Source organism: Ceratotherium simum, chromosome X, assembly GCF_057802395.1.
Source record: "Ceratotherium simum simum isolate JZ-2026a chromosome X, ASM5780239v1, whole genome shotgun sequence".
NCBI lineage: Eukaryota > Metazoa > Chordata > Mammalia > Perissodactyla > Rhinocerotidae > Ceratotherium > Ceratotherium simum.
Window position 1 is genome coordinate 58,077,762 of NC_141940.1, and position 72,089 is coordinate 58,149,850.

General features: G+C 39.4%; 1 protein-coding gene across 1 annotated transcript; it reads left to right on the top strand.

Moving 5' to 3' along the window:
- The first annotated feature begins 37,999 nt into the window (after positions 1-37,999).
- LOC101392898 (ubiquitin-conjugating enzyme E2 D2-like) lies at positions 38,000-38,735 on the top strand. Its single transcript, XM_087427033.1, has one exon. It carries the CDS (start codon positions 38,152-38,154, stop codon positions 38,596-38,598), a length of 447 nt encoding a protein of 148 aa, XP_087283159.1. The 5' UTR covers positions 38,000-38,151; the 3' UTR covers positions 38,599-38,735.
- The last annotated feature ends 33,354 nt before the right edge of the window (positions 38,736-72,089 follow it).

A 72,089-nucleotide genomic window follows, 5' to 3' on the forward strand; every position in this document is an offset into this window, starting at 1 on the left:
TCTTGATTCTGTTCCATTGATCTCTGCAGCTGTTTTTGTGCCAGTACCATGCTTTTTTGATTACTATAGCTTTATAGTATATTTTGAAATCAGGGAGTGTGATACCTCCAGCTTTGTTCTTTTTTCTCAGGATTCTTTTGGCTATTGGGGGTCTTTTTTGTTCCATATAAATTTTAGGATTCTTTGTTCTATGTTTTTTAAAAAGTTAAAGCTATACTAGTGGGTGTGAAGTGGCATCTCATTGTGGTTTTGATTTGTATTTCTTTAATGACTAATGATGTTGAGCATCTTTTCATGTGCTTATTGGCCATTTGCACACCTTCTTTAGAGAACTATCTATTCAGATTCTTTGCCCATTTTTTAATTGAGTTCTTCTTTTTCTTGTTGAATTGTAAGAGTACTCTATATATTCTGGATATTTAACCAGGATATTTACTAAGATATATTATTTGCTAATACTTTTCTCTCACTATGTAGATTGTCTTTTTACTTTTTGGGTAACGTTCTTTGATACACAAAAGTTTTTAATTTTGATAACGTCCAATTTATCTATTTTTTCTTTTGTTGCTCACTTTCAGTGTCTGTTATAGGATGAATTGTGTCCCTCTAAAATTCATATGTTGAAGTTCTAACCCCAGTAATTGTATTTGAAGATAGGGTCCTTAAAGTGGTAATTAAATTAAAATAAAGTCATTAGGATGGGCTCTAATACAATATGACTGGGGTCCTTATAAGAAGAGAAGATTAGGACACAGACACACAAAGGAAGACCATGTGAAGACACAAGGAGAAGACAGCTATCAACAAGTCAAGGAGAGAAGCCTCGAGAGAAACTAACCCTGCTGACACCTTGATCTTGGACTTGTAGTGTCCAGAATTGTAAGAAAGTCAGTTTATGTTGTTTAAGCCACCCAGTCTGTGCATTATTGCATTATCGTTGTCCTACAAATCTAATGCAGTGTCATATCTAGGATTCCATTGCCAAATCTAAGGGTCATAAAGATTTTATCCCTATGTTGTCTTATAAAAATTTTATGGTTTTACGAGGTATATTAGTCATCTTGAGCTGCCATAAGAAAATATCAGAGGCTAGGTGGCTTAAATAGAAATATATTTTCTCACAGTTCTGGAGAAAAAAAGTCCAACATCGAAGTGCCAGTAGGATTGGTATCTGGTGAGGCCTCTCTTCCATGCTTACAGATCGCTGCCTTCTTGATATATATGTTCACATGACCTTTTCTCTGTGAGCATGCAGAGAGAGAAAGCAATCTCTGCTGTCTCTTCCTCTTCTTATAAGGACAGTTGTCCTGTTAGATTAGGGCTTCACCCTTATGACCTCATTAAACTAATTACCTCCTTAAAGGCTCTATCTCCAAATACAGTCACACTGAGGTTAGGGCTTCAATATATGAATTTTAGAGGGATATAATTCAGTACATAACAACAGGGATCTATAGAATACTGTACTCAACAAGAGTATAATGCACCTTATTCTCAAGTACATAGCTAATTATTGGACAGAGACTTCTTTAAATGCCTAGAACCAATATGTCTCCCACCCTTTGCCAAAGGGCTCTGTGTCTGTTTGTTCACACGCATTCAACATTCTGGAAGCTTACAAGTCTGCCTTAGCCTTTACTTGCTGCTTGTGCAAAGTCTCAAAGTCAGCACAGATGATTGCTTATGAATTTCTGGAGCTTAGCATAGCCCGATGTATGTGTATGGCCTTCTGGACTTTCAGGAATTTGTTGGAGATTTCTGAAGCTTCCTATGGACATCTTATTTCCCATCTTTTCCTCTTAAGATTTTGGCCAGGATCTTGTTTGCCCCAACTGTTATTGCAGACTCAGACAGCTGCAATATTAAACGATTGCTGCTGAATGTTTTTGACAAATGTATGAGAGATAGGGCTTTTCCATTGAGTGAGCTCTGAGTCAAGTCAAATAACAAGCCCTGTGAATGGAGCTTCTCCCAGGAGCTGCAGCACAGGTCAGATAGTGATTGACGATCTGAGGATGGGACTTTCGATGAGCTCTGAAGGTGGGCTGATGATTTTCACAACTAATGTGGCTGTGAGCTTTCTCATTTTCAAAGCTACCTTGGAGCTGGGAAGAGGGCAATTGAAGTAGGCCAAATTAAAATGTCACAAACTCTACTATTTTTACCAATGTTCAACAGTATTTATTGGATAAACTCTCCTCAGATTTTTTGCAAGATTTTGGTTAATTTCTAGAGTTCTGAATATGTTGAATTTTACAAATTTTTCCAGTGTTTTCATAGCTTTTATAGAAGGGTAGATTTAGAGAGATTCTCATTCTGCAATTAAGAAAGTCCTGTTCCTCTCATCCTGGTTTTCACGTGGGTCCTAACTTGGGCCTACTAGGTTTGCCTGGAAGAGAGAGGAACCTAAGGCCAATTTCACCACATTATTTTTAGGATACAGAAGAGAGAAAGTTGTCAAAAATTAGTTATAGATGGAGCTTTAAAGTCTTTATTTCTCCTACCAAAAATTCTAACTCCACGAATTGTATGCTCTAGAGCCATACCCAAGCAGATAATTAAGATATAGAATGAAGTTGGATGAATCCTTCAACCCCTTCCTCACAGCCCAGGAAAGTAGTAATACCATGGCCAGAGACTCATCTGTGGTTTGAAATTCTAGCTCTGTTTCTGAATCATTGATGAAGTTTAAATATATATATACAGATGGCCAGGCCCTAGCTTAGACTTTGTGTGTGAATCAGAGTTGCTGATGTCAGGTGGGAGGAGGGCCTTGAAATGAGTATTATTGCAAATCTCCCCAGCTAATTCTGACGAAAAAGCAAGTTTGGAGACAGGGCTACTTCTTAACCCATGGCCACATATTTAAGAATGAGTTTATTGTTTGCAAAAGAGGTAAATATAACGTAAGGTTATATTTAACCTTGCATAACCTATGCTTATATGGGGAAAAAAAACAATTTGCATTGCATGTTCTTGGAAATGTCTTCAGTAGCACTCTTGTTATATTACTAGATGGCTTTGCCAGCAAATGCTATTGTCCCAGTGGAAAGCAACTTCCAGTCTTTTTTTATATGCTCAAGGAAAGCAAGAAAGAGCTCTCTAACCTAGTATTACTTGGAGCTCTGAGGCACCATACTCATTCTTTTTGCATCTCAGCATCCTCAGTCCTACTTACTTCTGTCAGTTGTTTAGGTGGTTGTCTGACTAATAGAATATTAGGTCCATTGTAAAAGGAAGTCCATAATGAACCCTGAGATCCAAATTGCAGCACAGACCTGAAATACCAGCTCAGACCCAGAAACACTTGGCCTTCTGAAGGTCCACCTGATTGGATCCATCCAAATTAAGTTCAAACTCTTCAGGATTAAATTAAAGTTCCTCTGTTGTGGCAACAAACTGAAGTGTTTAAATAGGGCCTACTCTTCAGTGTCGAACATCCTCCAGACCCCTTGTCTCCCATCTATGGAGTTCAAAGGGAATGATGACTGTCCTACAGCCAGCATTATCATATTATATTATGACATCCAATTAGTGAACATAAAGCTTAGAGCATAAAAACAAGAGACGGTCTGAAACTATGGTCAAAGACATTGACTACTAGTATTATATTTCCCAACATTGGGAACTTCACTTTGTTATCGATTATATGTTTGCCAGCATTATTCATAATATGTTGTTAGATTTTAGTGCTGAAAAGATTGCATTACTAGAAAAGAGCATATATATTTTTGACAGTAAATTGACATAACAAATTATAAGTCATCACACTACTGCCAAAAAAAGTAAAATGTTTGCTTCTGATTGTCAGAAGACAAGAAAACACAACTACCACTTTTTTAATATATAACCATTACTTTTTAGAATGAATCCAGCATATCTTGCTTTTAATTTGAATCTACATATTCATTCAACTCTCTAACAACCATGTTGCTTCACGTATAATTCATTAAAATTAAATAATCTATAATGCTTTAAATCTTTCTTTAAATCATATACGGTCAATTTTTGTCAAAATATTGAATAAATTGGTTTTTTAATTTAATCCTATTTAAAATTCAACATATTCAACAGGGTTAGAGCATGAGATAGACACTGAATTACTCACTAGTTCTAGTTTCAAATCCTCCAGAGTGCTTTTAGTTCTGTCTTTGTCTGTCCTTGGTATCTTCACATGTCTCTATTTTCTCATCACTGTGAAGGCCTCTGTCACAGAGAAGTGTAGTGAGGATTGATGGCTTTTATAGAAGAGACCCTCACCCATTCCCCTAAAATTTCTTTTGAAAGAGAATTTCAAATAATTTCTGATGTAATCAGAAAATAAATAGTATACTGCATGTATTTTAGAAAAGCCTTCTATTAGCAACAAAAAAGTTTTAATTCCACTCAGTTTTGCCATTTACTCTGTTCTTTCTAGTTTTGACCTTGTTTTGTGAAGTAGTAGCAGTAGTAGTAGTAATAGCATTTATTGAGTGCTTACCATGTCTCAGGCACAGTGATAAGCACTTTACATGCAATATTCCATTTGAATTTCCTAACAATCTTGGTAAGTAGATAATAAAAACAAAGACTAGCTAGTGTTTTTCTTCTGGATCTATTACTTGCTTGAATATTCTACACATGAGATATGATAACAATACCTGTCCTACCAGCATCACAAACTTGTTGTGAGGATGAAACATCATGCAAATTTAAGAATTTATTTTTATAAAGAATGATCTCCACAGACCATTAATAAATGTGGAACTATATTACCTAAAAGCATTTATAGCTACACATAATTTATATTGAGACAAAAATGGTGATGTTAGAATATTCCTCTATAATTATAGAATATATTAACATCATTTTAGCGTTGAAAGAATTGTAGACTTAGGTCACATCTCCAATCATATAAGACCTTGTATTGACATTTCTGACTATAATTAATCATCAATCAGGAAGCTGACTTGTTTTAATTAGATGAGTTGGTGATATATCAGCATTATATTTGACTAAACAGAAAAATTAGCTTAAGCACTTCAAAAATATTTTACTTTTACTTCTTATTTCCAAATGTCTCCTCGAACTATAAATCAGGAAAAATTAATTGTAAGTTTAAATTATATTTATGCAGCAGAATATTAAAGTCAGGTTTCAGATTCCTATAAAATTTTGTCAGGTACCAGTTTTCCAGATTAAAATATTTTTATAGATTTATCCTTGCCCTATCATTGCCAATTAAGTAGAACAGTTGGTTTTCTACTTTCACCTGACTCCAAAATTTCCTGCATAAGAAAAATTAGATCTCAATTAATAAATTATCACTTTATATTTCCTAACCACAGACCAAATCTTCTAGATCCTTTAAAGATGATATCAACTTTGCACTCTATCACTTTCTCACTCTCTCAAGCTCAATTGCTATTTTCATTTGAAGGGAGTGAGGGCAGGGAGTAAAGAAGTGACTATTCACTGAATATGCAAGTAAGGACGTATTAAACTTATCGTTAAGGAGTTAGTCTTAAAATAGTTTTACTATTGTCAACAACATACAGCAAAGCCTTCTCTAAAATACAATATTCTGGGTTCAATAATCAAAAATGCCCAACTACAGGCCAACCTAGAAATATTAAGCAAATATTTGATACAAACTTAAGAATCTCTAACTTCCCACTCAATTATTCCTTCTTCTTTGATAAAGAACTCTAAGGTCTCATTTGGCTCTTTTATTCTATGCCTTTGTTAGTCTTTTTATTCACAATTCACTTTTCCTATTTTATGATTCTTGTTTTCTATTATTTTATACCAAAGTACATCTTCTTTTTATGTCTAACGGATTTTTAATAATTTCCGGGAGAGGGGCCGGCCTGGTGGCGTGGTGGTTAAGTTCACATGCTCTGCTTCTGTGGCCCAGGGGTCACAGGTTTGGATCCCAGGCACAGACCTATGCACTGCTCATCAAGCTGTGCTGTGGCAGCATCCCACATAGAAAGTAGAGGAAGATGGGCACGGATGTTAGCCCAGGGCCAATCTTCCTCAGCGAAAAGAGGAGGATTGGCAACAGATGTTAACTCAGGGCTGATCTTCCTCACAAAAATAATAATAATAGTAATAATTTCCAACAGTATAAAGTAAACTCCTGTTTTCTCCAAGACTGCAGCATTGCCTTGAAGCACAGAGAGTTGAGACTCAGGATGAATACAATAATAACAGTAAAAAGAATAATAACTAATATATATATTCATTTAATGTTATAATCACCTTATGAAGAAATTACAACTACCATACCCACTTTATATATAGGGCAAATGAGACTCAGAGAGGTTAAAGAACTTGCACAAGGTCATACAGCTTATAGGTGGCATACCCAGAATTTGAAAACATGGATTATTGACGAATGTTCAAGCTAGAAGAAAACTTATACCAGTGTTTCTCAAGCTTCATGTGCAGCAGAATTATCTTGTTAAAATATAAATTGCTGAGAATGGTGACATCAGCAAGATGGGGGAATAGGAAGCCCCAGAGCCTCCTTCTTCTGACAAAGACACTGACTCAACAACAATACATGGACCAATTCCTTTTGTTAGAAATCTGGAAACCAGTTTAGACACTCCTGCTTCCCAGGCGAGTGTGAAATTAGACACACTGAAGCCAATACGAAACTTCATTCCATTCACTCACCATAGTCCCTCTCCTTAGCACAGCATGGTGCAATTGAGAGAAAACGCCCAGCTCCTGCCTTCTCCCAGGGAAGGGAGAGAAAAGACTGGACCATATGTCCAACATTCTGATTTTGGCAGGAGGCTGCCTGACAGACTGGTTTCTGTCTTGCCTGTATCTAAGTCCTGACAGGAAAGGGCAACCGGTTGGGAGCTACTAAGAACAAAAGCGATGGTTTGGCTTAGCACACACTCACTCTCAAAGTCCCTCCTCCTGGCTGCCTAAGGGACTATTTTCTGTCTAACCTGTCTTAGAGCACTGACAGGGCCAGCATACTATAGATTCCTGGGGGCCACTGAAAATAAAAGAGAGCCAGGTAGCTTGCTGCTGTTTCAGAAGACCCACAGTACAGTAGACAAAGGACAATGCTGCTTGATGGCCTCTCCCTGGGGATGAAAAAAAGAAGAATGGAGCATGCTCCAAAGCTCCACTTTTTTCAGGGGGGTGCCTGAGGGACTGGGTTCTGTCTCAACTGACTTGGAGTACTAACAGAACCAGGCACATTGTAGAAGCCGGTGGGCTGCTGAGAAAAAGGGGAGCTGGGCGGCTTCTGAAATCTCCAGAGAGCTTGCAGTACCACAGATGGGCAACAGAGGGAGCACAAGATTACAATCTCTTGAATAAAGAAACCAGCAAATCCCTCAAACTAGAAATTGACACGTACGAGTCCAGAGAAGATGCATAGACAAAAAAGATTTGAGAAGCCCCCAGAATCTTTATTTGGGCTTATTGGTGAAGATTTTTACCTGTACAAAGTAAGTTCATAAAGACTGGGAGAGGTAGCTGTCTTTTCAAATGCGTGGATCTCAACACACTTATAAAGCACACAAGGAAAGAGGGAAACAGCCCAATCAAAGGAACAAAATAAGTCTTCAGAACCGACCCTAAAGAAATGGAAGTATATGACTTACCTGACAAAGAATCCAAAATAAATGACAAAATATACAAGAAATCCACGGCTAACATTATAACTCAAGAGAGAAAAATTGAAAGTTTTTCCTCTAGGATCAGGAACAAGACAAGGGTGCCCACTCTCACCACTTGTATTCAAGTACTGGAAGTCTTAGCCAGAGCAATCAAGCAAGACAAAGAAATAAAAGGCATCCAAATCAGAAAGGAAGAAGTAAAATTGTCACTATTTGCAGATAATGTGATTTTATATATTAAAAATTTCAGACTTAACTAAAAAGCTGTTGGATATAATCAATGAATTCAGTAAAGTTGCAGGATATAAAATCAATACAAAAATCTGCTGCACTTCCATACACCAACAATGAAACACCTGAAAAAGAAATAAAGAAAACTATCCCATTCACAATAGCATCAAAAACAATAAAATAATTAGGAATAAATTTAACAAAGTGAATGATCAGTGCAGTGAAAACTACAACATTTTGCTGAACAAAATTGAAGAAGACACGAACAAATGGAAGGACATCCCAAGTTCATGGACTGGAATTGTTAATATCGTTAAGATGTCCATGCTACCTAAAGCCATCTGTAGCTTCAACACAATCCCAATGGCATTTTTCATAGAAATAGAAAAAAAATCCTAAGATTTTTATGAAACCACAAATGACCCTAAATAGCCAAAGAAATCAGAAGAAAGAAGAAGAAAACCAGAGACATCCCACTTCCTGATTTCAAACTATACTACAAAGCTATAATAATTAAAACAGCATGGTATTGGAATACAAATAGATATATAGACCAATGGAACAGAATAGAGAGCCCAGAATTAAACCCCCACATATAAAGTCAACTAATATTTGATAAGGGAGCAAGAACATCCAGTGAGGAAAGGATAGTCTCTTCAACAAATGGTGTTGGAAAAACTAGATAACCACAAGCAGAAAAAACAAAATTGGAACGCTATCTCAAACCACTCACAAAAATTAACTTCAGGGGCTGGCCCAGTGGTGCAAGTGGTTAAGTGCACACGCTCTGCTGTGGTGGCCCGGGGTTCACCAGTTCAGATCCTGGGTGCACACTGATGCACCGCTTGGCAAGCCATGCTGTGGCAGCATCCCATATAAAGTGGAGGAAGATGGACATGGATGTTAACCCATGGCCAGTCTTCCTCAGCAAAAAGAGGAGGATTGGCAGATGTTAGCTCAGGGCCAATCTTCCTCACAAAAAAAAAAAAAATTAACTTGAAATAGGTCAAAGACTTACACATGAGACCTGAAACCATAAATCTCCTAAAAGAAAACAGGGAAGAAGTTCCTCAACATTGGTCTTGGCAATGATGTTTGGATATGATGCCAAAAGCACAAACAACAAAAGAAAAAATTAACAAGTGGGACTACATCAAACTTAAAAGCTTCTGCACAGCAAAGGAAACAATCAGCAACATGAAAAGGCAACCTACAGAATGGGAGAAAATATTTGCAAACTATACATTGGATAAGAGGTTAATATCCAAAATTTATAAGGAACTCATTCAACTCAATAACAAACAAACAATTTGATTTTAAAATGGGCAGAGGAGCTAAGTAAACATTTTTCCAAAGAAGAAATCCAAATGGCCAACTGGTACATGAAAAGGTGCTCAACATCACTAATCATCAGGGCAGTGCAAATCAAAACCACAATGAGATATCATCTCACACTTGTAAGAATATCTGTCATCAAGAAGACAAGAGGGGGGCCAGCCCCATGGCTTAGCAGTTAAGTGCGTGTGCTCCGCTACTGGTGGCCTGGGTTCAGATCCTGGGCGCGCACCAATACACCACTTGTCTGGCCATGCTGAGGCGGCATCCCACATACAGCAACAAGAAGGATGTGCAACTATGACATACAACTATCTACTGGGGCTTTGGGGAGAAAAAGGGGGAAAAAAAAAAGGAGGAGGATTGGCAATAGATGTTAGCTCAGGGCCGGTCTTCCTCAGCAAAAAGAGGAGGATTGGCACGGATGTTAGCTCAGGGCTGATATTCCTCACAAAAAAAAAAAAAGAAGAAGAAGGCAAGAGAAAACAAGTGTTGACAAGGGTGTGGAGAAAAGAGAACCCTTGTGCTCTGTTGGTGGGATTGTAAATTGGTTCGGCCGTATGGAGAGCTGTATGGAGGCTCCTCAAAAAAATTAAAAATAAACCTACCATATGGGGCCGGCCCCGTGGCTTAGCAGTTAAGTGCGCACGCTCCGCTACTGGCGGCCCAGGTTCAGATCCCAGGCGTGCACTGACGCACCGCTTCTCCAGCCATGCTGAGTCCGCGTCCCACATACAGCAACTAGAAGGATGTGCAACTATGACATACAACTATCTACTGGGGCTTTGGGGAAAAAAAAAAAAAAGGAGGAGGGTTGGCAATAGATGTTAGCTCAGAGCCGGTCTTCCTCAGCAAAAAGAGGAGGATTAGCATGGATGTTAGCTCAGGGCTGATCTTCCTCACAAAAAAAAAATAAAATAAAATAAACCTATCATATGATGCAGCAATCTCACTTCTGGTTATATATCCAAGGAAATGAAAATCAAAAGGTTATCATGAATAAATGAAATTTGAAAGGTTATCAAAGAGATATATGCACTCCTGTTTTTATTGTAGCATTCTTCACAGTAGCCAAGATATGGAAATAACCTAAGTGTCCACCAACAGATGAATGGATAAAGAAGATGTGGTATATATATACAATGGAATACTACTCAACCATTAGAAAAAAAGAAATCCTGCCATTTGTGACAACATGGATGGACCTTGAGGACATTATGCTAAGTGAGATAAGTCAGACAGAGAAAGATAAATACTGTATGATATCTCTTATATGTGAAATCTGAAAAAAACTGAGCTAGAAAAAACATAGAGTGGAATGGTGATTACCAGAGTCTAGGGGGTGGGGAAATAGAGGATATGTTGTTTAAGGTTACATACTTGCAACTAGTAAATAAGTAAGTCCTGGAGATCTAATATACAATTCAATGATTATAGACAACAAAACTGTACTATAAACATTAAGCTTGCTAAGAGATTAGATCTTAATTGTTCCTACCACTGGGAGAAATAATAATTAAGTGACCCAATTGAGGTGTTAGCTAACGCTACGATTGCAATCATATTGCAATATGAATGTATCAAATCAATATGTCTTACATCTTAAACTTACATAATGTTATATGTCAATTATATCTCAATAAAAAATAGGAATAGCTAACACTTATGTAGCACTTATGATGTGCTGAATACTATTCTAACTAGTTTGCCTGTATTAACCAATTTAATCCTCCAAACAGTAAGGTAGATACTATTTATCGTTATTTTACAGGTGAAGGAGTTGAAGCACAGGTAGTTTAAAGAACTTGCTCATGGTCTACAGGTAGTCAGTGGTAGAGCTGGGTTTGGAACCCAAGCAGTCTGGCTCCAAAGCCAAGTTTCATTAAACACCAAAACAGATGGCTAAAGCAAACCACAGAGAGATCAGATTATCTCTCAACACTCACACAGCTAGTTAGTTACAGAGCCCAGACTATCACCCTGACTGAATTGAGTCTCTTTTTCCACTCTACCTAATAATCCTAACCTCCCCATCCTGTGTAAATAGTAGTGTCATCCCAACAAAGAAGACCAAGTTATCAGATCATTACAACAGTGGCTAAAAGATGAGTTATTTAGAATAATAAGATGATGGAGTTTACTTGTTTATAAAAAGAAAGACTGATAGGGTTAGTACCTTCTTACCTTCTTTCAAAGCAAATATGCCTAGCTCCTCACTCAAAACACTGAATGGATATACTGGAGATTTATTCGTTGTTTCTCTTTGAAGGGCATAGAAAGCACGTTTCTAACCCCAATCAGGGAGAAGAGGAGACAACTCTTTGATTCCGTCTGATCCTTAAATTATGGTCATTCATTTCATTTACACAATAATCCTCTTATTTGGTCCTAAATTCATTGCACATATCAGTATATTAAGAAAAAAATATTTATACCCCTTAGGAGTGAAAAATGACTTTTATTCTGGGTTGCTTAGCAGCAGAGGTATATTGCAGAAAGGAACAGAACGATTTGTGAATCAATAGATGTTGCGTGAATCAATAGCTTGTGAAGGGCGTTATTATAAGCAAAGAAAACAACCTTGAGATGGACGGTTATAGGCACACAGAAAACAATAGTTATATCTAGAGCTTTAAAAGTCCATTTCTATTCTAAGTTATTTGAGGGCATTTTCACCCCAAAATATATGCAGCATGATTATAGGTAATAGAAATGTCAGTCTTTCTATGATCAATTTGCTTTCTGATTTTTCACACTATTTGCCAAAAATTCTGAAACAAAGTTTTTACTTTCTATCATTAACAACTCGAGTCCTTTTTAAATTGGAATTTGGGAAACACATAGTGAACTTTTCCTTCTAGATTGATAAGAGTAAATAGACAGAAACTGTACACAATTGATTTTCTTGTACAGATAATTTAGTGTTTCTATCAGGCGAAACTGAAATATCCAGACAGATATAAATATAGAAATTTCTCCTTTGGCCAGTAAGTTATTACTGAAGCCTGGGGCGCCTGGGAGTCAGCTCCCACATGAAATTAAAACAAAACAACAATAAAAGATTTATTTTAGTACATCTCTAGCCATTTTGCAATCCATTTATAAATAATGTGGTTAAATATGACTGGCATAAATATTTGTGAGGTGCTTGTCTCCACACAAGGAGAAAAAAAGAAAGAAAAAAAAGCTCTATAATTAGTCTTTAAAAATAAGTAATAATGAAGCCTATAAAAGTTTAACACTACCAAATACTGTTTAAAGTAGCTCACTATTTGGAAATTCTCATTTTAACCACTCTTATGAGAAAACAAAATTCTCTTTGTATTTTGAGTATTTGACCTATTCAATAATTAATTTTGAATCATTCTTTTTTTATACGAAGTTAAGTTGTCCATTGTCCTGGCACTGGCACCTATAGTATTTGGGTGGGGGTCTGTGAGAGGGATAAATTAAACCTACCCTATGATAATGAATTAATTATCGTAGGTTATAGTATTTAACGCCCCCCATGGCACATGCATTTTTCATTAGAATATACAAGGTGACAAGACTGATAATCAGATTACACATATCGGGGCTGGACCCGTGGCATAGCGGTTAAGTTTGCGCATTCCACTTTGGCAGCCTGGGGTTCACTGATTCGCATCCTGGGCACGGACCTACTCACAGCTCATCAAGCCACGCTGAGGCAGCATCCCACATAGAAGAGCTACAACTCTACAACTATGATATACAACTATGTACTGGGTCTTTGGGGAGAAAAAAGAAAAAAGAGGAAGACTGGAAACAGAGTTAGCAAAGGGCCAATCTTCCTCAAAAAAGAATGCTGAAAGATTAAAAAAAAATTACACATATCACAAAGGTGTCAGGTAAGTGATGGAAATAGCACTGCAATATAAGCCCAGCACAGTATTTCCCAGATATTTGTCCTCAGTCCTATGCGTGGCTGAACACATAAGAATCACCCAGGAGGTGGTTAAAATTAAAATTCCAGAGCCTGATTTACTAGGCTTGTAACATGGTCCAGGAATCTCAATTCGTAAAAATATATATTGACCCTCCCAGAGTTAGCTTATTCCTAGAGATAGAAAACAACTTGTCTGAGAGCATGCCTTTGATATACAAACCAACCACTTCAGAGCCAAAACCACCAATCACCTCCTTTATCAAGTATATTCCCCGTGCCCTAAATCACCCAAGGGTCAGGTCCTGGACAACTAGGGATCACCTCTACAGTCCAGAGCCTGCTGAAATTATTCAAACTATCCAATCCTAAACTTATTCAGTGTACCTACCTTGCCTCACCCATTTCTTTCCACAATAAACCCAATAAAGGCTACAGCCCATTCCTTTTCCTCTTCCACTTCTGCTTCCTGACCAACCCTGCTGCTTCCCTGCATGCTGTGGCATGCTCCTCCTCCTTTTGGGAACCGTGAGTAACAAACTATCTTTTCAATAGCAGTCATCTCCTGATCTGCTGTCCTCACCATGCCTGATTAGAACAAATCTCAGGGTACATTTTTAATCCCAAGTACTCTGTCATTAATCTCTACACTCCAGTCACAAATCTTTTAGTTCTTAATTCAACAGTTTTTTTTTCTAATTTTATTTATTTATTTTTCCCCCAAAGCCCCAGTAGATAGTTGTATGTCATAGTTGCACATCCTTCTAGTTGCTGTATGTGGGACACAGCCTCAGCATGGCGGGAGAAGCGGTGTGTCGGTGTGCGCCCGGGATCCGAACCCGGGCCGCCAGCAGCAGAGCGCGTGCACTTAACCGCTAAGCAACGGGGCCGGCCCCAAACAGTTTTTAATATCTCTGTGTCCTGCATACACTCTGCCCTCTGCCTAGAATGCTCTTCCCTCTCACTGTCCAAATCCAGCTCCTTCTCTTTAGTTTTCAACTTAAATGTCACCTCCTCAGAGAGGTCTGTCCTGATTATCCTATCTAAAATAGGTCCCATTCTATTTTTCTCCATCTCAGGTTCTTGTTTGTTTCCATCATAACACTTATTATAACTTGCAATAATTAGGTTGTTTGGATACTTACTTGATTTGGTGTCTGTCTCTCCACAATAATAGAAGCTCAATGAAGACAGTGACTGCATCTATCTTGTTTATTGTAGTGTCCTTAATGCCTGAAACAGTGCCTGACACATACTAAGCCTTCAATGAATGTTTGTTGAATGAGCACCTACTATGTATCAAATGTTTTTAACATACTATCTCATTTAAACCTCATTACAGTCCTATGGGATTATTTCTTTTATCCCTAATTTACAGATACAGGAACTGTGCCTCAGGAATAACACAGATGACCCAGCCTACTGTGTTACATCTGATTCCAAAATCTATATTTTCTTTGTTTTACTAAGGGGTAAGTGTAGAAAGAAGTAGCTGGGATGTGAAAGACTGTCCATTAGCTCTCAGTCATTGTTGCATGACTAGAAGCATTGACTAGTAATTAGTTTTAAACAAATCTGATACAGGGCAAACATTCAATGTCCTTTAGTTAAAATTTATGCTGAGAGACTGAACTCAACAACCCCAATAGGAGAAGCTGGGCCTTTGAATAATTAATTCCCTTCTCTATCATGAGGCTATTTGAACATATACTGCATTTACCTGAATGATTGCTGTAACTATATTCTATACTTTCAAAGTTCTGACTAATCTACTAATATTTCTTCTGTGCTGGCCATGTAAACGCTGGTAGTTCCAACTTTTCACTAAAAATACATAAACTAGTGTCATCTTCTTTATTTGAAATTCTTTTATTGAGGTCATATTGGTTTATTAAATTGTATAAATTTCAGGTATACATTGTTATATTTCAGCTTCTGTATAGACTGCATCATGTTTACCAACAGTAGTCTAGTTTTTATCCGTCCCTATACATATGTGCCCCCTTACCCCCTATGACCTCGCCACACCCCCTCCCCATCAGATAACTACTAATCTGTTCTCCTTATCTATGTGTTTGTTTCTTTGTTTATCTTCCACACATGAGTGAAATCATATGGTATTTGTCTTTCTGTGACTTATTTCACTTAGCATAATACCCTCAAGGTCCATCCATGTTGTCGCAAATGTCACGATTTCAAATTTTTTCATGACTGAGTAGTATTCCATTGTATATATATACCACATCTTCTTTATCCATTCATCCATTGATGGGCACTTGGGTTGCTTCCAAGTCTTTACTATTGTGAATAATACTGCAATGGACATAGGGGTGCAAATATTTTTTTGAATTAGTGATTTCTTGTTCTTTGGATAAATACTAAGTAGTGGAATAGCTGGATCAAATGGTAGTTATATTCTTAAATATCGAGGAATCTCCATAGTGTTTTCCATAATGACTACACCAGTTTGCATTCCCACCAGCAGTGTATGAGTGTTCCCTTTTCTCCACATCCTCTCCAACACTTGTTATTTCTTGTCTTATTAATTATAGCCATTCTGATGGTGTGAGGTAATATCTCATTGTAGTTCTGATTTACATTTCCCTGATAACTAGTGACGTTGAACATGTTTTCATGTGGCTTTTGGTCATCTGTATGCCTTTTTGGAAAAATGTTCATATCCTCTGCCTACTTTTTGATTGGGTTATTCATTTTTCTGTTGAGTTGTATAAGTTCTTTATATATTTTGGAACTTAACCCTTTGTCAGATATATGATTTGCAAACATTTTCTCCCAGTTGGAGGGTTATCTTTTCCTTTTGTTGATGGTTTTCTTTGTCATGCAGAAGCTTTTTAGTCTGATGTAGTCCCATTTGTTTATTTTTTTCTTTTGTTTCCCTTGCCTGAGAAGACATGGCATTCAAAAAGATACTGCTAAGACTGATGTCAGCATACTGCCTATGTTTTCTTCCAGGAGTTTTACAGTTTCAGGTCTTTAATCCATTTTGAGTTAATTTTTAAGTATAGTGTAAGATAATGGTTTACTTTTATTCTTTGGCATGTGGCTGGTCAATTTTCCCAATACCATTTATTGAAGAGACTTTCCTTTCTCCATTGTATGTTCTTGGATCCTTTGTCAAAGATTAGCTGTCCATAGATGTGTGGTTTTATTTCTGGGCTTTCAATTCTGTTCCATTGATCTGTTTGTCCGTTTTTGTGCCAGTACCATGCTGTCTTGATTACTATAGCTTTGTAACATATTTTGAAGTCAGAGATTGTGATACCTCCAGCTTTTTTCTTTTTTCTTAGGATTGCTTTATTCAGCGTCTTTTGTTATTCCATATAAATTTTAGGATTCTTTGTCTAGTTCTGTGAGAAATGTCATTGGAACTTTGATAGGGGTTGCATTGAATCTGCAGATTGCTTTAGGTAATATGGACATTTTAATTATGTTTATTCTTCCAATCCGTGAGAATGGGATATCTTTCCATTTCTTTATGTCTTCTTCGATTTCTTTCGATAGTGTCTTATAGTTTTCATTGCATAAGTCTTTCACCTCCTTGATTAAAATTATTCCTAGATATTTTATTCTTTTTGCTGCAATTGTAAATGGGATTGTATTCTTGACATCTTTTTCTACTAGTTCATTATTAGTGTATAGAAATGCAACAAATTTTAGTATGTTGATTTTGTACCCTGCAACTTTGCTGTAGTTGTTGATTATTTCTAATAGCTTTCTGGTGGATTCTTTAGGGTTTCCTATACATATAATCATGTCATCCTCAAACAGTGAGAGTTTTACTTCTTCCTTTCCAATTTGGATGCCTTTTATTTCTTTCTTTTGCCTAATTGGTCTGGCCAAAATTTCCAGTACTATGTCCAACAAGAGTGGCAAGAATGGGCACCTTTGTCTTTTTCCTGTTCTCAGAGGAATAGCTTTCAGTTTTTCAGTGTTGAGTATGATGTTGGCTGTGGCTGTGTCATATATGGCCTTTATTATGTTGAGGTACTTTCCTTCTATACCCATTTTATTCAGTGTTTTTATTATAAATGGGTGTTGGATCTTGTCAAATGCTTTCTATGCATCTATTGAGATGATCATATGATTTTTATTCTTCATTTTGTTAATGTGGTGTATCACATTGATTTGTGGATGCTGAACCATCTCTGCATCCCTGGAGTAAATCTCACTTGATCATGATGTATGATCTTTTTAATATATTGTTGTATTTGATTTGCTAGTATTATGTTGAGAATTTTTACGTCTATGTTCATCAGTGATATTGGCCTTTAATTTTCCTTTTTTGTGTTGTCCTTGTCTGAGTAATCGGAGTAATGTTGGCCTCATAGAATGATTTAGGGAGTATCCCATCCTCTTCAATATTTCAGAATAGTTTGAGAAGAATAGGTATGAAATCTTTTGAATGTTTGGTAGAAGTCACCAAGAAGCCATCTGGTCCTGAACTTTTGGTTTTTCAGAGTTTTTTGATTACTCTTTCAATCTCTTGTGATTATTCTATGCAGATTCTCTATTTCCTCTTGATTCAGTTTTGGGAGGTTGTATGATTTTAAGAATTTATCCATTTCTTTTGGGTTATCCAATTTGTTGGCATATAGCTTTTCACTGTCCTCTTACAATCCTTTGTATTTCTGTTGTATCCATTGTAATTTCTCCTCTTTCACTCTCATTTTATTTATTTGAGCATTCTCCTTTTTTTTGTTAGTGAGTCTTGGCTAAGGGTTTGTCAATTTTGTTTATCTTCTCAAAGAACCAGCTCTTAGTTTCATTGATCCTTTCTATTGTTTTTTTAGTCTCTATTTCATTTATATCTGCTCTGATTTTTATTATTTCCCTCCTTCTACTGACTTTGAGCTTTTGTTTGTTCTTTTTTTTTTTATAATTTTATTTATTTATTTTTCCCCCAAAGCCCCACTAGATAGTTGTATGTCATAGCTGCACATCCTTCTAATTGCTGTATGTGGGACAAGGCCTCAGCATGGTCAGAGAACTGGTGCATCGATGCATGCCCAGGATCTGAACCTGGGCCGCCAGCAGCGGAGCGTGTGCACTTAACCACTAAGCCACGGGGCTGGCCCTGTTTGTTCTTTTTCTAGGTCTTTTAGGTGTATTTTAAGATTCCTTATTTGAGATTTTTCCTGTTTGTTGAGGTAGGCCTGTATTGTTATGAATTTCCCTCTTAGAACCACTTTTGCTGCATCCCATAAGAGTTAGTATGGTGTATTTTCATCTTCATTTGTCTCCATGTATTTTTTATTTCTCCTTTGATTTCTTCATTGATCTGATGGTTGTTCAGTAACATGTCATTTAGTCTCTACCTATTTATGACTTTCCCAGCTTTTTTCTTGTAGTTGATTTCTAGTTTCACAGCGTTGTGGCCAGAAAAGATGCTTGATATGATTTCAATCTTCTTAAATTTGTTGAGGCTTGCTTTGTTCCCAGCATATGGACTATCTTTGAGAATGTTGCACATGCACTTGAGAAGAATGTTTATTCTGCTGTTTTAGGATGGAACGTTCTATATATATATATATTAAGTCCATCTAGTGTTTCATTTAAGTCCACTGTTTCCTTGTTGACTTTCTGTCTGGATGATCTATCTGTTGACGTAAGTAGTGTGTTAAGGTCTCCTACTATTATTGTGTTGCTGTCAATTTCTCCCATTAGGTCTGTTAGTAGTTACTTTATATACTTTGGTGCTCCTATGTTAGGTATATATATATATAAACAAGTGCTATGGCTTCTTGGTGGAATATCCCATTTATCATTATATAATATCAATCTTTGTCTCTCATTATCTTTTTTGTCTTGAAGTCTGCTTTGTCTAAGTTTGGCTATACCCACTTTCTTTTGCTTGCCATTTGCTTGCAGTATCATCTTCCATCCCTTCAGTCTAAGCCTCTGTTTGTCTTTAGAGCTGAGATGTGTTTCCTGGAGGCAGTATATTGTTAGGTCTTGTTTTTTAATCCATCCTGCCACTCTGTGTCTTTGATTGGTGAATTCAATCCACTTACATTTAGAGTGATTATTGATATCTGAGGGCTTAATTCTGCCATTTTCTCTCTTGTTTTCCAGTAGTTCTATATTTCCATTGTTTGGTTTCCCCTGTATTTCTGACTGTCATTTCAGTTTGGTAGTTTTCTGTGATGGTTTTCTCAGTTTTCTCATTTTTGATTTGTGACTCTGCTCCGATTTTTTGTTTTGTGGTTATCATGAGGTTTGTGTAAAAGATGTCATAGAGGAAATAGTCCACTGTTTGATAGCCTCTTATTTCCATTAGCCTAAGCAGGCTCCATCACTTTCTTCTTCCCCTTCTAAGTTTTTGTTACAAATTATTCTTTTTTGTGTTGTGAGTTTGTGACTAATTTGAAGTATTTATAGTTATTTTTAATGCTTTCTTTCCCTTTATCGTTTATGTTATAATTAAATTTTTGCTAACCTATTCTGATAGAGAGCTGCAATTTTCTGATTTTTTCTGTCTATGTATCTCCTTGCTCAAAGCTTTGTAAACCTTTGCCTTTTTATTTCATATATGATAGCTGCCTTCATTATTTCTTGTAAGGCAAGTCTAGTGTCAATGAACTCCGTCAGCTTTTGATTATCTTGGAAAGCTTTTATTTCTGCATCATATTCGAAGGATAATTTTGCTGAATCTAGTATTCTTGGCTGATAGTTTTTGGCTTTCACTATTTTGAATATCTCATTCCACTCTCTCCTAGCCTGCAGGGTGCTGAGAAATCCACTGAAAGCCTGATGGGGGTTTCATTGTAGGCTATTTTCTTCTCTCTGGCTGCCCTTAATTTTCTTTCTTTGTCATTGAGTTTGGACAGTTTTAATAAGATATGTTTTAGAGAATGTCTTTTTGCACCGATGTTATCAGGAGTTCTTGGCCTCATGTATTTGCATGTCCAGTTCCTTCCCCAGGTTTGGGAAGTTCTCAGCTATTATTTCTTTGAACAAGCTCTCTACTCCTTTCTCCCCCTCTTCTCCCTCTGGAATACCTATAATCCTTATGTTACTTTTCCTAATTGAGTTGGATATTTCTCAAAGAATTTCTCCATTTTTTTAAATCTTAATTCTCTCTCCTCCTCCACCTGAAGTATTTCTACGTTTCTGTCTTCAAAGCCATTAATTCTCTCCTCCATAACATCTGCTCTATTTTTTATGCTTTCTACATTATTTTTTATCTCATTAACTATGTTCTTCATATCCAGAATTTGTGTTTGGTTTTTTTTTTTTTTTTGCGCTTCAATCTCTTTGGTGAAATAGTCCTTCTGTTCATTAATTTATTCCTGAGCTCATTGAACTGTCTTTCTGAGTTTTCTTGTAATGTCTTGAGTTTCTTTATGACAGCTATTTTGAATTCTCTGTCAGTTAGATTGTAAACTTCTGTGACTTCAGATTTGTTTTCTGGAGAGCTGCCACTTTCCTTTTCTGCCGTGTTACTGTAGTTCTTCACGGTGTTTGATGAATTGATCCTCTGCCAGCACATTTGTAGTACTAATCACCTTTTCTTACTTTGGTACAGCTCTGGTTTCTTTGGTTCTGATAACCTGGATCTTGTGTTCCTCCACTGGCTCTCCATGTGCTCAGATGCTGCTCTCCTATGCACCACCTACATTGCTGTTCCTGGGTTGACTTGGTGTGCTGGTTGCACAACTACCAGGAGTCCCAGGTTCACAGATGTCACTGTCACTTATGGGGGCCTGGGAACCCAGGGACTTGTATACAGCCTCCACTACTGGTGAACCTGGTGTTGGGGTTGCTGCCACTGGGGGCTGGGTCACTGGTTCTGCTGTGGTTCTTGTTGCTTCTTGCTGCAGAATCTATCTGCCACTGCTACGAGGGGCAGAGAATGTTTTTTCTGTCTGCTCCTAATTGTGCCAGTTGGGCCACAGTCACTTGGCTGGGCCTCTTCACACAGACAGGACTGCTGCTTCTCAGTGGATCCAGCTTGCACTGGTGGGGCTGCCACCCAGCAGGGCACCTTCATGCAGCCCTGGCCACCACACATGGTGGGCAGGTCATGCTCACATGGGCAGTGCCACCTCTCTGGTGGGGCACCTTTGTGTGGGCTGAGTCTCAGCCACTCAATGGGGAGCATTCACCTGGGTGAGGCTGCTGTGGCATGGTGGGCACTCCCAAGGTCCGGGCTACTGCCACTCTGCAAGCATTCATGCACAGGCTGGGCTGCCCCCGCCTCCACTCACAGTTGCTCTGGCTGCTGTGTGAGGATCCGTGACCTGGATCACTGCCACCAGGGAAGAGGAAGGGGCTGCTCCCCTAGTTCCACTGTTTCCCAGGAGCCCAGCTCACCCACCTTCAGATGGATAGCTGCCTGGGTCTCTCAGGAATCCTGTTGTGCTGTGTAGGGAAGCCTCTGTTGCTTAATGGATGTCTATTTAGTTGTAACTCACAGGGGAGAGACAAAGGGAACAACTCACTCTTCCACGAGGCTGATGTCACTCTCTTTCTTCCAAATTCTTGACCATCTAGCCAAACCATGGGCCATAGCCCATTTTTCAGCATATGATTGAACATCTAGCCATTTCTCCTTCAAGGAAAGTGAAGCATCTGGTACATTGCTCAAATTTCTGGTCAGTTGGAGGATTTCTCTTCACCACTGTCCTTCAGGGATGTCCCAGAGAGGAGCTGTATTGCTGCAGCTGTCCACTTTTGGTTGGTGCCTGCATATCATGCAGAACCATCTGTAAACTGGGCTTGAGTCTTCTCTTCCTCTGTCAACTGATGGTAGGGAACTCTCCATGAAGCCATAGGTGCAGACTGAGACAGAGAAGGCAATGTAGCAGGAATGGGGACGGTGTGCATTTGGTCCACTTTCCTATGTAACTTAATTGTGCCTTTAGGGCATCATCACATATATACCTCTTCCATTTGATGGTGCAGTGCTGCTGTGCATGCCTAACTTTATGGCTTGATGGATCAGACACCAGCTAGTTCATGACAGGCAGCTCAGGTAACATGGTGACTTAGTGGCCCACGGTCAAGGATTTAGTCTCTACTAAGACCCATTAGCAAGCCAAGAACTGTTTCTCAAAAGGACAGTAGTTATTTGCAAAGGATGGCAGGGCTTTACATCAAAATCCTAAGGGCCTGTGTTGTGATTCACCTATAGGAGCCTGCCAAAGTTTCCAAACAGCATCTTTATCTGCCACAGACACTTCAAGAACCATTTGATCTGCTGGTTAATATGCATCAAGTGGCAGAGCAGGTTTTATAGCAGGCTGGACCTGTTGCAGAGCCATCTCTTATTCTGGCCCACACTCAAAACTAGTAGCTCCTTGGGTCACTTGGTAAATGGGCTGGACTGACGCACTCAAATGCGAAATATGTTGCCTCAAATCTCCGAAAAGGCCCACTAGACATTTTGCCTCTTTTTAGGTTGTAGCAGGGGTCAGATACAACAACTTATCCTTCATATTAGAAAAGATATCTCAATATGCCCCACACCACTGGATCCTTAGAAATTTCGTTAAGATTGGAGGCCCCTGAATTTTAGTTGGATTTATTTCCCTCCCTCTGACATGAAAATGTCTTAGCAATAAATCTAGAGTAGTTACTCTTTCTGACTTGCTAGGTTCAATGAGCATAATGTCATCAATATGATGGACCAGCATGATATCTTGAGGAAGGGAACAACAACCAAGATCCTTGCAAAATAAATTATAAGATAGGGCTAGAAAGTTGATACACTCTTGAGGTAGGATGGTAAAGGTGTATTGCTGACCTTGCCATCTGAAAGAAAACTGCTTTGAGAGATCCTTATTGATAGCTTTGGAGAAAAAAACATTTTCCAGGTCAATAAGCTGCATATCAGGTACCAGTGAATGTGTTAATTTGCTCAAGCAATGAAACCACAACTGGTACAGCAGATGAAATTGGACTCACCACCTGATTGTCTTTATGATAATCCACTGTCATTCTCCAAGATCCATCTGTTTTCTGCAAAGGCCAAATATGAGAGTTGAATGAATATGTGGTGGGAATTACCACACCTCTCTCCCTCTTACATCTTTCAAGTCCTTAATGGTGGCAATAATCTCTGCAATCCCTCAAAGAATGTGGTATTTCTTTTGATTTACTATTTTCTTAGGTAGGTCAGTTTTAATGGCTTCCATTTGGCCTTTCCCACCATAATAGCCCTCACTCCACAGGTCAGGACACCAATGTGGGGATTCTGCCAGCTGCTGAGTATATCAATTCTAATAATGTATTTTGGAACAGGGGAAATAACCACAGGATGGGTTCCTCGACCCACTGGGCCCAGTGTGAGGCATACCTGAGCTAAAACTCCATTGAGCACCTGACCTCCATAAGCCCCTACTCTGACTGGTGAACCACAGTGATGTTTTAATTCTCCTGGAATGAGTGTCAGTGCAGAGCCAGTATCCTGGAATCCCGGAAAGCTCTGATTATTTCCTTTTCTCCAATGCACAGTTACCCAGGTAAAAGGTTGCAGGTCCCTTTGGGGAAGACTGGGGGAAAAGTTACCAGTATAAATTTTAGGCAGTGATCATTTCTCACAGAGAACTGTCCCTCCCTTCATTCAAGGGGTTCTGGGTCTCTAAACTGGCTTGAATCTGGGAAGTGATTGAGACTCCGTAATTCTGTTTTTATTATTCAGGTTAGACTTTTGTTCACTTGACCTAGAACTTTTCTGCTTATACAGATCAAGTAAGAATTTAGTAGGCTTCCTATCTATTTCACTTCTAGGGACACCATGATTAGCCAATGCCATAGATTTCTCTGAGTCAGACTATACTGATTGTTGTTTTGACTCTACTGTCTATTATGGTAACCATGCCCACCTTGCCTTTGGTAGTTGAGTGCCACCACTTGGCCCCTGCAACACTGGGATTCAACTACTCCCATTGCCTCTAGGTTTTCCAATTCAGTGACCACAGTTCCCACTATAAGGTCTGGCCTACATAGAAGAGTAATCACAGAGCTCTTCAAGGATGCCAGGGCTCCTCTCATAAATTTATTTCTCATAGTCTTGATGACAGGTATGTCTTCGGGACCCTCCGTGGTTGAATAAGTCTTAAATGACAAGTATACTCTAACATTCCAATCTCCCTAAGCCTTTTAATCCTTTCCTCTACATTAAACCAAGGCAAGTGCAGCATTAGTAATTCACCCACTGTGGGCAACCTTTAGGTCCATGTTTCAGCCAATCAACCATGCAAACTATTAGAGCCCTTTCTGACTTCCTGAGCTGCAACACTAACTGCAGAATCTCTGATTAGTGACCTCATATCAATAAATTTGGCCTGATCCAATTTTATCTTTCCTCTACCTTTATCCCACACCCTTAGTATCCATTCCCACACATGTTTCCTGGATTTCTGTCTGTATAAATTAGAACATTTAAGTAGTTCTTTTGGAGCATAGCACACCACCTCACGGATCACACTCTGTACCTCACTTTTAGGGGCCTGCTGGGACTTGAGTCTAGTTATAGATCTAGAAGCAAAGAGGGATGGTGGAGGTGGGTCCTGAGGATAATTATGAGTGTCTTACTGGGCAATGACCTCAAGGGAGGCCATTACCCTTTCCTCAAGGCAAAGCAGCATTAATTTCCTCAAATAGGGGGTTGAGAGGCCACTTTCACTGGGGTGGAGAGGTGACTTACACTGGGGGTGGAGAGCTCTCTTCCACTGACAAAGACGACTCATTAGAATGTAGGGGCTCGAGACTCCTTTTGAGAGGAAGTCAAGATGGCGGCGTAGGCAGACTCTGAACTCACCTCCTCCCGTGGACACAGCCAATTTACAACTACTCATGGAAAAATTACCCCTGAGACAGAACTGAAAACTGGATAAGAGGAACACCTGCAACAATGGACAATCCTAAGTGAGGTAGAAGAGGCAGAAACTCCCTTCTGGAGAGGAAAAATGCCGCCTTCACAAGCCACCAGCTTCACAGCCGCTTGGGAGCAGTCCAAAGGTACGCAGCCCTCCCTGGAGGCAGGGGGGCCCTGACCCGGGGAGCGCCCCCACTGTGGGCATTTTGTGGACGCAGCACAATCGAGACAAGTGGCATAATATCTGACTTTGCCTGCTACTAAAACATTGGGGAATACCCCCAGAAAAGCTGGTTCACAAAGAAATAAAAACTGGTTCTTAAAGGGCCCACATGCAAACTCACCCGTTTCAGAAAGCAACCTAAAATCACCAGAAAGAAAGGTGCACACTGCTTTGGTGAAAAGAGACTAACTTAATAGGCCCTGTGTGCATCTCGGTGAGAGGTGAGACCTCTCCGGGGACTGGGACATTGGCAGCGGCCATTGTTGTGGCCCAGTGTGGGCGAGCTGCCACAGACGCCATTGGAGTTCTCCCTGGGGCCTGCTAACCCAGGGTCTGCCCCACCCGCTAGAGCACTGATTTAATCCAGCTCAGCCAGGGCAGGCAGCCCACCCTAGAGACTGGCCCCACCCAACAACAAGCCCTCAGGCAACTTGTGGGCCTGCATAGATTGGTGACCGGATTCTCTGCAGCCTGGCAACTGAGCTGACTTCAGTGGGGCAGGGCGTGCACAAGGAGCGGGTGGAGAGTGTGGGGCAGTGGCGGAGTGTGTGGGGCTCCCGCCATGGAGAGACTGGGTCCTCTTCTGGAGGTCGGGGCGCGCACACGGGGCAGGAATGTGTTGACTGTGTGTGTGGACCTGTGGGTGGCAGGGCTTGTCAGCTGCAGAAGACTTGTGCTTCTCAAAGACCCACATAGGGGGTTTGCCCCACCTTCCAAAGTCTGAAACAATTGGGTGCTCCTGTGCCTGAGGCCAGTCACACCCAGCTGCAATCCTCAGAGTGCTGACAAGAGACCTAAAGGCTGGAGGCTTACAGCAATTGTAAGGCCCTGAGCCTAACAACCAGCCACGGTGGGGGCCTACTCACTTAAAAGAAATACTGCAACACAAATGTGGTATTAGAACTTGCAACCAACTGTGCTGGGGCTCCCCACACCTGATAAAGAGACTGAAGGGCCCACAACAACTACAAGCAGCTGAGCATTACAACAGCTGGCCAGGAGCATAACTCAGCCTGCCTGGGCGCCTACAGGGAGAGCAAACAGGCCACAACAGAAGGACACACGTAGCCCACATAGGGGTCACCCCTGGAACATTGAGAACTGAGGGAAGCACACTGCAGGCTTCCTAAGCCATCACTTACATAAGGTCACCTATCCAAGAGCAGGAGACGTAGCTGACCTACCTAATACGTAGTCAAAAGCACAGGGAAAGAGGCATAATGAGGAGGCAAAGGAATACATTCCAAGTAAGGGAACAGGACAAAACCCCAGAAAAGGAACTAAGTGAAACAGAAATGAGCAACCTACCCAACAGAGAGTTCAAACAAAGAGTGTTAAGGATGCTCACTGATCTGGGGAGAAGAATAGATGAACTCAGTGAGAATGTCAACAAAGAAATGGAAGATATAAAAAAGAACCAATCAGAAATGAAGAATACAATACTGGAAATGAAAAATTCATTAGAGGGACTCAAAAGCAGAGTAGAGGATACAGAAGAACGGATCTGTGAGTTGGACAAAAGAATAAGAAATTACCCAAGCTGAACAGGTAAAAGAGAAAAGAATTAAAAAGAGTGAGGACAGTCTAAGGGACCTCTGGGACAAGATCAAGCACACTAACATCCGTGTTATAGGTGTCCCGGAAGGAGAAGAGCAAGACAAAGGGGCAGAGAATCTATTTCAAGAAATAATAGATGAAAACTTCCCTAACCTAAGGAAGGAAACAGACATCCAGGTACAGGAAGCACAGAGAGCCCCAAACAAGATAAACCCAAAGAGGCCCACACCAAGACACATCATAATCAAAATGTCCAGAATTAAAGACAAAGAGAGAATCCTAAAAGCTGCAAGAGAATGTCAAGGTACATACAAAGGAAACCCCATAAGGCTATCAGCTGACTTCTCAGCAGAAACCTTACAGGCTAGAAGAGAATGGCATGATATATTTAAAGTGCTAAAAGGAAAAAACTTACAGCCAAGAATACTTTACCCAGCAAGGTTATCATTCAAAATGGAAGGAGAGATCAAAAATTTCCCAGACAAGCAAAAATTAAAGGAGTTTGTCACCAAGACCCAGTGCTACAAGAAATGTTAAAGGGACTGATTTAAGGGGAAAAGAGAAGACCACAAATAGGAAAAATTATCTATTTCCATGATAAGAGGGTAATGGATACAAATGCACAAAAAAGAGGTTAGATATGATATCAAAAACATAAAAGGAGGGAGGAGGGGAGTTAAAGAGTAGAGCTTTTAGACAGAGGTCAAACTAAAGAGACCATCAATTGTGTATAGAAGAAGAAAGGAACAGAGAAGGACTACTAAAACACTGAGAAAAACAAAAGTTAAAAAATGGCAGTAAGTACATACTTGTCAATAGCTACTTTAAATGTCAATGGACTAAATGCTCCAATTAAAAGGCATAGGATGGCTGATTGGATAAAAAAACAAGACCCATATATATGCTGCATACAAGAGACACACTTCAGACCTAAAGACACTCACAAACTGAAAGTGAAGGGATGGAAAAAGATACTCCATGCTAATGGCAATGAAAAGAAGGCTGGGGTAGCAGTACTCATATCAGACGAAATAGACTTTAAAACAAAAACTGTAAAAAGAGACAAAGAAGGGCATTACATGATGATCAAGGGAACAATCCAACAAGAGGATATAACACTTGTAAATATATACGCACCCAATGTAGGTGCACCTAAATATATAAAGCAATTATTAACAGACATAAAAACAGAAATAGACAGTAACACAATAATAGTAGGGGACTTTAACACTCCACTTACACCAACAGATAGATCATCCAAACAGAAGATTAAAAAGGAAAGATTGGCCTTAAATGATACACTAGAACAGATGGACCTAGTAGATATGTACAGAGCATTCCATCCAAAAACCGAAGAATACACGTTCTTTTCAAATACACATGGAACATTCTCCAGGATTGATCACATATTAGGCCACAAAACAAGTCTCCATAAATTTAAGATGATTGACATAATACCAAGTTGGGCCGGCTCCGTGGCTTAGCAGTTAAGTGCGCACGCTCTGATGCTGGCGGCCCGGGTTCGGATCCCGGGCGCGCCCCAAGGCACCGCTTCTCCGTCCAGCGCGAGGCCGAGTCCCACGTACAGCAACTAGAAGGATGTGAACCTATGACATGCAACTATCTGCTGGGGCTTTGGGGGGAAAAAAATGAATAAATAAAATCTTTAAAAAATAATAATAATAAATAAAAAAAGAAATAAAAAAAAAAAGAAATAATACCAAGCATCTTTTCTGACCACAACAGTATGAAACTAGAAATCAACTATAGGAAGAAAATCAGAAAAGCCACAAATACATGGAGATTAAACAAAATGCTACTGAACAACGACTGGGTCAACGAAGAAATCAAAGGAGAAATAAAAAAAATACCTGGAGACAAATGAAAATGAAAATACGACATGCCAGAATTTATGGGATACAGCAAAAGCGGTTCTAAGAGGGAAGTTTATAGCGATACAGGCCTATCTCAACAAACAAGAAAAATCTCAAATAAACAATGTAACAGTGCACCTAAAGGAACTGGGAAAAGAAGAACAAATAAAGCCCAAAATCAGTAGAAGAAGGGAAATAATAAAAATCAGAGCAGAAATAAATGAAATAGAGACCAAAATCAATAGAAAAAATTAATAAAACCAAGAGCTGGTTCTTTGAAAAGGTAAACAAAATTGACAAACCTTTAGATAGACTCACCAAGAAAAAAGAGAGAAGGCACAAATAAGTAAAATCAGAAATGAAAGAGGAGAGGTTACAACAGACACCTCAGAAACACAAAAGATTATAAGAGAATACTAGGAAAAGCTATACGCCAACCAATTCGACAATCTGGAAGAAATGGATAAATTCTTAGAATCATACAACCTTCCAAAACGGGATCAAGAAGAAGTAGAGAATTTGAATAGACCAATCACCAGTAAGGAGATCGAAACAGTAATCAAAAAGCTCCCCAAAAATAAAAGTCCAGGACCAGACGGCTTCCCTGGTGAATTCTACCAAACATTCAAAGAAGACTTAATACCTATCCTTCTCAAACTCTTCCAAAAAATTGAGGAGGGGGGGAAGCTCCCTAACTCATTCTATGAAGCCGACATTACCCTGATACCAAAACCAGACAAGGACAACACAAAAAAAGAAAACTACAGGCCAATATCACTGATGAACATCAATGCAAAAATCCTCAACAAAATACTAGCAAATTGCATACAACAATACATTAAAAAGATTATACACCATGATCAAGTGGGATTTATTCCGGGTAAGTAGGGATGGTTTAACATTCGCAAATCAATCAATGTGATACACCACATTAATAAAATGAAGAAGAAAAATCACATGATCATCTCAATAGATGCAGAGAAAGCATTTGAAAAGATACAGCATCCATTTATGATAAAAACTCTGAATAAAATGGGTATAGAAGGAAAGTACCTCAACATAATAAAGACCATATATTACAAACCCACAGCTAATATCATCCTCAATGGTGAAAAACTGAAACCTATCCCTCTAAGAACAGGAACCAGACAAGGATGCCCACTGTCACCACTCCTATTTAACATAGTACTGGGAGTCCTAGCCAGAGCAATGAGGCAAGAGAGAGAAATAAAAGGGATCCAAATTGGAAAGGAAGAAGTGAAACTGTCACTATTTGCAGATGACATGATTTTATATATAGAAAACCCTAAAGAATCCACCAGAAAACTTTTAGAAGTAATAAATGAATATGGTAAAGTTGCAGGATACAAAATCAACATACAAAAATCAGTTGCATTTCTATACACTAACAACGAAGTAGCAGAAAGAGAAATTAAGAATACCATCCCATTTACAATTGCAACAAAAAGAATAAAATACCTAGGAATAAACTTAACCAAAGAGGTGAAAGATCTGTACACCGAAAACTATAAAACATTTCTGAAAGAAATTGAAGAAGGCACAAAGACATGGAAAGATATTCCATGCTCTTGGATTGGAAGAATTAACATAGTTAAGATGTCCATACTTCCTAAAGCCATCTATAGATTCAATGCAATCCCTATCAAAGTTCCAACAACATTTTTCACAGAAATAGAACAAAGAATCCTAAAATTTATTTGGAACAACAAAAGACCCCGAATAAGTAAAGGAATCCTGAGAAAAAAGAACAAAGCTGGAGGTATCACACTCCCTGATTTCAAAATATACTACAAAGCTATAGTAACCAAAACAGCATGGTACTGGCACAAAAACAGACACAAAGATCAATGGAATAGAATCGAAAGCCCAGAAATAAACCCACACATCTGTGGACAGCTAATCTTTGACAAAGGAGCCAAGAACATACAATGGAGAAAAGAAAGTCTCTTCAACAAATGGTGTTGGGTAAAGTGGAGAGCCACATGCAAAAAAAATGAAAGTAGACCCTTACCTTACATCATACACAAAAATTAACTCCAAATGGATTAAAGACTTGAATGTAAGACCTGAAACTATGAAACTTCTAGAAGAAAACATAGGCAGTACACTCTTTGACATGGGTCTTAGCAACATATTTTCAAGCACCATGTCTGACCAGGCAAGAGAAACAATAGAAAAAATAAACAAATGGGACTACATCAAACTAAAAAGCTTCTGCACAGCAAAGGAAACCATCAACAAAACGAAAAGACAACCTAACAATTGGGAGAAGATATTTGCAAACCATACATCTGATAAGGGCTTAATCTCCAAAATATACAAAGAACTGATGCATCTCAACAACAAAAAAACTAACAACCCAATCAAAAAATGGGCAAAAGACCTGAACAGACATTTCTCCAAAGAAGATGTACAGATGGCCAATAGACACATGAAAAGATGTTCAAAATCATTAACTATCAGGGAAATGCAAATCAAAACTACAATGAGATATCACCTCACGCCCGTCAGAATGGCTATAATTAACAAGACAGGAAACAACATGTGTTGGAGAGGATGTGGAGAGAAGGGAACTCGCATACACTGCTGGTGGGAGTGCAAACTGGTGCAGCCACTATGGAAAACAGTATGGAGATTCTTCAAAAAATCAAGGATAGAACTACCATATGATCCAGCTATTCCACTGTTGGGTATTTATCCAAAGAACTTGAAAACACCAATGCATAAAGATTCATGCACCCTTGTGTTCATTGCAGCGTTATTCACAATAGCCAAGACTTGGAAGCCACCTAAGTGCCCATCAAGGGAAGAATGGATAAAGAAGATGTGGTATATATACACAATGGAATACTACTCAGCCATAAGAAATGATGAAATCCAGCCATTTGTGACAACATGGATGGACATTGAGAGTATTATGCAAAGTGAAATAAGTCAGAGGGAGAAGGTCAAATACTGTATGATTTCCTTCATTAAGTAGTAGATAATAACAACAATAAACAAACACATAGAGACAGAGATTGGATTGGTGGTTACCAGAGGGGAAGGGGGGAGGGAGGAGGGCGAAAGGGATAATTCAGCACATGTGTGTGGTGATGGGTTGTAATTAGTATTTGGGTGGTGAACATGATGTAATCTATGCAGAAATATAAGTATAATGATGTACACCTGAAATTTATACAATGTTATAAACCAATGTTACTGTAATAAACATTAAAAAAAAAAAAAAAAAAGAATGTAGGGGCTCAATGTCTCCAGCCTCCTTAAGGTCTTCCCACAAGTCCTGATTCCAATTTCCGGGATCTCATTCTTTTCCAATCAATGTTTTCATATTGACAGTAGACATCCTACAAGGCTGAGAGTTCAATTTGCATTATAGTTCAGCCAGTAGGAAGATGAGATTCTCAGTTTGATTTTCAGCAATCTTATTTCTGTGGCTACAGGATATAAGGGTCTACTTCAGTGTACACATAGAAGCTTTCAGGTCATTTATGAAGTGCTTGAGCTGGGAATTCAAATCCCTGAGCTCATCTTTTTCTTTCCCTACTTTGTCCAGCAACATTAGGAGCAATTAGCCAATTTCATTTTATTAGTTAGTTTGTTAAAAATATTCCAAAGTATCATATACATAGTCACTCAGATCCTTGCTTCTTGTAAGTGGTTGATTAGGAGTATCTACTGGTGGTATTTTTTGTATCTGTATTATCTAGAAATAGGGTCATTAGCACCTTTAAATCTAACCAGATTAGAGAGGCAGTTCCAGAAACCCCAGAACCAATTCAAAAAAATTCATCCTTAAAATTCTGTTCCTCTAGAACCACTCTGGGTATGAATATCCGTATTAGTCATGGTTCTCCAGAGAAACCCAACTGCAGTCATGCACTGCATGACAACACTTTGGTCAACGATGGACTGCATATACAACAGTGGTCCCATAAAATTATAACAGAGCTGATAGATTCCTATCACCTAGTGATGTCATAGACATCATGTTATAGCACAATGGATTACTCACATGTTTGTGGTGATGCTGGTGACAACTCCACACATGTCATCACCCCTGAAGACCTTCCAATGGAACAAAATGTGGAGGTGAAAGACAGTGATATTGATGGTCCTGACCCTGTGTAGGCCTAAGCTAATGTGTATGTTTGCGTCTTAGATTTAAAAAAAAAGTTTAGAAAGTAAAAAAAAAAAGCAAATTTTTTTAATAGAAAAAAGCTTATAGAATAAGGATATAAAGAAAAAATATTTTGGTACAGCTGTATGATGTGTTTGTGTTTTAAGCTAAGTGTTATTAGAAAAGAATGAAAAAGTTTTTAAAAAATTAAAAAGTTTATAAAGCAAAAATGTTACAGTAAGCTAAGGTTAATTTATTATTGAAGAAAGAAAAATATTTTTAAATAAATTTAGTGTAGCCTAAGTGTACAGTGCTTATAAAGTCTACAGGGGTGTACAATAATATCCCAGGCCTTCACATTCACTCACCACTCACTCACTGACTCACCCAGAGCAACTTCCAGTCCTGCAAGCTCCATTCATGGTAAGTGCCCTATACAGGTATACTATTTTTTATCTTTTATACCATATTTTTACTGTACCTTTTCTATGTTTAAGTATGTTTAGGTACACAAATATTACCATTGTGTTACAATTGCCTACAGTATTCAGTACAGTAACATGCTATACTGACTTCTAGCCTAGGAGCAATAGGCTACACTATATGACCTAGGTGTATAGCAGCCTATACCATCTAGGTTTGTTTAAGTACACTATGTGATGTTCACATCATGATGAAATCACATAGGGATGCATTTCTCAGAATGTATCTCTGTTGTTAAGTGATGCATGCCTGTAATACTATATATATATGGAGAGAGAGAGACATCATAAGGAACTGGCTCATGCAATTATGGAGGCTGACAAGTCCCAACATCTGCAGTCAGCAATCTAGAGTCCCAGGAGAGCTGATGATACAGTTCCAATCTGAGTATGAAGGCCTGAGAACCTAGAGAGCTGATGATGTAGTTCCAGTCTTAATGCCAGCGGGCTCAAAAACCAGGAAAAGCCAATGTTTCAGTTTGAGTCCAAAGGCAAGAAGAAAAACAATGTCCCAGTTCAAAGGCAAACAAGCAAGAGTTGCTCCCTCCTCCTCATAAAAGGGCCAGCCTTTTTGTTCTATTCAGGCCTTCAACTGATTGGATGAGGCCCACCCATGTTAGGGAGAGCAACCTACTATACTCAGTTTACTGACTGAAATGTTAATCTCATCCAGAAACACCCTTGCAAACACACTCAGAATAAATAATGTTTGTCCAAATGTCTGGGCACTTCATGGCCCAGTCATGTGGACACATAAAATTAACCATCACACATATATATGATATAGATATAGACATATAGATATATCTCCTATTCGTTTTTCTTTCTCTGGAGAACCCTTACTGATATAGCTTTTGGCACTGGGAAGTGGGGTGCTACTACTGTAACAACTACCTAAAATTGTGCGAGTAACTTTGGAATTGGGTAATGAGTAGAGGCTGGAAGAATTTTGAAGCACATGACAGAAAAAGCCTAGATTGTGTTGAAGAGATCGTTGGTAGAAATATGCATGCTAAACGAGATTCTCATAAGAACTCAGAAGGACATAAAGAGTATGGTAAAGAAAGCTTTTACCATCTTAGAGAATACATATATCACCATGAACAGAATGTTGATTGAAATATGTTAAAAGAGTTTCTGGTGAAGTTTCAGAAGTAAATGAGGAGCCTGTTATTGGACACTAGAGGAAAGGCAACCCTCATTGTAAAGTGGCAGAAAACTTGGCTTAATTGTGCTCTGCTGTTGGTTGGAAGGTAGAACTTGTAAACGATGAACTCGGACATTTAGCTGAGATTTCCAAACAAAGCACGGAACATGCAGCCTGGCTTCTCCTTGCTACTTACAATAAAATGTGAGAAGAATGAGATAAATTGAGGACAGAACCGTTAAGCAAAAAGGAACCCAAACTTGATGATTTGGAAAATTCTTAGCATGTCCAGATAGCATGCTCTGGGCCAAGTGTGTAGCTGCACAAACTTTTGCTGAAGAGATTAGGCGTGTGACTCATGGATCCAATCAACCACCTCAGTAGAAACCAGGAATAGAGATGGGGTTATCCAGGAAGAATCTGTGCAGAATTCTGTTGTGTAATGACATGGATCCCCTTGACATACAAGGAAGACTGACAAGGTTTTTGAGAATGTTAGATCAAGAGAAACACTGCAAGCCTGGACTGAGGGGGACAGAGACAGGATGAAATATAGAATGGCTGTCAGACTTCAGAGATTCTACAGGCAGGAAACAGACTAATAGAACTACTCAGATACAAATATGAGCTGCCCTTCAAAAAAAAAAAAAAAGAATAACTACAAGGGCAGAGCCATGAATGTAGAGGCAGAGAACCTAAAGAGACAGGAACAGAGGCAGAAGCTAACAGAGCCTCCTTGTGCCCAGAGGGTGGATTGAGCCAAAGAGGATTATTTTCAGGCCATGAAAACTAAAGGACTTTTCCCTTCTGGGTTTCAAATTTGCTTGAGACCAATGACTCCTTTATTCCTTCCAATTTCTCTCTTTCATAATGGAATGTCTATCCTGTGCCTGTCCCATCATTGTATTTTGAAAGCTGATAACTTATTTCCTGCTTCACAGGTGATGAGGGAATTTTTTCCAGCCCAAGGTGAATTACACCCAGAATCTCACTCATACCTGATTTAGAGTATTTAAATCATGATATTTGGAAATTTTTGAGTTAATGATATTTACATGAGATTTTGGACTTAGAGTTAATGCCAGAATGGATTAAGACTGTTGGGGATGTTGGGATGGGGTGAATGTATTTTGCACATGGGACAGATGTGAATTTTGGGAGGCAGAGGGCAAACTGTACTAGATTGAACAGTATCCTCCCAGAATTCATGTCTACCTGGAACCTCAGAATGTGACCTTGCTTGGAAATAGTCTTTGTAGATGTAATCACGTTAACACGAGATCATACTGGATTTGGGTGGGCATTAAATTCAAAGACTGGTGTCTTCATAAGGAGAGGGAGATCTGAACAAACAGAAACACACAGGGAAGAAGTCCCTGTCAAGACTGAGGCAGAGATTGGAGTGATGCAGCCACAAACCAAGGGACAATAAGGATTGCCAGGAACTACCGAAGCTAGAAAGAGCCTTGAAGAGAGAGCAGGGCCCTACTGACACCTTGATTTCAGACTTTTTGCCTCCAGAACTGTGAGAAAATAAATTCCTGTTGTTTTAAGCCACTCAATTTGTGGTACCTTGCTATAGTAGCCATAGAAAACTGAAAAGGTGTAAGTGTGTAAAGTACTTCACATTAACAATTTTACTCAGGGCCGGCCCCGTGGCTTAGCGGTTAAGTGTGCGTGCTCCGCTACTGGTGGCCCGGGTTCAGATCCCAGTGCGCACCAATGCACCGCTTCTCCAGCCATGCTGAGGCCACGTCCCACATACAGCAACTAGAAGGATGTGCAACTACCACGTACAACTATCTACTGGAGCTTTGGGGAAACAAAGGAGGAGGATTGGCAATAGATGTTAGCTCAGAGCCGGTCTTCCTCAGCAAAAAGAGGAGGATTAGCATGGATGTTAGCTCAGGGCTGATCTTCCTCACAAAAAAAATTTAAAAAAAGACAATTTTACTCAAATAACATTTCTTTCAGTGGTGAGAATACATACACACATACATATATGTGTCCATACAACATGATCTTCCATTTCTTACTGAGCTTCTTGGGAAATGTAATTATTGCCACAAAAAATTTGTCAGCTTCTCACCTTTTCAGAGAGGATTGGAGAATACAAACTTCCTGTGGGTGAAATAAGTTCATTCATTTTACAAAAAGCAATAGCGAACATGTCCTAATATAATATATCATAAAATATTTTTGACTTTACTACAGCATTCAAAATACAAATACGGGCAGTCTTTCTTTTCCCTTTTTTTCCTTCCTCTCTCCTGTATTGTCTGAGTTTATTACTGAAGTTACAGTTTTAAAGACTGGGAAGTGTGAATGGGGGTTGGGGGTACTGAGTGTTCTCCATTCTTTAAATGTGGCAGTGTCCAAAAAGACACAGAAAGGCTGTAGCAATGTTCCAGACTCAAGAAGACCAAACAGGCACAACAACTAAAGGCAATATATTATATCCTAGACTGGATTCTGTAGTGGAGGGGTTTAAAAATAAGTTTTAAGGTCACTATTTGCCAATTGACAAAACTAGAGTACAGATATTTAAGTATCATATCAATGTTAAATTTACTACTTATATACACCAGATAGACTATTGTTTTCCTTCCTTACTTCCTCCTTCCTTTCTCGTCAGTTCATTAAAAATTAAAGTGGTTTTAGCTCCAAATTGACTTATGAAGGCTTTAATTCTTCATAAAAAATAAACTTACCAAAACGCTATGAAAAGTTACTTTGAAAAGTTATACAAGTATTATAGCGATGCTAAATTTACTAAAGTTGATTATATAAGAGAATGTCTCTCTTAAGAAATACACATGGAATTATCTAGGAGTAGAGGCCCATGATGTATGTAGCTTACTCCCAAGTGTGGAGAGAGAAATGAGGATAAAGTCAATTGGTTAAAATGTTAACAGAAGGCGAATCTGGCTGAGTGAAGGGTGAAGGGGAATTCATTGAACTGCTCTTATTTACTCCAGTAATTCTCGGCGGTGGGTGGTGCATGTGACCCTACTTGCCAGCCCAGAGCCCGGGCGAGGCTGGGGGAACCCGGCAGTCCCCGCCCCCTCCCTCCCTACCCCGCCTCCTCCCTCCCTACCCCGCCTCCTCCCTCCCTACCCCGCCTCCTCCACAGCCCCCACTGCCTGCCGGCCCCTCACTCCCTACCCCGCCCCCTTCACCCCCCACAGCCTCCCGCCCTCTACCCCGCCCCACCCCTCACTTCCTACCCCGCCCCTCCCCACTGCCTCCCGCCCCCTCCACCCCTCTACCCCGCCCCCTCACTGCCTACCCCGCCCCTCCCCCACACTGCTTCCCGCCCCCTCCACCCCTCCACCCCGCCCCCTCCACGCCCCCACGCCCCCTCCGCCCTCACGGGACGCGCCCTGGATGACGCTGCGGCGCGTCTTGGGGCCCCTGTGACCCCACAGAGAAGCTCTCCGCCTATCTGCAGGGCCCAGTGTGGGCGGCAGGGGCAGGCGGCCCGGGCGGGAGCGGCAGTGTGTCTGGCCGGCGCGGCCTCCGGGCGGCAGAGTCGCCGTCTCAGGACAACGCGGAGGTAGCGGCGGCGGCCGCGAGCCACGGGTGTCCAGTAGCCCGGCAGGTCCTGTCGACGGCCCGAATCCCTCCCTCCTCAGTCCCCCTTCCCGGACGCCCCCTCGACCCTCCTCAGCCCTCAGCCCACCCATCTGCCGACGCGGTGGGTGGCCGCTCCTGCCACCCCGGGATCCCTGCCGCCGCCTTCTACCTGTCTCCAGGACTGGCGCCGAGGATTGGCCACGTGTCGCAGATGATGGCCCTAAAGCGCATCCGCAAGGAGCTCCACAATTTGTCCCACGACCCCCCGGCCCAGTGCTCGGCAGGGCCTGTGGCCGACGATTTGTTCCATTGGCAGGCGACTATAATGGGGCCCAACGACAGCCCCTACCAGGGAGGGGTCTTCTTCCTAACGATCCAGTTTCCGTCTGACTACCCCTACAGACCACCGAAGATCGCATTCACCACCCGAATTTACCATCCGAACATTAGCAAAAACGGAAGCATCTGTCTGGACATCCTTAGATCCGAGTGGTCGCCAGCGCTGACCATTTCCAAAGTGTTGTTATCCATCTGTTCCATGTTGTGCGACCCCAACCCAGATGATCCTTTGGTTCCGGAAATCGCCAAGGTCTACTTAAAGGATAGGGAGAAGTATGACAGAATAGCTCGACAATGGACTCAGAAATACGCCATGTGATTTCAAAATACATGATAATCCCATCGTCTAATAAAGTTGTCATTTCAGTAGGTTCTCTTTTGACTACTTTCTATGAAGCGACGTCTCCCCATCCTTCCGGGCACTTACTGCACACCTACCACGTCAGAGTGTGTGTGGAGGGGGTGGAGGAAGTGGGGGGGGGTAAGGTTGAGGGTAGGGGTGTGAGTCAGACCAGTTTTACTCTAGTTTTGACTAAAAGCTTTCTTGATTGATTTAGGATCGGGAAAGCAAGAACAAGGGGATGGTGGCTTTAGGATGAGAAGGCTTTAGGATGATCCATCAACCAGTGGGATAATTTTTAATGTGGAGTTTTTTAGAACTGACTATGGTAAGAAAAAACTAGGTGAAGATTACAAAGCTAGTTAGGTATCTATTTTATTCTGAAGAACCTGTGTCTTCAAGGGTTTCATTGTCTTGCTTTGTTTTTGACCAAGATTAATATTAACTTAGATCCTGTATTTTGAGGTCCAGGTTTAACTGGCCAAAAATTATATGGATTGGGAGTTGTTACAAAATAAAATGTGTTTTGTTCCCAGCCTTCTCTGGCTTCCATGCCTTCAATCCCCACCCTTTTGGCTACTCTGCCTTTCTCCCACACTCTGGGTGGTACTCTGCTTCTCAGGACATACCTACTAGCTCTAGTTAGTTGTGTGATTTCTCAAGAACTGTATGAGGTCTGAGATTGATATCGAACCTTTTAATCACAAGTTCATGTGCCTGATGTGCAATAAGCCAGTCATTGAGACACTGGTGCTTGGAGATGGAGAAAGGTTATTCAAATTGGCCAAAATGAGAAGGTGAGAGGATAGATTCTCTCAAATCCATCTTGGGGGGAGAGGGGGCGTGTTATAGAGGCAAGAGACTTGGGAGGAGGAGTTTTGGGGACACAAAAGGGAAATCAGTGTTTCTTTCACTCTAGACAATCCCTTGGGCAATCAGACTTCTGAGCAGCAATGGCACCTGGGGGCTGGTTATCTGGTAATTGTAACTTCCTTGAAGGCACTCTTTTTCTTCTGCAAAACAAGCTCATAAATCCTTCTGACCCTTGAGCCACCCCTCAGGTTAAAAGAGAAAACAGCAAATTAACAAGACTAACTCCTTTTCATCTGTGTCTGTGTTGGCAACAAGGTCGAAGGGTAATCCCGTTCTTATTGGATATTTACAGTAACCCTCAGGTATCCAGCTTCAAGATTTTACCCAGCTTGCAAACCTACATGTGAGCCCATCATAGTTCCCTGGAGGCTGGCAGAATGACACAGAAGACTGGGTTAGAGACAGGACTTCAATAGTCATAGCCCAGCAGGTAGCATGAGCTTCACTGACATCAGTTCCCCTGGTCCCCCGAGACCCAAGGGGAAGATGTGAAGCAGACCAGGTGGGTGCTGCACACACGATGGCTTTGTGTCACAGCTCAGCAACCCCAAGCTTAGGAACCCCCCCGCAATTTTTGAAAGGGGAACTCCAGCAAACCTGACTAACTTTTGCCCCAGAGAGAGATGTTATCTTTATTAACCTGCTCTGGAAACAAATCTACCTTTTGCCCTGGAGGAGTCTCTGTTTGCTATACAAACGTCCTTGAAACTGTAGGCCAGGACAAATGCTACCACAGGATGTGTAGAAACACCGTGGAGAAATGCACCCTCAACAGTCTTAACTGCTTGGATCTACCTGGTTGTAAATGTAAAAAATAATTTTATGAAAATACTTGTGAGTGTTGAAAATGATCCAATTTTCCCTTTAGAATTTGTACATTCAGGAATGTCTAATCAGTGTAGTAAGTAGATTACTACCGTCAGTACCTTTAAAAATACTTCATAATTTACTCTTTTTAAGGATGGAGAGGGATTATAATTTTAAGTAAAACTGTAAAAACATTAATGGTCTAAGATTTTTTTAAATATTTATCAGAATAAATCTGTAAGTATAGAGAAAATTTTTGTTTCTGCAACCAAAGGTACTAACCCCTCAAATATAGAATTTTCTTTTACCTGTACATTGAGACGGTGTTGCCAAATAGGAATGTTCTATATCTGTACTATCCAATGCAGTAGCCACTAGCCAATGTAGCTATTGACGACTTGAAATTTGGTGAGTGTTACTAGACAACTGAATTTTTTATTTTGTTCAATTGTAATTAATTTTAAATTAAAATATTAATTTAATTAAATTGATTACATTGAAATAGCCACGTATGGCCAGTGTGTCATAAAATCAGAGCTTAAGATAGGAAATAAGGGGCCGGCCCTGTGGCTTGGTGGTTAAGTGCGCGCGCTGCAATGCTGGTGGCCCGGGTTCGGATCCCGGGTGCGCATCGAGGCACCACTTCTCCCTCCATCCTGAGGCCGAGTCCCACATACAGCAACTAGAAGGATGTGCAGCTATGACATACAACTATCTACTGGGGCTTTGGGGGGAAAAAAAATAAAATAAATAAAATCTTTAAAAAAAAAAAAAAGATAGGAAATAAGTATAAGTGCTTGATTTTAGTGTAATTCAGGGAGTCAATGACATAACTTGTGATGTACCAGAGGTGGAAGAATTACCATGGAACTTATCAAGACTGAGCTGAAACCTTGGAAAAGCAGACAGAGCCTGGAGTGAAGACCATAGGGGAGTCCTAAAAAATTAAGTGACACTTTAGCTATCATGAAAGAAATTGAGGATTTTGGTGACATGGGGGTATTTTTTTCTTTTATCTTTTTTTTCCTAATTATTGATTTAATTTTTTATGATCAGAGGCAGTGTGGAAAAAGCACAAGAGTTGGAAGCAAAAACCTGTGTTCTGATCCTCGCTTCACCAATAACTAGTTGTGTGACCCTAAACAAGTTACTTAACCCCTATGAACCTTAGTTTCTTCAAGTACTAAAAGAGAATATCTATAATACTTCCTAGAGTTTTTAAAATAAAATTATATATGAAAAACATCTACCCTGTACCATTGAACACACATTCAATAATGGGAGTTGTATGTATTATTTCTCTTCATTATACTTACTCTTTTCAGATAACTTTGTGCTGGGCTGCCAGCAAGATGATTTGACTAGCCAAATCTATATTTCTGGTATTCCTAGGATGGCTGGGGGAGAAGGCAGGGACTAGGAGAATCTGTGAATTAAATTAATTTTGGAATTCATGAAAGGATGCATTGACAAGGATTCACACAAATTATCTCCCACGACTTTTTTTTTAGAAATACGTACAAACTTTGAGTACACAAAAATCAATTTGAAGACTTGTTAAAAATGTGCAGTCTTGAGTCCCACCTCTAGAAGGGTTCAGCAATTTGCATTTACAAAAATCAAAAATGATTTTTAAGCAGGTGGAAAATGAGCATCCTTTGATAGACAGTGGATTTCATTGCACTTCTTATTGAATTATTATTCGTTAACAAAAGAGAGTGAGAATCTGTGTTAATGCAGATTGCCAAGATTTAATGCATTTTGACTTGGTTACCAGCATACCTCTTCCCCAAGTGAATTTTTTTTTCATAAAAATGTTTTGATTAACTTTACTGGCAATATTCAGATCCATTTATGGTTATAGACATAGGTTAAATAGTATAGCTTTGCAAATAAGAGAATTTGAGCTATTCAGCCTTGTTGCAGATTGCATGAAAGGCAGGAACTAAGTGTACCCTTGGATTCATCAAATGATGAGTGCAATTAATGTTTAAATTATTTTGAAAATTTCTGAGTGAGCTCTTGAATATTGTTTTCCACTTAAAATATTGATTTGACTTCTCTTTATCTATCACCACTTGCTATAGGAAGTAGCATATTTTTACTAAATCTGTGAACATGTGACTCAATTCTGTTTGGAAGTCCTTCAACAAGATTATTCTAGGAATTGAGATTATAGATTACATTACTGTTTTATAAAATGAAAGGCAGAACTCTTTGTTACTCGTAGTTACAAACTAGACAAGGCTGCCACATGAGGAGTTGCACCCAGGGACAAGATAATAAGGGGCAGATTATATATGGCAGTTGGGGGTGGGGTTATCCAGGTTTTCCACCCTCCCTGTGGATTGGCTAAACTGAATAATTTCCCAGGTTCCTAAGCATGGAGACTGTCCCTAGTTGTCTGGTACCTAGCTCTGGATTGTGGGAGCCTAATGAAGGTGGTTGGGGTGGGGGATTAGCAAACTGCCCGCAAAGGGGAAATGAGAGTTTTTAGGCATGACTTCAAAACTGGATCAAGACACCATATATGAAATATTGTATTACACTAACCTTTCCCTTCCTCTCCCTAAAATTTACCTTTGATAACTGTGTGAATGAAGCTTCACAAGCATTTAATGTTTATAGTAAGGGACCAAAAAGAAGCAGGAATTTCCACACTATAGTAAGAAATTAAGGATTCATTGAGCATGTCTTACTTGATAAGCATTTTGTGAAGTGTTAATACATGTCTTCTCTATTTCTATTCAGCTAGAGATACCAAAAGCCACCCAATTCTGGAATGGAGATGGGAAGAGGGGGTGGTGTTAGGTAATTATACCTGAGTTGAACGTTGAGGGATAAGTAGGATTTCATTAAGTAGATAAGGGACAGAAAAGGCATTATGGACACAAGGAACATAATACAAAGGTACAAAAGCATGAACAAGAAATGGCTTTTAGTTCACATTCAGTATGACTACACCACAAATTATTGGAGAGGCAGGCAGAGGCCTGAACGTGGATGGTCTTACATGCCATGCTAAAGGCAAGTTTAGACCTGATACCAAAAGTGATAAATAACGATTAAATAATTTGAACTGCGGAGTGATATGGTCAGATCTGCATGTTAGCAAAATCATTCTGAGGACAGAATGGAAACTGGATTACAAGAGTCAGGTTAAATACAGAGACCAGATAGGAAGATATTTTGAGAATCCAGATGAGCGATGATTAGGGTCTGAATGCATCCTAATAAGGATCCAGAACACAAGACAGACAAGAAAGATTTTTTAAATATAGAATTGACAAGATTAGGATATTGGTTTCATGGCAGGGTGGAGGGTGGCATAAGAGAGTTATCTAAAACAACACTTCTCAAATTGAGGTCCCAGGACCATGATCCTTTCAGACAGTCCACATCATCCTCCCTTTTCTAACTACGTGTCTGTGTGAGGCCAGATTGTCTGCACATACTTCAACCTAGACAAATTTTATAACAGCTTGCATGCAGAAGCAGATATGAGAATCCCACTGTCGTCATTAAGCCAGAAAATAGTTTTGCAAAAATGTAAAAACTGCCACGTCTCAAATTTATCTTAAGATTTAAGAAAATCTTAAATTTTCCTTAAAAAATAGGTTATGTTAATGTGTAATGTGTTTATTGTTATTTTTAGAACAATAGTTTTGAAATTTATGTTTTAATTTTTAATATGTAAATAGCAATACATATGACCCACTTAAATAAAATCTGTTTGGAGTTGAAGGCTAGCAAAATGTGCCACCCCAAAATATACCACTTTGGCATGTGGAGCTGAAGGCAATCAAGACCCAGCAGACTCGGGGAAAGCTTTTTACCTCCCCCTTAACTGCCTAAAACAAGTTAGAAAAGGGGCCTCTCCCAGGAAGAAAGCTATTACAAGAGATAACTTTTATATCTGAGAGACATATCCATATGGCAGGGCAAACATTTGTTTACCAAATATTTCCCCCCTCACCTTCCTGTGAATTGTCTTCCTCCCCTTTGGAGCCCCAGACCCCTCTCCCTTCCTTAGCTCAAGATGGTATATAGGCCTCAATTTCCTGGCTGCCTTTGGGTCTCATATCTTTGTGGGGCCCCTGTAAGTACAAAATTAAATTTATATTTAATTTTCTCCTGTTAATCTGTCTTTTTATTACAGGGGTGTCTCAACCAGGAACCTTGAAGGGTAGAGGGAAAATTATTCCTCCGCTGCCCACAAGGTCATCAGTAATCTTTAAGAGTATAAAAGGGTGTGAGGTCCAAAAGCTCGATAAGCACTGATGCTGAATGAATTCCACATTTCTGAACTAGACAAAGAGAATGTTGCCCTTTCCTAAAAAAAGCAACATGAAAGGGTAACAGGTTTGTGGAGAGTAGATAAGGAGTGCAGTTAAGTTGGATATGTTGAGTGAGTTGATACTTTTGTGAGACATTTAGATGACTCCTCTATTGACCAGATTATTGTGTATGGGGCCTAGGAAATAAGCTTAAGCTGGGCATATAGTTTTGAGAGTCATTAGCATACAGGTTAAAAGTGGAGCTATGAGCATTCATGCAATGGTCCTGATGACACTAGGGAACCTATGGCTTTTTCATCTCTTAGAGAGTTCTCTAACAGGAAAAACTAAGGGGGAAATATGCTGCCTTTTAAGAAAGGATTAGTATTAGTCTCCTTTTAATCCTAGAATACTAATAAGAGACTGCCGGAAGTCATATCACTATCTCTGGTTTTCTTTGTTGTCTCAATTAGCAATTGAGGAAAGCAATGATCTGCTAAGGTATATTGTTTGGATAGAAGAATAACAGCTAACATCACTAAGAAATGAAAGACTTCTTTTAATAATGCAAAATGGAATTATTTGCCAGGAGAACAAAACAAACAAAAATACCATAGCTATATCTCTCTAACTGTGCTCTTTGAGCATTCATTTTTTATTTTTTTTTGTGAGGAAGATCAGCCCTGAGCTAACATCCATGCTAATCCTCCTCTTTTTGCTGAGGAAGACCGGCTCTGAGCTAACATCTATTGCCAATCCTCCTCCTTTTTTTTTTCTCCTCCTCCAAAGCCCCAGTAGATAGTTGTATGTCATAGTTGCACATCCTCCTAGTTGCTGTATGTGGGACGCAGCCTCAGCATGGCCGGAGAAGCGGTGCCTTGGTGCGCGCCCAGGATCTGAACCTGGGCCGCCAGTAGCAGAGCGTGTGCACTTAACAGCTAAGCCACGGAGCTAGCCCTCTTTGAGCATTCTTAAGGATTTCTAAGTTCAATTATTTGAGCTATCAGTTTTGCCCTCAAGATAAACAAAATAAGGGCCATGAACATCAGTGCTATTTTAAGTTGGATTAAGTAATATTTGAAGCTTTTAATAGCTGAATTGCTTTTGTCTAGATGGTAAATGAAGTTTCCTTTCTAAAAGTAGATATTGAAAACGAACAATTCCAACAGACCCACTATAAATACTATGAGCAAGCAAATAAAATAAATTATTTTTTGGCTAATGCATTCATGATACTACAGGACAGCCATAAAGATTTTCCAACATGGAAAATCTCACTAAAATGGCAAGGTAAAAGACACACTTCAGATCCCCAGTTCTTTCATGAATTCTTAGTTCACTAAAACTTTCTTCAATTTAAACTGTTCTAGGGCAGTGGCTTTCAGATTTCTGTGACCATAACCCACAGTAAGAAAAACATTGTACATCATGCCCAATTACATATATATATATGTATATAAGTACTAATGAGAGGAAGGAGCATCATTAAACAATATGTAAAGATACTACCTGTTATGCACTCATGTATTCCATTCTGCTGTTTTAATGTGCTAGTTGTGACCCACTAAAGAGACTTCATGACCCACCAATGGATCATTGAGAAACAATTCTCCATATATCTCTCATGTTTCCATGAACATAGGCATTATCTTAGTCTATTTAGGCTGCTATAACAAAATCCCATAGACTATGTGGCTTATAAACAACAGAAATTTATTTCTCAAGGTTCTGGAGGCTGGGAAGTTCAAAATCAAGGTGCCAGCAGATTCGGTGTCTGGTAAGAGCCCGTTTCCTTCTGGATGGTCTTCTTACTGTAACCTCACATGGTGGAAGGGGCAAGGGAGCTTTCTCAGGCCTCTTTTATAAGGCCACTAATCCCATTCATGAGGATTCTGCCTTCATGATACAATCACTTCCCAAAGGCCCTACCTCCTAATACCATCACCATGGGGGTTAGTATTCCGACATATGAATTTTGAGGGGGCACAAACATTCAGACCATAGCAGGTGCTAATAGCCTTTATTCTAAACTATCTTTTCAAGTATGATTGTATAGCAAGAAATCTTGTAAGATGTAGAATCCCCCTCCAGGGCAGAAGGCAGGTTTGTTTCTTGAGCAGTGTAATAACGATAATGTCTTCCTCTGGGGCAAATACTAAACAAGTTTTCTAGCAGCCCCCTTACAAGGTCAGGGAGTCTCCTAAATTCCTAGTTTCTCAGCTGTGACACAAACCGACTGTGTGTGCAGCATTCACCTTCACTGCTCTACATCTCCCCTGTGGGACTTGGTGACAAGGGGAACTGATAAAAACATGAAGATCATGCTGCCTGTAATTCCATGAGTAATAAAATTCTTTGTCTCTGACCCAGAAACCTCATGCCATTCTGCCAATATCTACGGAACTGTGGCAGGCTAAATTGTTAGCTTACAAATAGGGTAAAATCTCTGATCCTTCACAAACATGGGTCAGAATCTACATTTTAAAAAAACATTGCTCTAGGATTTCCCTAACTGTTGATGATTTATAATTCTTTCATATACAAATAAATATATAGATATTGCTATTAGTTTCTACCAACTAGGCTAATAATAATGGTGGTTGTAATGGCAAAGGAAGAGTTTGGAAAGAAAAGAACAATAGCAACAAAAACCTTTGATCTTTATAATCAATTTCTCTTGTCCATTTTAAATTGTGTCTCTATAGAGGTCCTTTTCAAAGTTTGGAAAAACTCCTGGATTTGTACCCAAAGAAATTCTCAAACACGTCTACAAGTTCAAAAATACAAGGATATTGATTGTAGTCTTTTTCATGGTGGTTAAGCCAAATGCAGTGGGTGAACATCATGGAGTCTTATGCAGCAGGTAGAAGCAATAGGCAAGAAGTATACATAGACACATAGATGGTTTTTTTTTATACATAGTTCTGACATCTGGATTCTACTCCAGTATATAGAGAGTTAGAAGAAACATTGCTCCCAACCTGACCTGTATTAACTTCAAATTCATGACTTTTTTTAAACCCATCAGGAAGTCGAAGTTGCAGAGGAGCCAAGTGGAGCAAAATCAAAGGAGAGACAATGCCTAGAGAGAGGGGAGAGGTTATCATGTGCTCACCTGAGGGAAATAAAAGCAGATACTGGTAAGAAGAGTTCAGCTAGAATGTTTGACAAATTTCCTAACGCAAAATATGGGCTGGTGAGATACTATGTGTGATGGTTAATTTTATGTGTCCACTGCAGTAGGCCACTGTACTCAGATATTTGCTCCATCACCAGTCTAGATGTCTCTGTGAATGTATTTTTTAAAATGAGGTTAATATTTAAATCAGTATACTTTGAGTAAAGCAGTTTGCCCTACAGAATGTGGGTAGGCCTCATCCAATCAGTTGAAGGACTAAAGAGAAAAAGACTGAGGTCCCATGAATTACAACACAAATTGAATTTCCAACCTCACAAGGTGTCTACTGTCAAAGTAAGGGCATTGAATGGGAAGAGATGGGATACAGAAAATTGGAATGAGGACATAAGGGAAAATCCTGATGAAGCTGGGCACAATGGACCCCTAAATTCTGATGAGTCTTCTTTGCCTGTAGAAGCAGCTGCTCCACCCCTATCTGACAAGATTTAACCTACTTTGCCTGAGGAAACTGTAACAGCAACCACAGAGTTAGTTACCTTGTAAGGGACAGCTGATTCTCCTCAGGACCCACTCCCATCACCCGCCTTTGCTTCTAGACCTATAACTAGACTCAAGTCACAGCACGTCCTTAAATATGAGGTACAAAGTGTGACTCATGAAGAGGTACACAGCACTCCAAAAGAACTACATAATTTTTCCAATTTTGATGAAAAAATAGAGAATCTGTGTGGGAATGGGTATTAAGGGTATGGGATAACAGCGGAAGGAACATAAAGTTGAATAAGGTCAAATTTATTAATATGTGCCCACTAAGCAGAGATTCTGGATTTAATATTGCAGCCCTGGTGTTAGAAATGGTGCTAACAGTTTGCTTCATTGATTGAAGCATGGACAAAAAGGTAGCCTACACTAAATGCAGTTGAAATGCAGACCTGCTTTGGTATACTATAGAAGAAGAGATTCAAAAGCTTTGGGAGACAGGAATGTTAGAGTGGATTATCATTTAAGATCTGCTCACCCACTCTAGGAGGGTCCAGAGGACATAACTTTCACCACAACTGGGAAAAATGCTCTCATTACAAAGGCTTTATCTGGCAAGCCTCATGAGGGAAATTGCCAGACTTGATGCACAACCAGTGCATCACAGTCTCTTATGGGAGCTGCAGTCAAAGATATAGGCCCCCCTGGCTTGTTATATTCTTCACATATTTACATTTCTAGCCACAGAACCTTCACTCTCATGTGTCTTTATCTGTGGCCTTGGGCAGAGTCCTCTTTAGGTACCTCTCTGGAGACCTCCTTATGAGGGGAGGAAAGGGAAACCTTGATGATATTTTCCTCCACTCTGACCCAATACCCAGTACTTTTGCACTCTGATCCTTCCCTCAAGCCCTTCCCCCCAATTCTAGAGTCCATAAAACTGCCAGAGCCTTTGTTCAGGGCTCCCTCAACAGCAAGAAGACTCCCATATTTGCCCTGGCCACCTGATCCTCCACCAGTGCTCTGTTCCATGGTAGAAAATAGGACTTGCGGAGATGCCATTTACCCTAGTTTTAGAATCTCGCTTATGCTATCACAGTAACTGATTCAAGTCTTAAATCTTTCATTTTGGGCATGTTGCTTTAATGGGCTACTCAGACATTTGACAGCTCACCTCTCTCTCTCTCTACTTGCTCAGCTGTGTTCCTGGCAAAGTGGCATCTTGAACAAGATAGTCAATTAAGCACAGTGTCATTCTAAAAGAACAAAAGGTATAAAGATTTCATGGGGTACTTTTGGAAGGTGCTAGGAGGTCTGCGGGACATTGTAAAGGGGTGCTAGCAGATTGTTTGCAAGATCTGAGGGTCTCATAGGGTCTTTGAAAGTGCTAGCAGATCCCTCGGGTCACTTCTTCAGCCAAGCTAATGGGTCTAGGGGAATGTTGGAGGAAGCCACGGGTCATTCTTAAAGGATCCTAGTCGGGGGTTGGCCCAGCCCGGTGGCGTAATGATTAAGTTCGCGTGCTCCACTTCTGAGGCCCAGGTTCTCAGGTTCGGATCCTGGGCACGGACCTAGGCACTGCTCATCAAGCCATGCTGTGGCGGCGTCCCATATAAAGTAGAGGAAGATGGGCACAGATGTGAGCTCAGGGCCAATCTTCCTCAGCAAAAAGAGGAAGATTGGCAACAGATGCTAGCTCAGGGCTAATCTTCCTCACAAGGAAAAAAAAAAGGATCCTGGTGGGTTGTTTACATAAGCTTTTTTGTTCTGATGGAAACTTTGGTCCTTCTCTTTTGCCCTTGACTCCCCAGCTGAGCTTGCCCAGTTGGTTAGATTAGAGATCCAACAGAAGAGTTCAGAGAAAGCTAGAGAAGCAGTTCCCTAGCCAATGTTTGTGGTCCTCCAACAAGGGGACCAGAGACGATATTCATGCTCCCACGAGGTGAGTAACTCTAAACAGGTCCTGGGCACTGATAAACACCTTTGGTGCAGCAAGTTGTTGGAACCTAAAAAAAAAACATGTAGAGCATTTTGGGTTTGCTTTTCCCAGAAAGGGGCAAAGGTTTGCTTTGCTCTGATAGCAGCCCTGGATTTGTAGCCCAAGCTACACATCAGTGGACCTGTTCATGGGGCAGACAATGGACTTTCCATGCTCCATATCACCCCCAAGCTTCAGGTGTGGTTGAGTATTTTAATGGACAATTAAAAGACAGGCTTAAGTGGCTGATGGGAGAGGATAAGACAACCCCAGTCTGGATTATACATCTCAGGCGAGTACTCTGGGTTTTCAATGCAGAAAGGGCACTTCCTATTTGCTCCTTATGTTTGACAAGACTGTCTGCTTCCTTCCTACAATTGTACACATTTTCTTTTACGGTTATTGACACCTTGGTCTCGCTTTGAAATCTTTTGAAAATTCAGGATTTTGTTCAAACCAATTCTTAAACATGATGTGTTTTTATGGTTAAGTTAAAAAAGATGTTTTTTCATAAAACTACTTTTGTTCCTCTTGCATGCAATCCTTCTGAACAAAATGTTTAGATAAAACTAAAGAATGGTTAAAACTATAAAATTTTAATTACTATATGGGACACACTGATAACAAAAACAAGCAGCTATAACTCTAACACCTGGGAAAACACAGGGATGGTGGGAGGACATTAGTAATCTTTACATTTCAGAACTGCTTCTGAAAGATTTCTTCTCCTTCTAAAAAATAACTCTCTGTGCTATCTCTCCAAGCTGCAGTGAGTACTGTGGATTCAGACCGACTGCTGAGCCTATGATCACACTTGACAGTGCTAGCTGAGACAGCAGAGGATGACCTCAGCTCCTGCACTTCCCACGAAAAACACTTCCACATATCGTCTACACTCATGAACCAGATAGACTGATGTCACAGAAAATTAAACCACTTAAAACTGACTGTCTCAGGCAGTCCCTCTCAAACCAAGGACTAAACTAAATTATACGAACTGAAGGGGGAATCCCAGAGCAGGAGACCCCACAACGGGAAGCCACATTGGAAGCCTTGTTAACCTGACTGATGAAAGTATGTCAAGTTTGGAATTACCTAACATTGTAAACTCTTTATTTCCAGGGATACCACATATGTCCTCTGGGATTATACTTCTTATGTATGTACCCTGACTATCATGAGATGGCCTCAGCCCTGGAAGTCATTTAGGTCAGCTACTACGCAAAGCTGTGCTGTGCCTAAATTGATGCCCTGAGCCAGATATAAATAAAAAGATTCATACAAAAACTCAAAGAAAAATCTTCCTGTGTCTCGAAAGTAGACTCCAATGATGAGCTATGAGACATCTTTTTCTGGTTTAGCAATTATTGGGACTCATGGTTATGTTCAATCCTCCAGGCAGGCCTGCTCATACTGCTTGAAGCAGTCTTGATCATGACCTTAGTCTGCTGTTTCCTCAGACTAATCACATGGTTATTGTCACAGCACTTCAAAGTCTGATCTATTCGGGTTCATGATGGAATAGCCTACATTTCTTGCTCAGGTCATGAAAAATCAAGGGGTGAAGTTAAGGAGTTCAGCTCCTGGTTAAAAACCTATGTGTGATTTTTTAGGCCTGACCATAGGCAGTTATAAAGGCTTTACCTTGCAGACCTAATGGGGGAAGCTGCCCCCCTACACCAGACATGGGACACAGCCAGTACATAGCAGCCTCTGAAGGGAGTTGCAGTCAAGAACTCAGGCTTCTCTGGTCAGTCATGCTCTTGACATATTTACATACCTAGTCCCAGCACCTTTATTCCTAGGTCTCTTTATCTGAGGCCTTGGGCAGAGCTTATCTTCAGGTGTCTCTGCAGAGACCTTCTTACAAAGGGAGGAGGGAGAAACCTTGAAGACATTTTTCCCACTCTGACACAATACCCAGTACTTTTGTACTCTGAGCCCTCCTCCTTCACCCTCCCCCCAACCCCAGAATCCATAAAACTGCCAGAGCCTTTTGTTCAGGACTCCCTCAAGAGTGAGATGACCCCCATGTCTACGCTGATCTACCTGGCCCTTGACTGCTATAACATTCCATGGTGGCAATTGGAACAGGGAGGGTTGTCATTTCCTCCAGTTTTAGACTTTTGCTTATATCATCATAGTAAATGATTAAAAGCCTAAATCTTTCATTAATCAGCTACTCATAAACCTGGCAGCTCAGCTCTCTTTCTCTATAAGCTCAGCTCAGCTCCTGACAGGCCCATATCAATAAATTTATCCTGATCTAACTTTATATTCCTTCCATCATTATCCCACACCCTTATCATCCATTCCCACACATAGTTCCTAGATTTCTGCCTGCATAGATTGGAAAAATCATGTAGTTCTTTTGGAGTGTAGAATATCTTCTCACATTTAGGGAGCTGCTGGGACTTGAGTCTAGTCATAGTCTGGAAGCAAAGAGGGGTGGTTGGCATGGTCCCTGAGAAGAATCAACAGCTTTTTGGGTCATCTACTCTACCTGTTGCTGTGAAGGAATTTTTTACTTGAGATTAACATTTAAATCAGTAGACTTTGAGTAAAGCAGATTACCCTCCATAATCGGTTGAAGGCCTTAGGAGAGAAACCACTGACATCCTCCAAGGAAGTGGGAATTCAACCTCCTTACTTCCTTTGGACATGAGCTACATCAACTCTTCCTTGAGTCTCCAGCATGCCAACCTCCCCTGAATATTTCAGACTTGCCAGCCCCCACAATCACAAAAGCCAATTCTTTAAAATAACTCTCTCTTTCTCATATGTACCTTTTTGCAGATCTTTCTCCATGAAACCCTTTGGACTCTTACATAAGTTTGGATACAACCCTAAAAAGTGTTTGTTGTGGTGCAGATGTAAAGGAGGAAATTAGTAACCTTAAAAAAAGACAAGAAGGGGCCAGCCCGGTGGCGCAAGCAGTTAAGTGCGCACGTTCTGCTGCGGTGGCCCAGGGTTCGCCGGTTCAGATCCCGGGTGCACACCGACGCACTGATTGTTAAGCCATGCTGTGGCGGCGTCCCATATAAAGTAGAGGAAGATGGGCATGGATGTTAGCCCGGGGCCGGTCTTCCTCAGCAAAAAAGAGGAGGATTGGCATTGGATGTTAGCTCAGGGCTGGTCCTCCTCACAAAAAAAAAAAAAAAAGACAAGAAAATACTACCAGAATCTTCTTGGGGCCGGCCAGGTGGCGTAGCGGTTAGGTTCAAGAGTTCTGCTTCAGCGGCCCAAGGTTCACCAATTTGGATCCCGGGCATGGACCTACCCACTGCTCATCAAGCCAAGCTGAGGCGGCATCCAATATAGAAAAGCTACAACTCTACAACTACGATACACAACTATGTACTGGGGCTTTGGGGAGAAAAAAGAAAAAAAAGAGGAAAATTGGCAACAGATATTAGCACAGTGCCAATCTTCCTCAAAAAAAGTAAAAAGAACCTTCTCCCCTATCTGTACTATAGATAAAAGCCTTAATGTGTGGAAAGGCAAAAAGCACTACTACCCTTAAATAATTGGCAAAAATGCCTTACATCAAGGGGAAGGAAAAAGAGGGAAAAATTTCTCACAGGGAGAAGAGTTATGCCCTGAGCCCATAATAACAGATGGGGGAGAAATAGGAAAAGCAAGAAGACCATGCCCCAAGATCCATGGTGCTCACCTAAGAGTGAGTATTATTACAAACAATAGGTCACCCTCCACCATTCCCCACTTCCAATCTAACAAGGTTGTAATAGCAAGTAACAGCAGAATAATGCTTTCAAAGGGACAGGAAAAGAATGTGAGCATTCAAAGAGACCCTCTCTTAGTCATAGTGCAAAGGGAAAACCTAAAACTCAGAATCAAGCAGATATTTCTTTGGAACACAAACTCTATACTATGCACAACTATCCCTATAGAATTTGAAGTCTATAGCATACTGAGGGCAACTATGGTGACAATAAATCTCAAACTTAACCCCACTCGCAGCCAGATTAACTAAAATTCCACACTGAAGGCATAAGAGAGAAAGGTGGGCCCATTTCCAAGCATAAAAACTATTTATCTCTGTCTTTCTCTACTGTACTACACAAGATGTTCATGTCTCAACAAAATAATTCTAAGACATAAAAATAGGCAACAAAAAACACATTCAGAAGATACAAAGAAATAATCAGAACCATACTCAGAAACAAAAATGTTAGAACACTGATAGGGAATTTTAAATAACTATGATTAATATGTTAAATGTTCTAATAGAATAGGTGAACAACATGCAAGATCAAATGAGTAATTGCAGCAGAGAGAAGAGAAGCTATAGAAAGGATAATGGAAATACTAGAAATGAAATACATAGTAACAGAGAGAAAGTATGCCTTTGACAGGTTCTTCCATAAATATGACACGGTCAAGAAAATAATCAGTAAATTTCAGAATAGATCAATAAAAACTACCACAACTGATTCACAGAAAGAAAAAAGAGTGAACAAACTGAACAGAACTATGAAGAGCTGTGAGAAAACATCAAAAATTCTAAAATACATGTAATTCCAGAAGAAGAGAAAGACAATAAGGTAGAAGAAATAATTGAAAAAATAATAGCCAAGAATTGTCCAAAATTTATGCAGATACTGAACAACAGATCAAAAAATCTCAGAGAACACAAGAAAAATACATACAAACAGTCTTCCTCTCTGTATCACACACTCTCTCACACACACACACACATATTATATTGAAACTTCTGAAAATAAAACACAAAGAAAAAATCTTGAAGGCAGCTAAAGAAAAAAAAACACTACATACAGAGGAACAATTCTAAGAATTACAGCAGATCTCTGTCAGAAATTAACCAAGTTAGATGACAGTGCAGCATATACTGGACAATATTTAAAATGCTAAAAGGGGGAAAAACCTGTAAACTAAGGATTCTATACTCAGTGAAATTATCTTTCAAAAATGAAAGAGAAATAAAAACTTTTGCAAACAAAAACAAAACAAACAAAAATCTGAGGACACTCAATGTAGCAAACTTACTCTACAAGAAATGTTAGAAAAAAAGTTCTTCAGGCAGAAAAAATAAGATTGAAAATTGAAAATTTCTATGCAAAGAAATAAAACACTATTCCACTTCAGGAATAACTGAAGGTAAAATTAAATTCTTTTGACACCAAAATCTCAGACAACAAAAGCAAAACTAAAAAAGTGGGACTACATCAAAATAAAAAGCTTCTGCATAGCAAAGAAAACCATCAACAAAATGAAAAGGCAACCTATGGAATAGGAGAAAATATTTGCAAACCATACATCTTATAACAGGTTAATATCCAAAATATATAAGAAACTCATACAACTCAGTAGCAAAAAAAACAAACAATCTGATTAAAAGTTGAGCAAAGGACCTGACAAAGGCAAAAGAATGAAAATAGACCGTTATCTTACACCATATACAAAAATTAACTCAAAATGGATTAAAGACTTGAATGTAAGACCTGAAACCATAAAACCCCTAGAAGAAAATATAGGCAGTACACTCTTTGACATCGGTCTTAGCAGCATATTTTCAAATACCATGTCTACTCAGGCAAGGGAAACAAGAGAAACAAATATACAAAAGGGAATACATCAGACTAAAAAGCTTCTGTAAGGCAAAGGAAATGAGGAATAAAACAAAAAGGCAACCCACCAACTGGGAGAAAATATTTGCAAGTCATATATCTGACAAGGGGTCATATATAAAGAGCTCATACAACTCAACAACAAAACAAACAACCTGATCAAAAAATGGGCAGAGGTTATGAACAGACATTTTTCCAAAGAAGATATACAGATGGCCAACAGGCACATGGAAAGATGTTTAATATCACTAATCATTAGGGAAATGCAGATCAAAACTACAATGAGATAACACCTTATACCTGCCAGAATGGCTATAATTACCAAGAAAACAAATAAGAAATGTTGGAGAGGATGTGGAGAAAAGGGAACCCTCATACACTGCTGGTGGGAATGCAAACTGGTGCAGCCACTATGAAAAATAGTATGGAGATTTCTCAAAAAATTAAAAATAGAAATACCATATGACATAGCTATCCCACTATTGGGTGTTTATCCAAAGAACATGAAATCCACAATTCAAAGATATTTATACACCCCTATGTTCATTGCAGCATTATTCACAATAGACAAGATGTAGAAGCAACACAAGTGCCCATCAACTGATGAATGGATAAGAAGATGTGGTATATACATGCAATGGCATACTACTCAGCCATAAAAAAGACAAAATCACCCCATTTGCAACAACATGGATGGAACTTGAGAGTATTATGCTAAGGGAAATAAGCCAGACAGAGAAAAGACAAACACTGCGTGATTTCACTCATATGTGGAAGATAAACAAACACATAGATAAGGAGAACAGATTAGTGGTTACCAGAAGGGAAGGGAGTTGGGGGGTGGGCCAAAGGGGTAAAGGGGCACATATATAGGGTGACTGATAAACAATAATGTACACCTGAAATTTCACAACGTTATAAACTATTATGACCTCAATAAAATAATTTTAAAAAATGGAAGGAAAAAAAATGGGCAAAGGACCTGGATAGACATTGTTTCAAACAAGATATCCAAATGGCCAGCAGATACATAAAAAGGTGGTCAACATCACTAATAATTAGAGAAATGCAATTCAAAACCACGATGAGATATCGTCTCACTTCTGTTAGAATTACAATCACTAAAAAGACAAGAGATAACAAGTGTTGATGATGATGTAGAGAAAATGGCACCTTGAAACACTGTTGATGATAATATAAATTGGTATATCCATTATGGAAAACAGCATGGAAGTCCTCAAATAATTAAAATAGAACTACCACATGATCCAGCAATCCCATCTTTGGGTATATATCCAAGGGAAGTGAAATCAGTATCTCAAAGTGATATCTGCCCTCCATTGTTCATTGCAGGATTATTCACAATTGTCAAGATATAGAACAACCTATGTGTCTGTCAATAGATGAATGGATAAAGAAATTGTGGTATATGCACAATGGAACATTATTCAGCCATAAAAAATGAAGGAAGTCTTATCATTTGTGATAACATGCATGAACCTGGAGGACATTATGCTAAGTTAAATAAGCCACACACAGAAAGACACATACTTACATGTGGAATCTAAAAAAGTCTAACCTATATAACCAGAAACTCAAATGGTGGTTGCCAGGGGCTGGGAAGTGAGGGAAATGGGGAGATACTGGTCAAAGAGTACAAGCTTTTGGTTATAAAATGAATAAGTTCTGGGGATCTAATGTACAGGATGGTGATCATAGTTAATACTATCCTATGGTATACTTGAAATTTGCTAAGAGAGTAGATCTTAAATATTTCTCACCACAAACAAAAAATGGTAACTCTTTGTGGTGAGGGATTTATTTAGTAACTTGATTGTGATAATCATTTCAGTGTATACACATATTAAATCATCACATTGTACACCTTAAAAATCACTTTGTACCACCTAAATATACACAGTTTTTATTTGTCATTCATACCTTAATAAGGTTGAAAAAATAAAGGTTGGGTTCCCATGCATGGACCTACGCCACTCATTGGTGGCCACACTGTGGCCATGACCCACATACAAAATAGAGGAAGATTGGCACAGATGTTAGCTCAGGGCAAATCTTCTTCAAGCAAAAAGAGGAAGATTGGCAACAGATGTTAGCTCAGGACAAATCTTCCTCAGAAAAAAAAAAAAAAAGGAAATTGAATCCTAAATGTTTAGGCACCTGACTAACATCACAACATCAAAATATATGAGACAAAATGGATGGAACTGAAAGGAGAAATAGACAAATCCACAATTATATTTGGAGACCCCAACAACCTTTTCTCAGTAATTGATAGAACATGTAGAAAGAAATCAAGTACGTAGAAAACCTGAACAACATTATCAAAAAATTAGACCTAATTGGCCTTCATAGAACACTACCCAATAAGAAATGAATATAATTTATTTTCATGTGAACCTGGAGCATTTACCAAAATAGATTATATTTTGGCTAATAAAAGAAATCTCCACAAATTTAGAAGAATAAAAATCATAAAAGTGGATTCTTAGATCATCGTGAAATTTAACTAGAATTCAATAATAGAAAGATATTTGTAAAACTCCCAAGTTTTTGGAAGTTTAAAAAGTACACTTTTATGTAAACCATAGGTCAAAGAGAAAGCCAAATGAGAAAATTAAAAAAAAAAAAATTGTACTAAATGGAACAAAATACAACCTATCAAAATTTTTGGGAAGTTTTGAGGAGAATTTATAGCGTTAAATGGCTATATTAGTAAAGAAGGAAGTCTCAAATCAGTAATAATCAAACTTCAACAAGAAGAGTAGATTAAACCCAAAGCACAGAGAAAGAAGGAAATAATTAAGATAAGAGCAGGAATCAATAAAACAGAAAACATAAAAACAGTGGAGAAAACCAATGAAACCCAAAGCTGTTTTTTCTGAAACTTACACATACCCAATTTCAAGATTTATTATAAAACTTCCATAATTAACAGTGTGGTTTTGGTGAAAGTGTAGACACATAGATTAATAGAATAGAATTACAGAGCACAGAAATAGACTCAAAGACATAGTCAGTTAATTTTCGACAAAGTAACAAGGCAATTCGATGTACAAAGAATATTCTTTTCAACAAAAGGTGCTGAAACAATTGAAGACTCTATGCAAATAAAGAACCTTGACCTATATCTCCCAAGTTATAAAAAATTAACTTAAAATGGATCATAGACCAAAATGCAAAATATAAAGCTATAAACTTTCTAGATGCAATCATAGGAGAAAATCTATGAGACTTTGTTAGGAAAAGAGTTTTTGGATAAACATCAAAAGCATAATCCATAAAGTAAAAAGTTGATAAATTGAGCTTCATTGAAAGTTTGAAAATACTATTGTTCTTTGGACTACAATATCAAGAAAATGAAATGCAAACCACAAACTAGGAGAAAATATTTGTAAATCACATTTATGACAAAGGGCTTGCATTCAGAATATCTAAATACTGTTGACCTTAAACAAATAGTTATTTCTCCAGCAAAATGAATTTATTCAGGATCAACAAATAATTGCAATTTGGGGTCTGAAACCATGGCCATGTACAAGTCCCTAGCAGCAAGGGAAAGAGAAACTCTTTTGTGGAGGAGAAGAGGAAGTTGGGAGGGCTATTGGAAACAAAGAGTTCATTGGAGGAATTGAGAGTTTGAGGTGTAGTAACTTTTCATTGGCTAAGTTGTGACAGTCTCTCATTGGCTGAGATGTTGCTAGGCAAGAAGAAGAAATCTCTTCTTCATGTTGGGCTCTGCAATCCATGTAGGACATGAGAGCTCCCCTTCTGGCCTCCTGACTCCATTTTAATGAGGTTTCTGTTTATTAATTTCTGCATTTTCCCCTTTTGATTGAGATCTTTCTATGAAAGCATCACTGATCAAGAGTCAGTTTTTTCTCATTTCAGCAGCCTTTTGTCCCTTGATACCAGGAAGGACCTTTCTTGGGTTTCATGTCCCACATCAAAGGAAAAGTGCACAGATTGGAAACCTATTGTGGCCACATTTGAGTAACAAGGAGGAGTATAAGGGAGAACTCCCAAGCACTTTTCTAAAGCCCATATGTTATCAAGATCATAAGCATTGGAGATCATCTGAAGTGTTATGTCATTATCAAATGTTTGGCAGAAACAATTCCAATAGGCCTGGTTCAGACATCTTGGGAAAGCTGTCTCATCAGATGTTGTCTGCTTCAATTCTGGGAAATCTTTAGTTTTAGGTCACCAGATGATGTGCAAGTCTAGTCAAGGTTTGGTGCTTTCTTTAGGTGTGTCACTTTAATCCAAGAGTCTATTCCCTGGAGTTTGGTGGCACAATAGTTAGTTAAGAGTACCTGATAGGGGCCTTTCCAGTAAGGTTGAAGAGAGTCCTTCTGGAGGTGTCTTTTCTAATAGACGAAATCTGCAGGTTGCAAAGTGTGATTCTTAAGGTCTCTGTCTCCTGAGAGTGCAATGTGAAAAGACTGCTCTACCAAAACATAGTCTTTTTTGATAGAAGGAATTAGGTCTTTGCAATATATATCCTTTTATCAGCTGTGGGCCAAAAGAGTCATGAGCCAAATGCATTGGGTGTCCAGTGACTATCTCAAAGGGTGAAAGTTTATGAGTTCTGAAAGGGGTGGATCTGAGATTTAATAGGAGAAATGACAATGCTTTTGTTCAAGGTACCTGGAGGGTCTCTACAAATTTTGCTAATTGAGTCTTAATAATGCCTTTATTGTGTTCAGTTAAACCAGAGGATTGAGGGTGGTAAGCATAGTAAAAACGTTGTAAAACCAGCCAAACAGCACAGATTTGTTGAAGTGCCTGACCAGCAAAATGAGTTCCTTTATCACTGTGAAGCTCGAGAGGAGTTCCCCAGGTAGGGAATTCTTTCCAAAAGAACTTTAGCCACAGAAGTGGCAGTAGCCTGTCTGCAAGGGAAGGCTTCAGTCCAGTGAGAAAACATACAATTGATGACTAAAACATATTTATATGTGTGAGATGAGGGAAGTTGCATGAAATTCATTTGCCAAACCTTGAATGGTCCAGTAGAAAGTTTAAAATGTCTGGGAGAGATACAAACAGGCTTCCCTGAGTTGTATTTTGAACAAGTGGGACAAGTTAAGAAGGCACTTTTTGCAGCCTTGGTAATATTTCCCCACCAATACTGATTCATGAATGCTATCATTTTGTCAGTAGACTGATGGTTTAGTATATATATTGTGGGTAACAGTGAGAAGTTGTTTGTGTGTGTGTGTGTGTGTGTGTGTTTTGTGAGGAAGATCAGCCCTGAGCTAACATCCATGCTAATCCTCCTCTTTTTGCTGAGGAAGACTGGCTCTGAGCTAACAGCTATTGCCAATCCTCCTCCTTTTTTTTTTCCCCCCCAAAGCCCCAGTAGATAGTTGTGTGTCAGAGTTGCACATCCTTCTAGTTGCTGTATGTGGGACGTAGCCTCAGCATGGGCAGAGAAGCGGTGCGTTGGTGTGCGCCCGGGATCCGAACCCGGGCTGCCAGTAGCAGAGCGTGCGCACTTAACTGCTAAGCCATGGGGCCGGCCCAAGAGTGAGAAGTTTAAAGTCTCCAGTAGGACTTCAGTATGACTTGCAGAGTCTCTGGTAAAGCTTTCTCTTTTTATCAAACCAACAATTGTTGAATTTCCAATTTTGTTTTTCCTTTTTCTGAGGCTAATTATTGGGCTTCTCTAGTCAGTTTTCCTAAGTTATCATTTGGGGAAACATTCCTTTGGATCATGACAGAGGTTTGGCTGTTGTTGGTTCATTTAAGGGCTGCATTCCTTGTGGAAATATCAGCAAGATGATTTCCTTTAGCTTCCAGAGAGTCAAACTTAGAATGCCCTGGGATGTTAATAATAGCTAAGTGGCAAGTAAAAGTATAGCATCAAATAATTCCTGAAAATGGGGCCATTTTTAATTTTATTTCCACTGGAAGTAAGGAAGCCATGTTACTTTCACAACATTCCAAAATCATGAGCTACTCCAAAAGCATACCTACTATCAGTATAAATGTTGGTAGTTTTGTCCTTGGCTAAAGTACAAGCCTGTGTAAGAGCGTGTAATTCAGACTGTTGGGCCAAAATAGTCATAAGTAAAGGTGCTGCCTCAATGATATCAAAAGGAGTTGCAATAGCATACCCAGTGCAATATTTGCCGTTGTCGCCTTTTAAATAAGAACCATAAGCAAACCATGAGAATTTGGCATTACTCAAAGGAGTTTCCTGCAGGCCATCACAAGGAGTTAGGAGGTGAACCATCAGCATTAAGCAGTCATGAAGGACTTTCTCAGTAATGGAGGGGAGAAGAGTAGCAGGGTTAAGGTTATTACAGCATAAAAGAGTTATGTGAAGAGCAGTTAGCAAAAGGATTTCATAAGAGGTGAGGTGGCTGGGTGAGATATGTTGAGTGTGATGAGAATTCAGGAAGGCTTCCACAGAATGAGGTACAAACGTGATTAAGGGGGATGCCACAATAATTGTCTCAGTGACCTTAACTAAAAGGGCAGTGGCAGTAATGGCTCTAAGGCAAGGAGAGTATCTCTGTGCAACAGGGTCTAGTTGCTGGCTGTAATGGCCTATGGGTCAATAGTGGTCCCTGTGTTTTGGGGTGAGTACCCCAAGGGCATTCCCTTCCTTTTTATATACAGAAATGAAAAAGAGAATTTGATAATTGGGGTGACCAAAGGCAGGTGGGTTCATCAAATTCTCCTTTAAGGCCATAAAGCCTATGTTGATTGGTTCTTCCCATAAAATTGGGTTGGGGTTGTTGTTCTTTAGTAAAACATACAGAGGTTTGACATAAGAGAGAAACTTGGAATGTAATTTTGGCAACAACACCTAGCCAGAGAAAACCTTGCAGTTGGGTTTTGGGAAACTTAGGACACCATGAAGCCTATCTGGATCTAGGTGTAGTCTCTGTTCTGATATCAGAAGCCATAAATATTGAACCTGGGTTTGGGCAAACTGCATTTTTTCCTTGCTGAATTTGTCACTTTAAAGCTAAAAGATTTAGCAAATGGATGCTGTCTTCCTGCGAGGAGACTTGGGAGGGAGAGCAAAGAAGGAAATTATTCACATATTGCAACAAAGTAGAACCCCTAGGGAACCTTATATCATCTAGATCAGCCTTCAGGATTTGTAAAAAATAAGAAGGGCTCTCAGCAAAACCCTGAGGAATTACTGTCCAGGTGAATTGTTTTCCTTCCCAAGTGAAGGCAAAAGTATTGGCTAGCTTCATCAACTGGAATGCTAAAGAATGTACTGCATAAATCAATTACTATAAGAATTTGCTTCCAGTGGGAATGAATGTTAGTAGAGTATGAGGGTTAGGAACAACAGAGTGTCCAGGGATAACAATGTTGTTTATTGCTCGGAGGTCCTGGACAAACTTCCACCCACAGTCCTTGGGTTTTCTCCTATAAAATATGAGTATTATAGGAACTAGTACAAGGGATAATGATAATGAGGGCTTGAGTCTTGAAATCTTCTATTATGTGCTTTATACGTTGAAGGGCTTCTTTCCTTATAGGATATTGATTAATTCTGGGGAGAAGTTTTGAGGGATCTATTTGAATCTTGATGGGAGGTGCACTGTGAATTTTACCAAAATCAGTTGGAGATTTTGCTCATAAGGAGGGTGGTAGCTGATTCAATAGCAACAAATGATCGGTGTTTCCAGAATCAGCTCTAGTACTGTCAGAGATGGAGCAAATAAAAGATATCAGAGGTCATTTAATTCACTTGGTTGTCAGTTTTGATGACTACTGTCAAATTCTAGAATTATTTCCCCCTTTCAGGAGAAAGAAATTCCAGGATGATACTTTTCTAAGAAGTCGCAGACTAATAAATGAATAGGGGTGGAGGACCTAAGGATAAAAAGGTGTATGTCTCTCAAAGGGCCTAAACCAAAGGGAATACGTTCAAACATAGGCATCTTTTAAAGTTTGTTAGAAGTCCCCACTATTTGAACTGTTTTAGTACTCTGAGGCAGGGGCTGCTTTATGGTAGTGGGGTTGAGCACTGAGAGTGTGGCTCTGGTGTCACTTAGGACAGAAAGAGATTCCTCTCTGATTTGGAAAAATGTTTCTGAGTTAATTATTATGAAAATAGTAAGAAGTTTTCACATATGGAGGTATATGGGGAAGCCATTCTGGTTTAACCCTGATTTGGCCTAAAAGTTGTTTTTCCCAGAGCAGCCTGACTTATGGCCCACCAAACATGCACCGTACATCTGCTTCAAACATTTTCCCAAAGCAAAGAATGTACTGTTTAAAGATAGAGATGAATGCCTCCCTTTCTCTGAAACCAATACCAGTACTTCTTTGAAGGTAAGCTTTTCTTTCCAGAGAACCAAGCTCAAGTTGACATGTTGTATGTGTGCTAAACTGCAGCAAAACATATCCTTGTGACTTTGGGGAACAAATTGTATTCCTGTCATGCTTGATGTATGTTCTTTGTTCTGAAGTGGTATGTAACCATGCTGTAAACTACACGTCTGGAGTGCTTTATTCCCTGGTGGAGATAACACTTCTGGGCTAGTCCTCAGCATTGGCTCAATAAATACCACTCTATTTTTCTTATCTACAGCTTATTGACTATTTGCATTGATAATTAAGAGGGAGGATTGGAAAGAGCCCCCTGTAGTTCCTCAGAGCCACATCATGGAGAACTTGGAGGACGTTGGAAAGGCTTGTTAGAGGATTGAAGCTGCTTGAAGTGCTTAAATTTGTAACAATCTTTTTCCCAATGTCCTGGATCTTTGCAATAATAGCAGAAACTAGGAGGTTTTTGGTTTTGTTTATGGGCCTTCATTTGCTGGAGTTGAAGATTAAGAATTTTAGTGGTCTTTCTTTTAAGTGATTTGTCTAGAATGTGAGAGAGTTGGTTTGCCAGATTAACTAAAGCTGGAGTGGACATAGATTCTCATTCCATCCTGGCCCTTTTTACTAGAAAGGAAAGGTCTCAGTTCAGCTCATTAATAAACACAGAGTTAAACATCTGAAGGAAGACTAGAATTTTCTTTTAAAATAATCTAAAGTCAATTTTAATAATCATGAACAAGTTATCAGATTTTTGTGCGCAAGGCTGAATTTTGTTCCAATCAACAGGCTTTGTGAAAGCCCTAGGAATTGCCTAATGAAGTCATCTAACAATTGTGCCAGCCTGATTATACAGCAGGTTAGTTTCCTAGTTATAATTCTAGAGACTTTTCAGGATTTTCCCAATTAGTAGTTTTCATCCTATATTGGTATGGTCTTCACTGGCAAGCATATATACTAGCTGATATGTCAGAAAAGCCAGGTTAAGTTTGAATGACTACATTACATTCCTCAGCAAATCTGTGAGAATCTTTGGTTACTTTGGGAAAATCTTTGACTATGGCTCACAGTTCAGCTTTAGGCCAGGTAATGTAAGAAATTAAGAATTTAGCCTTTGGATCCTCAGAAGGCTTAATTTTAATGGGACAGTTTCTGATAGGTCCGAGGAAGAGGGTGTGGGGAGACCTTCAGTGAAAAGGGGAAGTTTCGTGAGAGTGTTAGTATGGGGGAGCTGAGAGTATAGAGGAGGTGTAGATGGTATAGAAGGGAAGGAGGAAGATGGTGCTGGAGGCGAGGCCCCAGCACAAGGAGCTTGGTGAGAGAAACACTATGGTATTGGAGGCAGAATCTGAGGCAAGGAAACCGGGGAAGAGGAACATGAGGCTTTGGAAGTCATTTTATCTTTCTTTAATCATTTTGTTTTCCTCAGTTAATCTTAAAATTTTACTTTGCAAAGGGGCAATTTTAGACTTCTGATAACGTTTGGAAGCCTCTAAATACCAATCAAAATAGGCATTCCATTCAGTTTTGGAAATTACAGAGATATGGTTGTCCAATTCAATTTTAAGAAAAATAAGATTGGGGAGTTCAAAAGTTCCCCATAATGGACATTAGTATTCTAAATTAATTTTGATTAAGTCAGTCCATTTAGTAACAAATGTGCATGAGGAATGACTGTAGTTTTTAAGCATAAAATCAGCCGGAGTCCCTGTAGGGGTAGTGTCCTCAAAATATGTAGATAACTGAGGTCTCATTTCTTAGAGGTTTTTCTCTAGACCAAAGGAATAATTCTCAAACAGCCTGCAGGCCAAATACCAGCCAGTTCTAAAAGGAACAGTCTGATTTCAGCAAGGTGGACCAAAGTTTGAATCAATGCAGTTCCAATGGAATAGTCTGGTTCCAAAGGGAATTAGACCAAAGGTTGATCAATGCGGTTGCAATAGAACAGCTTGCTACCAAGGGAGTCAGGCGAAAGTGCCAGCTCAGTTCCAAGTAGGAACAGTGTAGTTCCAAAGAAATTGGACCAAAGACTTAGCACAGTTCCGGTAGAAACAGCCTGATTTCAAAAGAATCAGGCCAAAATGCCAACTGGGTATTCACAAAAAAGGCCCAAAGTGAGAAAGAATGAAGGCTTAAAATATATCTTGAATAAAGTCTGGAGAGCCTCAAATGCAAACAGGATGGAAGCTCAGATCCAGGAGAAAAGACTTACCCTCAAACTCCAGGGTCAGTGAGAAAAGTAGTGAGCTCAGTGGGCTCTGTTGTGGGTACCACACCTGTTTGCTCACCAGCCTCAGAGTCATTGAGGTCTCCTCTGTGTCCCCATACAGCCCACCAAAATGCTGACTTTAAACAAATAGCCAGTTATTTCTTTTTTTTTTTTTTTTTTTTTTTGTGAGGAGATCAGCCCTGTGCTAACACCTGCCAATCCTCCTCTTTTTTCACTGAGGAAGACTGGCCCTGAGCTAACATCCATGCCCATCCTCCTCCACTTTATATGGGACGCCACCACAGCATGGCCTAACAAGCAGTGCCTCGGTGTCCGCCCGGGATCCCAACCGGCGAACCCCGGGCCACTGCAGCAGAGCACGTGCACTCAACCGCTTGCACCACCAGGCCGGCCCATAGCCAGTTATTTCTTTAATAAAAAATGGGTTTATTCAAGATCAGCATAGGATTACAATTTGGGGTCTGCAACCATGGCTAGCCATGAGCAAGTCCCAAGCAGCAAGAGGAGGAGAAACTCTTTCATAGAGAGGAAGAGGAAGTTGTGAGGGCTATTGTAAACAAAGAGTCCATTGGAGGAATTGAGAGTTCAAAGTATAGTGGCTTTTTATTGGCTGAGTTGTGACAGTGTCTCATTGGCAGAGCTGTTGTTGGGCAAGAAGAGGAAGTCTTTCTCCTTCTTGTTGGGCTCTGCTATCAACATAGGGCATGAGCACTCCCCCATCTGACCTCCGTAATCCATCTTAATGAGGTTTGTGTTTATTAATTTCCACAATACATAAAAATCAAAATAAGAAAACTAACAGCCCCTATTTCTTTAATGGGCAAAAGATCTGAAGAGACAATTCACCAAAGATACATAGAATAAGCACAGGAAAAACTGTTAATCATTAGGAAAATTCAATTAAAACCACAATATCACCACACATTTATAAAAATATCTTAAAACAAAACAAAACAAGAAAGAAAACCAAACCAAAATAAAGCAAACAAAAAATCTGTCCCTGTCAATGCTAAGTGCTTTTGAAGATGCAGAATGACTGCAATTCTCATATATTGCTGGTAAGAATACAAAATGATAGAGCCACTTTGGAAAATAGTTTGTGAGTTCCTTGTAAAGTTAAACATACACTTTACTCTATGACCCAGAAGTCCCACTCAAGTGAATTGAAAACTTACATTTACACAAAAACCTTCATGAAAATATTTATAGCAGCTTTATTCATAATTGCCCAAAACTGGAAACAACCCAGATGTCCTTTAATCACTGAATGAATAAAAAACAATAGTACATCCATAAAACAGAATACTACATAGCAATAAAAAGTAATGAGCTATTGATTAATGGACCAATATGGATGAACCTTAAATATATTTTGCTAAGTTGAAGAAGCCAAACTCAAAATCTTCATATTGTATGATTCCATTCGTATGACAGTCTGCCAGAACTATGGAGAGGAAAGCAGATCAATGGTTGCCAATGTCTGGGCTTATGGGGAGGGATATCAATAAGGGGCTAGCACAGGGGAACTTTTGGAGTGATGGAACTGTTCTGTATGGAACTTTGTTGGTGGACATATGACTCAATGCATTTCAAAACCCACAGAACTACACACAACAAAAAGTGAACTTTATTGTACATAAACTTAAAAAATCAACCAGAATGTGTTGGAGAAAGATGAAGAGTACACTGTAAAAAATGAATCCAATTGTATTACAAATGAATCACATAATCACACTGAAAGGCATGTAGAAGAATAAAGCTGATCTAATGAACTTTGGGAAACAGTGTTTTTACTAGATACTCCAAGTCTAATACAAAAAAAAAAACCTGCACACAAACACTACATTCCAGTGGACAAAGTTGCTTCTTTGGGTTATGGGTTAGAGATTCTGGAACTACTTTATTTGTATATTAAAGTTGAACAAATAAGTAAATATACGGTAGATAACAAAAGTCTGGTTTCTCACTGAGAAAGAAGTAACAAATAAAGAAATGAGGAAAGTTAGAATGAAGCTTGTGGTGTGCTATTGAAATGATATTGGAAGAATCAGTATGAACTTATGGATTTTAATTAGATAGATAGATAGATAGATAGATAGATAGATAGATAGATAGATAGATAGATAGACAAAGTCTTTGGGGTTCCTGGACCCAATTCCACCACGTGGGATGTGTGTGTGTGTGTGTGTCTGTGTAGGGGAGCCTTCCCACACAACACCAAGCAATTCTCCAACACCAGCTGGATGTTCTATAATCAAATTCAGTTCTGACATTATCTACCTGGACATAGCATCAGAACTCACAGGTTAAGGGCTCAGTCATACAAGACCGCCCCTCCCACTTCAGACGCCAGTTGCAAGTCTAGGTTTGTTACCTGTGCTTCTGACCAGCTGGCTACAGATTGGAGGTTCCCATGACTCCCTCCTTTGATTCCATTAATTTGCTAGAGTGACTCACAGAATTCAAGAAAACATTTTACTCACTAGATTACCAGTTTATTATAAAAGGATGTAACTCAGGAACAGCCAGATGAAAGAGATGCATAGGGCAAGGTATGTGGGGAGGGATACAGAGAGCTTCCATGCTCTCTCCAGGTATGCTGCTCTCCCCTCATCTCCACGTGTTCACTAACCCAGAAGCTCTCAGAAACCCATCCTTTTGGGTTTTTATGGAGACTTTGTTACATAAGCATGATTGATTAAATCATTGGCAATTGGTGATCTAAGTCAATCTCCAGCCCCTCTTCCCCTCCTGGGAGGTCAGGGGTGTGGGACTGAAAGTTGGTTCCCCTGGCAACTAGCCCCCATCCTTAGGTGGGATCCAAAAGTCGCCTCATTAACATAACAAATGATATATCTTAGTCACCTTTTTCACTTAGGAAATTCCAAGCATTTTGGAAGCTCTGTGCCAGAAATGGGGACGAAGACCAAATATATATTTCTTATTATAAATCACAATATCACAGATAGATAGGTAGACAGATAGGTAATAGAAGATATAGATTGATGGATATATAGGCAGATAGATAGATAGATGGATGGATAGACAGACTGACAGACAGATAGATAGATAGATAGATAGATAGATAGATAGATAGATAGATAGATAGATAGATACATACATACATACATAGATACATAGATACATAGATAGATAGAGAAATAAAGATGTGTGTGTTTCGGTTAGTATAGATGTGTGTATTTCCTAGCTGTTTTCACTGAGAGGGTATAGCAGCAGTAACACCCCACCAGCAATGAGCACACCACCACCCATATCTATTTTGTGTGTGTGTGAGGAAGATCAGCCCTGCGCTAACATCCATGCTAATCCTCCTCTTTTTGCTGAGGAAGACCGGCTCTGAGCTAACATCTATTGCCAATCCTCCTCCTTTTTTTCCCTTTTTCTCCCCAAGGCCCCAGTAGATAGTTATATGTCATACTTGCACATCCTTCTAGTTGCTGTATGTGGGACACCGCCTCAGCATGGCAGAACAAGCAGTGCATCGGTGCGCGTCTGGGATCTGAACCCGGGCTGCCAGTAACAGAGTGCGTGCACTTAACCGCTAAGCCACGGGGTCGGCCCCCCATATCTTTTTATTTAATTTGTCATTTCCCAGTAAAAAGAATGATGGCTCTTTGGAGAAATGGCTGATTCTAGGGCTGGAACAGGAAAAGTACAAGATGAGTCTGGAATATCTTGTGGTTTCAGAAAGTAAGAAGTGCTCAAAAAATGGAAAATATAAAAAAGGCACAGAAGCAATTCCCAGACCCTGGCAATCCTACTCTGCTTTTTTGAGTTTGACTATTTTAGATATCTCATAGAAGTGGTTTTATGCAGTATTTGTCCTTCTATGTATTGCTTATTTCACTCAGTATAATGTCCTCGATTTTCATCCATGCTGTCACATATGGCAGGATTTTCTTTTTTCTAAGGCTGAATAATATTTCTTTTTCTGAAATTATTTTATTGAGGTCATAATGGTTTACAAGGTTGTGTAATTTCAGGTGTACATTATTATTTATCACTTTCTATATAGACTGCATCATGCTCACAACCAATTGTCTAATTTTTATCTGTTACCATATATATGTGTCCCTTTACTCCTTTTGCCCACCCCCCAACCCATTCCTCTCTGGTAACCACTAATCTATTCTCTTTGTCCCTGTGTTTATCTTCCACATATGAGTGAAATCATGCAGTGTTTGTCTTTCTCTGTCTGGCTTATTTCACTTAACATAATACCCTCAAGGTCCATACATGTTGTTGCAAATGGGACAATTTTGTCTTTTCTGTGGTTGAGTAGTATTCCATTGTGTATATATACACCACATCTTCTTTATCCATTCATCAGTTGTTGAGCACTTGAGTTGCTTCCATGTCTTGGCTGTTGTGAATAATGCTGCAATGAACATAGAAGTGCACAAATCTCTTTGAACTGTTGATTTCAAGTTCTTTGGATAAATATCCAGTAGTGGAATAGCTGGGTCATAAGGTATTTCTATTTTTAATCCATAGTGGCTGCACCAGTTTGCATTCCCAGCAGCAGTGCATGAGGGTTCCCTTTTCTCTACATCCTCTCCAACATTTGCTATTTTTTGTCTTGATAATCATAGCCATTCTGGCAGGTATAAGGTGATATCTCCTTGTAGTTTGATTTGTATTTCCCTAATAATTAATGATGTCAAACATCTTTTCATGTGCCTGTTAGCCATCTGTATATCTTCTTTGGAAAAATATCTGTTTGTATCCTCTGCCCATTTTTTGATCAGGTTGTTTGTTTTTTTCTTGTTGAGTTGTCCGAGTTCTTTATATATTTTGGAAATTAACCTCTTGTCTGATATATGATTTGCAAATATTTTCTCCCAGTTGGGGGTTGTCTTTTTGTTTTATTTTGTTTTGTTCCTCATTTCCTTTGCCTTGTAGAAGCTCTTTAGTCTGACGTAGTCCCATTTATTTATTTTTTCTTTTGTTTCCCATGCCTGAGTAGACATGGTATTCAAAAAGATGCTGCTAAGACCAATGTCAAAGAGTGTACTGCCTATATTTTCCTCCGGAGTTTTATGGTTTCAGGTCTTACAGCCAAGTCTTTGATCTATTTTGAGTTAATTTTTGTGTATGGTGTAGGATAATGGTCTGCTTTCATTCCTTTGCATGTGGTGGTCCAGTCTTCCCAACACCATTTATTGAAGAGACTTTCCTTTCTCCATTGTATGTTGTAGGCTCATTTGTCAAAGATTAGCTGTCCATAGATGTGTGGTTTTATTTCTGGGCTTTCAATTCTGTTCCATTGATCTGTGTGTCTGTTTTTGTACCAGTACCATGCTGTTTTGATTACTATATCTTTGTAGTATATTTTGAAGTAAGGAAGTGTGATGCCTCCAGCTTTGTTCTTTTTTCTCAGGATTGCTTTAGCTATTCAGGTCTTTTGGGGTTCCATATAAATTTTAGGATTCTTTGTTCTATTTCTGTGAAGAATGTCATTGGGATTGTGATTGGGATTGCATTGAATCTGTAGATTGCTTTAGGTAATATGGACTTTTTAACTATGTTTATTCTTCCAATGCATCTGCATGGAATATCATTCCATTTCTTTATGTCATCACCGATTTCTTTCAATAAGGTCTTATAGCTTTCATTGTATAGGTCTTTCACCTCCTTGGTTAAATTTATATCTAGATATTTTGTTCTTTTTGTTGTTATTGTAAATGATATTTTATTCTTGAGTTCTCTTTCTGTTTCTTCGTTATTAGAATATAGAAAT

Excerpts from the sequence above, each read along its gene's own strand:
- LOC101392898 (XM_087427033.1), top strand. The coding sequence starts at position 38,152 with ATGATGGCCCTAAAGCGCATCCGCAAGGAGCTCCACAATTTGTCCCAC.